Below are 72,089 nucleotides of genomic sequence, written 5' to 3' on the forward strand. Positions count from 1 at the left end.
ACTCCACCGATCAGGAGGAGACAGCCACGGACATTGCCATTGGAAAGCGCTGGAGACGCTGTAGTACATATGCCAGGCCTGTAGATGGTGCTGTTCTCACAGAATCAGCCCGTGCAAAGACAGTGTTAAATTCAGCGAAATGAGGAATGGCTAAAATGCATGATCTGTTTGGTATTTTGAAAAATAAAAAGTATAAATATGCCTTATATAGGTATGGTCCTACACTATATTATTCAAATATAGCATGATAGGTCCACTTTAAATTAAGTTAATCACATATTTAAAAGATGTATTTTCACTATAGGGTGTTAATCGCCAGGAGTTCAAAACCTAAATACATTCAAATACAAATCAGGTAAACACACAAATAAATAAAATCAAAGGCTGAAACCAGAGAATATTTAATTTTTCCTGAGAAATATTTGATTGTTTTCAAGAGCTGTTGCAGATTTATTTTCTTCTGCTCACCTTCTACACAAACCACATGTTATGTTCATCAACCTAGAATACATGTTCTCCAATGGTGAGATCAAGTTCTAGTCTCACACCTTGAATGTGAATAAAAAGGTTTACTACTAAGTCAAATCAAGTCTTACATTTCAGAAAGAGTTGAAGAAAGATATAACAATACAACAGACTCAGTCACCCCAGGACATCCAAACTGCAGCAACACTTATTACCTGACGTGCAGCCTCAACACGAAGAGGGCATATGGTTTTCATGTGAGGGCCATTTGTGTCTGAGGTCAGTGTCACACCTGTAGTTCAGTCCATTTCCCCCTCACCATGAAACAAAGGGTCCACCGGTGCCTTGTAGTTCCTGTATGCTTTGTTTCCACACTGACTTCTTACAACGCACCAGCAGGAGGACATTTAAAGTCACATGGGCTGACGAGCAACTCAGTGATTGGCCACATTTGGAGCTGTCATCCTGCATCGTCAGCAGTATTTACACCCACAGAAATGTCTGTCTGTCAAATTCAAATAAGCTTTATTGGCATGACCACAATGACATACAGTATTGCCAAAGCATTGTACAATCACCTAGAGATACAGTTCATAATCGTTTGGAATGTATTGTACATTTTGACCAAAAGCTATTTTCTACACCAGGACAACTCACTCTCTCTCTCTCTCTCTCTCTCTCTCTCTCTCTCTCTCTCTCTCTCTCTCTGTGTCTCTTCCTCTCAAATTCAAATAAGCATTTCCGATTATTTTAGAAGCTGAAAAAAATACCGCTTCGTCAGCCTGACACCTGATATTGTGAAATGCGTAGTGAGATGTTTGACCCCCGTTGTGCTTCTGATCTAAAGTATCTGATGTGGGAACAATGGTCCAATCACAGCCTTAGAGCTTCTGCAACAGCTGCGGTATTTGGACAGTCTATTAATAGGCCGAGTTTGAGTGTTTAGGATTACAGGTGAGCTGATTGATCTGCACAGCTGCTGCATCAGGGTTAGTCTGCTCTATATTTAGCCCAGGTAACAGTGCCTTCAGCTGCATTCCACTCTTTTTAAAGGGCTACTCCTGGATTTATTGCATTTCCATAAAGTTGGACATAGACAGAATAAAAAACGGAGGCTGAGATATCCTGAACACTAGATCCTGCATTTCCCATAATGCAATCTATTTTATATCTAATAAATATCCACACATTTCAAACTTCACACCTGCAGTTTAGACATTTATAAGTGCTGTGTGTGTGTGTGTGTGTGTGTGTGTGTGTGTGTGTGTGTGTGTGTGTGTGTGTGTGTGTGTGTGTGTGTGTGTGTGTGTGTGTGTGTGTGTGTGTGTGTGTGTGTGTGTGTGTGTGTGTGTGTGTGTGTGTGTGTGTGTGTGTGTGTGTGTGTGTGTGTGTGTGTGTGTGTGTGTGTGTGTGTGTGTGTGTGTGTGTGTGTGTGTGTGTGTGTGTGTGTGTGTGTGTGTGTGTGTGTACTGTGTGCAGCTAGTGAGCACATCAGCCTGCCCAGGCCATCTCATATTCTCCGATCCAATCAGCAGTGGCTTATCTCCTCCTCTTCTGTCCTGCAGCTGCCACCGCAGTAATTCCCATACATTTATGTCTACAGGAGCTCTGGAAAAATCCACCAGAGCGCCATGGCTCCAGCACGGGAAACATTAGCCCTGACCTATGATTACACCAGCAGCACTTGCTCTCTTCACTCTGTGCCGTGGTGCTTTTTAAGGGTTGTAATTATTCCGAGTGCGGAGTAACGTACCGTCTCTCTGTGGAATATCTGAGCATCTGAAGAAAGGTTTTTGTTAGACGGTTCCTGAAGGCAGCAGGTGGTTCAGGAAATCAGCTGGCTCATCCACACAGATAAAGGTTTAGTTGGTACCACCTCCAATAATGCAATATCCTTTATCAGAGAACCTGGGAGCGATTACATGATGTTCTGATGGATTTAAAGATGCTAATCCAAATTGCCTTGTCACATAAATTAGTAGCAGTTATGAGTCCTAAAATCTGGAGATGTGTCAGCATGTTGGCACTTCCTGTTTCCACGTTTTAAAGTCCATCTTTCATTTCTATAGGTGTTTTGGTTTGATGCTCGATATGAGGTTTAGTGGATGAAATTTAAACATTTTGATCCACAACATAAAATATGTGAGTAAATACACAACTGGTTTAAAAAACAGCTTTAAATGAGACTAGTTAGCGTCATCACACAGACTATAACCCCCCTTTAGCGGTGGTGACATGAAGCAATGTGACCGTGATGTAGTCTGTTTAGCCTATTGTTAGCTTTTCACTTCTTGGGATTGCATTTTGGCTTCAAACATTAAAAAAGTGGTGTTAATATGTAGATATTATCCTGCTGAAAAAAATATTGGAGTAAAATTCACTCCACAGATTTCCTGCAATAATCCAAAAATACAAAAGGAATATCTCATTGCTTTTTGTCGAGGGAGCCCTTGCTGATCTAAAAAAAAAAAAAAACACGTCATCCCAAAGCCATTTAGCCATTGGCTTGTTGACACTGGTGCGTGAAACATGACAGTGTCCATCCGGCTTGCCGTAGTTGGGTTGCTGCTGTGTGAGTGAAATGTGAGCTCATAGGTCAGTGATGTAGACGGCTGTATTGATTTAATTTTGCATTTCCCAGTTAAAACAGGGTGTTAAGTTGCCCCCCTGACCTCCTTGCTCTAACGCTGTGTTATGCTGTATGTCAGGGCCAGACTAACAGTAACATTCCAGCCAAAGATAAACCACCAGAGGAGGATTCTCTAATGTGTGTGTGTGACCGCCAGCTGAGTGTCTGATTTCAGGCCATGGAGCCGCAAAAGGAGAAAACTCCTCTCCCTCAGAGGCGAGCCGCCCAATGAGACAAATGTTTGGCTTTCAGAGGAGTTCAGCAGTCGTTGCCTTTTACAGATATTCTCAAGCACTCAGCAGGAGAGAAAAAAAACTGTTATGGTTTCCTCTCGGAGCGCTGCTGGAACGTCTCATTCCCTTTCCTGGAGTTGCTGTTTCCAGGCAGCACAGCTGATGGGTCTGCTTCCACATTCCCTCAAAGAAAAGTTCACGAGCCATGGTTACATATATTAGACCGCCGTTAAGCATGCTTTTAGTTCTCTGTATTCATTAGTTTCACAACGACTAACCATAAAAACAATGGAAACAAATACATAAAATAAAAAATAACTTGGAAACATTCGGGTACATTTGCTCCAAATAAGCCGAACCATTGTAAGGGTTTTTTTTTTCAAGCACTTCCACAAAACGTCTTGACCATTTAAAGCTCTCAAATAGAAAAGGGGAATTTCTGTCAGGTAGCTCCTTTTTAATTTCAAGACTAACACACATTTAAAATGTTTTTTGTGTTTGTTTTTCCCCTCAGGCGGCTGGAAACGCTGTGAAGAGAGCCTCTGATAACCTGGTGAAGGCGGCGCAGAAAGCAGCGTTCGACGCTCAGGACGACCAGGCTGTGGTGGTGAAGAGCAAGATGGTGGGGGGCATCGCTCAGGTGAGGAGAACAGACACACTTTCTGAGCTATATATTACTTACATCTGTTTCGGTTTGCATATTATAATATAATCATAATCCAGTCATTTTATAAATATGATTCTGAATTGGGCTATTGTTCACAAGAAAGACTTTTACTTTTAGTTTACGGGCACAACCTCAAAAAAGCCAAATTGAGTGTGGGGTTAAAAGAAAGTGAATTTACTAAGCTACATTTCAACACTGCTATTATTTTATTAATTAATTAATTGATTGTATCAGGGACAGTGCACATCAATCAACATTTCTGTAAAAATGCCATAGTCAGCCAAGAGGCTTTTTTTCATCTGTAGTCCCTGTGAGTAAAGACTCAGTTATGTCGGGTGGAGGTGGGGCTTATGGATTGTTCTGGTTACATCCTGCCCTCTGATTGGCTGTGTGGTGTTGCAGATCATCGCGGCTCAGGAGGAGATGCTGCGGAAAGAAAGGGAGCTGGAAGAGGCCCGGAGGAAGCTGGCCACGATCAGACAGCAGCAGTACAAGTTCCTCCCCTCAGAGTTGAGAGAGGACGGCCAGGACCAGTGAGAGAGGGGGGGTGTGAGGCAGCAGTGATTAGTGGGGCGTTCAGGTCCTTCCCCAGCTACATGTAGGGAGAGAAGAACATCACTCCACCCCACAGAGGGTCACTATCAATCTGGTTCTGTATTTAATTCTTAAAGTCAAACGTGAACTGATGCCAATGATTATACATTTTGATAAAATATATGCCTTCGGTGCTTTTGATTATATATGATCACATACTTTTCCATATATATTTTTCTCTTTTTTTTGTACATGCTTTTTTGTGTGGCTTAAAGTAACAAAAATCCTGCCGGTAAATTCTGCTTTCCTGCCGACTGTCAGATATCAGAGAGATGGAGCAGAGCACGATAAAGGCTTCTATGCAAATTATGCATACTCTATGCACATTTTCTATGCAGACGTTTTTGTTGTGTGTGAGCATGAGGTGAGAGAAACGGTCTCATTACCAGTGATTTTGTTCAGTACTGTATGTAACTTGTCATACTGTATTAAGGAAAATGAAATAAAATGGTAGTTTTTAAAGTTTAGATTTGGACAAATTAACTTTGCAATGTAACAAATCAGAGGGGGAAACCATATTTTTCTAAAGATCAAGCTATGAAATGTATTATAAAGGAATCTTCCAACAAGGTGCCATCTTAGTAAACGTTTTCAGTCAGTATTTTCTCAGTATTTAGGCCTTAGATTAGAATATTTTGTTTGTGTAAAGATTATGAAGCCATATATTTAACTTTGATACATTTGACATCATATTGACTGTATGTGGATGCTCGGTGTTTGTGTTATCTGTGCCAACATTAGTGCCTGACGCAGTGCTTTAGACTTTCCAGAGAATTCCTGCACAGTACAATCACCAATGCTAGTCTGAGTTACTTCTCGTTAGCATGACGTTAGCTCACTGTGTCCCCAGTGTAGCTGTGCTTATAAAGTGCCTTCATACAAATGGTCAGGTATTATCAACAGATACTAACCGTATACCCCTAGATGCACTTCATTTCATAATTTATCAGACCATCATTTCAAACTACCCTTACACCATGTGTGTACAAAGTCGTTATGTTCTCTGACTGAGTATTTTTTCGAACAAACATTGCACAGCATTCCTTATAGTGACTGTAATCATCTGTCTTTTTGTTCTTTTGCTCACATTTTGCCTTCAATTACAGCAGCACCACCTCATTGGCACTGTAACAGATTTATATTCAATAAAGCCAGTTTTCAGTGACACTGTTGACCTCCATTTCTTGACATTTCTCACTGTCTTCACCCTCTTCTGCAGACATTACGCTTCCTCAGCAATATATTAGAGAAAAGTCGATGTGTTTTAATGTAAGTGTTCATAACCAGCATCATTTTCTGATATACTCATACATGATATCAGTCTCATGGACTTGTGTGTGTAATATCAGCTGCAACTCATTCTTAAGGTTTAGTAAGGCATGGCCGGATTAACCCCCGTCTATAGGCCATCGGGCAAAAATAGGTTGCTGGGCCCCTATGAAGTCGTTTCAAACACGAGGTGAATTGAAACCGAGCTTCTCAGATGAGTTAAGTAAAAATATCATGGTTTGGGTTTAATTAAGAATTTTTTTTAAATATAATTTAAGTACAGAACATAAGCAATATTTGTAATGTGACATAGTTAAAGTTATTTATTAGCTCTGTGGTAAAAACTAGCATACAAGAGCTTCACGTTTTGTTCAACGAGATAAAATACATCAGTTAATACACCAATGGTGAAAGTCAAGTCTCACAATTGATTAAATGAGACTACTAAACGTCATCAAACCGAACATTAGCCGCCTTTAGCTTAGCGGTGGTGACGTGAAGTCATGTGACCATTCTGTAATTCTTTCATAGTCTAATATTAGCTTTTTACTTGTGCCGATTGCATTTACTCTTAAAAGTGTTTTTAATAAGTAGAGATTTAACTGCTGAACAAAATGTGTAAGTATCATACACGTGCTTTTGCTACAGATCCTATTTTCTGCAATATTCTAAATTCCAATGGAAATATGCCATTGCTTTTTGTCGAGGGACTCCTTGTGATGGTTACTTCCACGTCATCACTGCACCACTTTATTGTGCTTCAGAATAACATTTTGTGGCAGCCACACAAGAGGGGTTTTTGAGTCCCCTGGAGATCCAGGGTTCTCATAACTCGGAGCAGACAATAAAGTAAATGTACTCAAGTACTGTACTTAAGTACTGTAAATACTTTACCTGAGTAATTTTTACTTATAATATTGCTACTACCTTTTTAGAAGCCAAATTTTTCATTTTTACTCCTACTCTTATCTTAAAATGATAGTTCCTTTACCGATTAAGATAATTAACTAATACTCAAGTGCAGTAGCCTACAAGTACCAGTAATTAAATACAGTATACGAGATTTTGTCATTTGATATCAAAACAGTATCATGAAAAAAGTCTGAATATCGCTGATTATGAAGAAAAATATCAAACATAATTGATTCACATGATCTCATAGGCTACTTTTTATCCAGACAAGAGTTGTTTAAGAGTTCTGTCTCAGGTGGAGAGCTGACCCACCTGCCTGTGATTTACACACACACACACACACACACACACACACACACACACGCGCGCGCGCGCGCGCGCGCCAGACAACTCTAGGTGCCTAAATATGGACAGAGTCCTCGTGCGGATGCTCACTGGGGGAAATTGTGTGGCTCGTGCAGCTGGTATTCCATCCTCAACTCTTCTTGAGCTGCTCACACTAGCTGCAAGCGCGCTCCTGTCCACCTCCTTCCCTGTGCCGCAGTCTCCGTCTCTGTGTCCATCTCTGTCCGGATTTACTGCCCTATTTTCCCGCTGCTGTCAGACACACGACCGGAGCAACCATGGAGGCCATCAAGAAGAAGATGCAGATGCTGAAGCTGGATAAGGAGAACGCGATAGACCGGGCAGAGCAGGCTGAGGGGGACAAGAAGGGAGCAGAGGACAAATGCAAACAGGTAGAGACCCCCAGATGACCAGCGCTCCCTCTACTCACAGTACAGACCATAATGCATTTAGATCAAAGCACAGGCAGACGGCTTATAACTTTATTCAGTTCTTTTCCGGTACTTTTGATTCTAAATCTGGTCAAATAAAAAGTGTATTATCGAGAAATGTTAAAAAAACGTTTTAAGAAACATACCATGTATAAAATAATAGCAAGATGAGAACAATGTTGAGCAAGAAAACAGACAAAAGACGAAACGTTATTGTCTCCTAAATGCAAACACCATATCTCACAGATTTGATCAAGTTCAGATCAGGTGTGTGTATTTCATCAAAAAGTTATTCAACATCCACCGTCTGATATTAGTCACACTATCAGTGGCTTTCAATGGTGCCATTTCAAATTAAACTTTAAACCAAACCAAAGCTGAGTATAGAGAAATTGTACTTTATATGAATAATGATATTGAAATAATTCATAGCACATTACAAGTGGTGTAATGAAGTAAATTAATTTAGTCATTTTTCATTAAATATCAACTTTATCTCGAGGGGCGTCCTGGGACAATTACATACTCGTGAGAGTTAGTGTGCACCAGTATAAACCTCGTGTTAAATGTTCATTTGTTTACTCTATTGACTCAACCCTCAATCAATTGTTCATTTTAATTGAAATTCTGTAAGTTTAATTTCCCAACATAGGGCTGTTAAAGTTTCTCCACATCACTGCACAGCTGTAAGATACTGTCTTCATTCCTTTTTCAATGGTCTTATTGCAGTTACATGTAATTATAATGGCTCTAAAGTTGTCGAATAGCTGATAGGAACCATTTTAAGGAGTACTAAAAGATGGGTTCAAGGGTCAAGATCTTCCTTTCATACCCATGGCCATGAATGAGGTCACGCAGCTCACTCAATCCTCTCCCAGCCCATCAGCCTCACAGACTGGATGTGGTGATGGGGAACATGTCATGGAACATATGAGCAAAGTGTGGAAAGCTTCACAATTTAATGTAGGGTTTCCAGCAGTTAGAAATACATCTGGGTTTATAGTTTAATCTAAAACACACAGTGATATTATTGTATGTGTTAGGGTGCAGCTCCACGGTGTCATTTACCAGCATGTGAAAAAAATAGATGGCAATCATTCCACCACGCAACTGTCCACATAGCCCGTGGCCTCGGGGGATCCCAGCTCACACAATCACTCCTCTCTGCCGAGGAGCATTAAATACCGGCATGTCTATTTCTGTGGCCCCTCTAAAGACCCCCACCTTCTTTGAATTGTTGGTCCTCACAGAAAGACAGTCAAGGCTGTCGGTTTGCCACAATGTGGACTGTGGGATCAGGAGCGTCCGGTCTATTTGTGACTGAGAGGCCTTACATGGCTGCGGGCCGGAGGAGAAGTGATCCGGAGAGGACATTTGTTCCCGGGGCACATTGCGCTCGGCCCACTTCACTGTCATTTACAATTGGCTTTTTATAGTTCTCCAAGCTGCTGTTGCAAATGGAAACAATCTTTGCATACGAGTCATTGGGTAACAAAAGCCTGTGGTCCGAAAGGGAAAAGAGCAATCCACCTGTTGGCTTCATAATTTCGGTTATGAGGTCATCGATTAAAACACGGGGTTCAATATCATCATTAGAGTTCCCAAATAATTAAATGCCAGAGTCATAAGCCTGGTAGAATTTAAAACGTCCTGTGTATGATTGGTATTAGGTTTCCTGTCATTCATATGAGTTTTCTGTATGTGATTTATTGGCGGGAATGTTTAGACGTCATACGTGGCATGCCTGTGGTTAACTGCCATTTCAAGGCCTTGTTCAAAGGTGTATTTTTAAATCTTACCTTGGGCGCTGCTCCACTCACAAACGGGTCACTAAAACAGAGATACTTTCAAATATCTTCTAAAAGTGCCGATTCTTTAAGACGAAATAAAAGGAGTGTTTTGGAAACAATGACATCATCCCCTCAATTAGGCATTGCCCATGGTTGCTTTGTGTGATGAGCGTTCCTCTGTGTTAAAGGAAAGGTCGGCAGGTCAAAAGCATTAGGAATGATCCTGTGGGAACTGTAAATATAGAATACAGTTATGCAGTCCTGAAAAAGTAAATGTTCAAACACACAGTCATCTTCAAAAGTAAATACATTTGGATGACATTTGTTTCAAGGTAAAAAATGTTTGAAAAAAAACAAAACAATGTCTCTAGACCTGCTGCATGCTTTTACTTTGTACCTTTTGCATTGGATTGACATGTTCGGTGTGTGTGTGTGTGTGTGTGTGTGTGTGTGTGTGTGTGTGTGTGTGTGTGTGTGTGTGTGTGTGTGTGTGTGTGTGTGTGTGTGTGTGTGTGTGTGTGTGTGTGTGTGTGTGTGTGTGTGTGTGTGTGTGTGTGTGTGTGTGTGTGTGTGTGTGTGTGTGTGTGTGTGTGTAGCTGGAGGAGGAGCTGCTGGGTCTGCAGAAGAAGCTGAAAGGAGTGGAGGATGAGCTGGACAAATACTCGGAGTCGCTGAAGGATGCCCAGGAGAAGCTGGAGCAGGCGGAGAAGAAGGCAACAGATGTGAGTGAAGGGAGCTGATGCCTCGGGTCACATTACTGCAGAGGGCCGACTATATAAAGACCACATTAACCTATTGTACTCTGCCCGGTCACATCTAAGCCCCCCCCCCCCAACACACACACACACACAAAGACACAGACAGACACACAGCAGCACAGGTGTTGTTGACTTCATGTGCTGTTTCCTTCGGGCGGTGCAAACAAGTAGCTGCTTAACTTGAATTACTACCCCGTTATAAATGTAGCCCATCAGTCAAAATGAGCTATAAACCCACACTGCTAAGCCTACGCTACTCCTGTGTTTCAAAATATGCCCAGAGCAGTTTGTTACTGTCCGTCAAAGTCCCACATCTCACGTTCAGTAATCAGATCCTGTTTAATGTTGACCTTCAGGAGCACGACTTAAAGATGGTGGTGCTAAATCTCCAAAGCATCACCATCAGCTCCGGCAGAAAGCTTCTGGCCGCTGACAGCAGCAGGAGAGGCTGTGTTAACTCTGTCAGGGGGAGTATCAGATTCAACCAACATATCATAAAGCCTGTCAGCACCTCCAGGCGATGCCATCTATTCTAACAGATCTGAGGAGCTTAGCGGAGAGGATTTGGTTTCTGGAGTCCTCGCTCGGTATCAGCCTGCAGAAGCTGCTGCCGCTCTGACACTCATGGGGGGCTTTTATGGAGAAAGAGAGAGATATATGCAGGGCCGTCCCTGGCCAACATGAGGCCCCACGCCAAGTGATATGATGAGGCCCTCTGTTTCGCTCCACACTAATTGTGCCGCACTTTCGGCTCAGTTGAGGCCCCCTCCGCAAGATGAGGCCCCGCGCAGTCTGCATGATCGGCCTGTAGAGAGGGACGGGCCTGGATATATGTACTTATTATACCAGTACTATTGGTATACTAAACAATCTCACAAACAGGGACAGTAAGAACGGATGTTGGTGCCAACGCAGAGCAACATTAACAAAAAAAACACTGGTTAGTAACAAATCAAAAGGTTGGTAAAACAGGTTAGTACAAAAAACAGGTTATAAAAGAACAGGTTATTCATAAAAACAGGTAAGTAAAAAAAACACAAGTTAGTAGGATTACAAGTCAGGTGAGTAAGACAACATAGGCTACTTAAAAAACACAGTTTAATAACATTTACAACACATATTTATTAGAGACACAGGTTAGTAAATAAAATAAGAATCACACGTTCGGGAAACTAACACCTATTTGTTCAGGACAAAAGTGTATCTTGTCTCAACTTTTCCTGCAGTGCACTTTAGTATAAAAAGCTAATCTAAAGGTAATATAGCCCAAATTGCAGCGTTTATTAGCCCACAATTTTTTTACCGATTGTACTTCCACTGTGGTTAAACACTGTTTAGTGAAACACAAAGAGGGGATTTCACACTAAAAAGACTACGAAATGATTTGTCAAACCCAGACTGCTGACGCCTCGTACGTACTATCACTGATCTTTCATTATTTGAAAAGGCTTGTCTGTATTAAACATTGTTCAAGTAACAAAAATGCTCTCAGACTTCACCGACTGCTGCATCATTCTGCATTAAATAACCCTGATAAGAGCAGCTAGTGACCCGATTAAAACACTGCAAGTTAACAAACGGGGAATCTTGGGCTGACCCCAATAAGATCCTCGAATTCAAACTATCAGAATCCATTTTTATCCTTTGACCTTTAAGGTACTATCTCGTACCTATTGCTATCTATTTCTATGTATATCCACTTTATTTAACTTTCTCCCCTGACTCGATCGGTAATAATAAATCAGCATAGCAACGACATCACTATCCATTACGAGTCACAGCATTTATGACCAGTTATAGTTCAGAGCGGTGCGGAAAGAGTGACGAGGTTACCGTGATGTGACCAAAGATGGAAAAGAATTGAAGCAATGCAGGCCTTGTTTATTCTTCTGCTGCTTCACTCATGCCTCAGGACATCAGGTTTACACACACTGGGTGAACGCAGCAGCAGCAGGCACGATGGGAGAGGATTTAGTGATGAAGTCAGAGAACATTCACAGTCAGCAATGTCTCAGTTACTCTCAAGCATAACACTATTTAAATTAACTTTCAAAAATGAATTAGGACCATATACAAGCAGAACACAGTTAATTGCAAGTTACAATAGTATGGGTAAAGTGCAGCAAACGAGGGTACCATTGTTGTAAAGTACATTTACTTAACTTATGTACTGTAATGAAGTATTGGAGGTACTTGTACTTTACTTGTGTATTTCCATTTTAAGCTTTTTTCTAATCTATCACTCAACATCTCAGAAGGATATTGTACTTTTTCCCGAAATCAGACTGACACGAGAGCATTATATTGCATCTTATCAATGTTTTGTGAGAACCTCTGGAAATCCCTCAAGGACCCCAGGGTGTCTAGTAGTTTATAAATTAGTTTTAATGACCTCCATCTTTACCAACTGCGACATATTAAGGTCAATAATTATAATCCAATGATTTTGATTTTATTTGTTAATCCAGTCTGTTCTCTGTATCACTGTCAACAAACAGTTCGACACCTGCTTGTCCAGCTTCTCCCCTCTGGGTGGCGCTGCAGAGCACTGTGGGCCAAAACTACCAGACACAGGATCAGTTTATCCACAGCACACAACCCATCACTCTGATGAACATTCTGAAATGGGCTATTACACTAAACGAGACATTTTACTTTTAGTTTATTTGAAAGCCAAACATATTAATCAGTGAAATTTGAGCAAATATAATATTTAAATTATTTTATTCATACCGATTCGTGCGCAAAGTGTCATTTCAAAATAAGATACTTAACTTGAATCGCTTTATTTTGAAGTTGTAACCAGAAAAACCCTCGCGTACTGACGCCGTTGCCAGGGAAACGCCGTGACACCTGTGAGAAGAAGCAGGTAGAGAGTGTGTGTTCAAAAACACACACAAACACACACACACACACACACACACATCATGGCGACCTTAGCCTCCATGGACGCGGTACGCAGGAAGATCCAGGGTCTGCAGCAGATCGCGCTCGAGGCGGAGGAGCAGGCCGAGATGCTGCAGCGCGAGGCGGACATGGAGAGGGGGGGCAGAGCGAGGGTAACACACCTCGGAAATGATGGAGCCCTTCAACTCACCTGTAGAGTCTCTCTCAAGTTGAACATAATATCGTAAAACAAACTGCTACCTGGAGGCTAATATGCGTCATGTAGAAAAGGGCTAATTACATTTATAGGCGAAATTTAACGTGAAAGGACGAGCGGTTAATGTCATGACGTCATGTTTAATCTGCAGCATTAAATGACTAAACACTGATAAATATGTCTCTCTAAAGATGTTAAATTATTCAATACATCCAATTTGTGTTGTTATTTATCTGTTCCTTTTTTGGTTGCCTGTTGTTTTTACAACAATTTAGCTTTTTTTGTTTCTTTATTGTTATTTATTTATAGATGACTTTACTTTACAAAAAGTCTAGATCAGTGTTGTGTCAGTGTTGCTGATCTATCTCAGCTTCAGATAATACATTGACCAGACTGGTGTCATATAAACCATATGGAAAATGACTTCATCTTAATCTATAATCTTAATTAGTGTTAGAGGCTGGCTATATTTATGCTTTAGGATGCAAGAGGTAAATAGATATAGCAAAACGTGAATTGTTATATGCATAATGTTTAAGTAAGTATTTGATCATGCATACCATTTCTGCTGTTCTATAGATCTCCATAACTCTATAGTTATCATTGTCAATACAGCTATAAGGCGACTCAAGATATCTCTTTCTCTGTGTGTGTGTGTGTGTGTGTGTGTGTGTGTGTGTGTGTGTGTGTGTGTGTGTGTGTGTGTGTGTGTGTGTGTGTGTGTGTGTGTGTGTGTGTGTGTGTGTGTGTGTGTGTGTGTGTGTGTGTGTGTGTGTGTGTGTGTGTGTGTGTGTGTGTGTGTGTGTGTGTGTGTGTGTGTGTGTGTGTGTGTGTGTGTGTGTGTGTGTGCAGGCTGAGGCAGAAGTGGCTTCTCTAAACAGACGTATCCAGCTGGTGGAGGAGGAGTTGGACCGCGCTCAGGAGAGACTGGCGACGGCTCTGCAAAAGCTGGAGGAGGCGGAGAAGGCAGCTGATGAGAGCGAGAGGTGAACATCATCATGAGACTGTGATAATTAAATGAGTCAGTTTGCAAAGTTAAACTGCGAGAGGGGGCAAGAACAAATAAGGGGGAATTCCCCAGTCTTTGAAATCTGCTTAACTATGGTGAATCACTGCGGTTTCCTTTATGTTAGTCTGGTTGTCATTATAAAATACCAGCGGTTAAGAGTAATACATGAAATCATAAATCTTGTTTTGGTCCCACAGCAGGGAAACTCACATTGTTACAGGGAAGGGGGGAGCGCAGATAAAGACAAACTAAAAGAGTAGATGTAGAAGTAGCAGCAGTAAAGGAACCCTTTTTCAACTACCGGATTGTTGAAAGGGCTCAAGGTCAATTACTCAAAGTCAAAGTCAACTTTATTGCCAATCTTTCAGTTTGTGTGTACATACAGAGAGATCGAACATACCGTTTCCCAAAATCCCAAATACAAAAACAAATATATATAAAAATATGTATATATATTTCAATATCACTTCAATATCTTTGGAAAATGTGCATTAGTGCAAGATTGTCCATAGCAAACGTAAAAAGTGTAACTCCCATCTGAACTGTACCTGATGGACTCGTGCACAGAGTGATAACGAGGGCAGCCTGCTGAGTATAACCCCTCTTTTGTTTCTGACTGACTGCTTGCTCTTATCCCTCCAGAGGAATGAAGGTCATAGAAAACAGAGCATCAAAAGACGAGGAGAAAATGGAGATCCAGGAGATGCAACTGAAGGAGGCCAAACACATCGCTGAGGAGGCCGACCGCAAATATGAAGAGGTGGGGGACTTTACTTGACCTTACTCCACACTAATAACACACTCTCATTCTGATGAAGACTTGACGATGCAGCAAAGTGAAAAATGAGGGACTTAAATCGCGTTTATATGCAAAGATAACACAAAAAAAGGGACGAAATATGCAAAACGCTCAGCTATGATAGCATAATGTTACCATGTCACAGGTTGGGATGTCTACTTGAAATTAGTAAACACACAATCATTAACATTTCTGTGAATGTACTGTTAAGAAATCAGAATTGGCTTAAGGGACTTAGACTTGATTTGAATATAGTACCTTACATACTATGAGCATTTAGTGCTGTATGGAGTAATTGCTACATGAGTTGGAAGTAGTTTGTTGAGTACGTTCTGAGAAAAAGTAGTGCCAATACTTTTTACAGAAACACTACTGCAGTACGTGCTTCACAATACTTTTTAGTGCTGTATGCTAGGCTGCTGCAAAGCGGGAGCAACTACTGCTTTAATATTCTCTGTACAATTATTACTAATATTAAACGTGTCGCAGGTCCAAATTGAACCACTTGGGTTACTAGACATACACCAACAAAGAATGTGAACAGTCCTTGAGATGTACAAGTTCTCTTGTGCAAATAAACCTTTCTCAAAGTGTACAATTCTTTGTGCACGCTATTTTCAGAACATTGTTTACAAATTATCCGAATGCAAAGTGGTCGGGGCAAAATTGGCCATTTCCAAAAGTGGTGGGGACATGTCTTCCCCAGTATACATTATTATTATTTATTTATTTCAACAAAGACCATGCATACACAATACATTCATCTCAGAAAAGAGAAGAGATGAATTATGCCACATTTGAGATAATAGCTAATTTCCATCTGCAGTCCGTAGGGTTAGGGTTATAACAATCAACACACACTAAGAACATTGAATAATCTCTAACATTATTTAAGTACAGGTCAATAAAATAATACATAGTACAGTTAAAATAATATTACAATACAGTTAAAATGGAAAAACTCAATTTACAGTGTTATCAATGTTGGCATGACTGGTTGCTTAATATAATTGTTTTTGTTAAAGTCACAAAAAAGAGTTAAAGTCAGTACAGGTTTTAAGTTCAACAGGAAGAATATGATGCCTATGGTACTGAGTGTGTGCTGAGTGTGTACTGAGTGTGTACTGAGTGTGTACTGAGTGTGTGCTGAGTTGTAAGTGAGTGTGTGCTGAGTGTGTACAGATTGTGTGCTGATTGTGTGATGAGTGTGTACTGAGTGTGTACTGACTGTGTACTGAGTGTGTGATGAGTTGTAAGTGAGTGTGTGCTGAGTGTGTACAGATTGTGTGCTGATTGTGTGATGAGTGTGTACTGAGTGTGTACTGAGTGTGTACTGAGTGTGTACTGAGTTGTAAGTGAGTGTGTGCTGAGTGTGTACAGATTGTGTGCTGATTGTGTGATGAGTGTGTACTGAGTGTGTACTGAGTGTGTACTGAGTGTGTACTGAGTGTGTACTGAATGTGTACTGACTGTGTACTGAGTGTGTGCTGAGTGTGTACTGAGTGTGTACTGAATGTGTACTGACTGTGTACTGAGTGTGTGCTGAGTGTGTACTGAGTGTGTGCTGAGTGTGTACTGAGTGTGTACTGAATGTGTACTGACTGTGTACTGAGTGTGTGCTGAGTGTGTACTGAGTGTGTGCTGAGTGTGTACTGAGTGTGTACTGAGTGTGTGCTGAGTGTGTACTGAGTGTGTGCTGAGTGTGTGCTGAGTGTGTACTGAATGTGTACTGACTGTGTACTGAGTGTGTACTGAGTGTGTGCTGAGTGTGTACTGAGTGTGTGCTGAGTGTGTACTGAGTGTGTACTGAATGTGTACTGACTGTGTACTGAGTGTGTGCTGAGTGTGTACTGAGTGTGTACTGAGTGTGTACTGAGTGTGTGCTGAGTGTGTGCTGAGTGTGTGCTGAGTGTGTACTGAGTGTGTGCTGAGTGTGTACTGAGTGTGTACTGACTGTGTACTGAGTGTGTACTGAGTGTGTACTGACTGTGTGCTCCATGTTGCAGGTTGCCCGTAAGCTGGTCATCCTGGAGGGCGATCTGGAGCGCTCAGAGGAGCGTGCTGAGGTGGCTGAGGCGTAAGTCAACACCATGACACAAGACCCACTGTGCATTATTCATGAGGCCATAGTAGAGATCATGTGATCACTGCCATGGCAACATGTAGTCTGACATATTCTCTTGTCATTGATGAATTGCTTACATAACAACAATATAAGCCTCTAATGTTTGTATTGAAAGTTACATAGTAAGTGCTGCATGGACTTCAATTAATGATGTGTTTTAGATGTATCTACTAATTCTTTTTGCAACAAATTGATTAATCATTTGGGCTATAAAATGAAAAAAATAAGAAAAATGCCAATCACAAGTTCCCATACTCATTTGACACACTCCGTTATGTTAAACATAATTACAATAAAAGAGATAACCAGAAAATCCTTCTATAAACATGAGTTTGCACTTTATACATTGCCTAAACGATTAAGCAATTATTAGTTGATTTATTTTCTATTGATCGACTTTGATTGTTCACCCAATCGTGTCAGCAGTAGTATTATTTTACTGTAGCACCTTGTGTGTGTATCACATATAATGAATCCACTAATCTCATAGAGAGCTAGGTGTGTGTTTTATGTAACGCATGTCCGATACACCACCACTGCCTGTATGGGTGATTGTTTGCTGTTGTTTTACTGCTGCCCCGCCCACTGCCCACCCTCACCCCCGACCTCCTGGACTAACCCTCAGGCGAGTGAGGGAGCTGGAGGAGGAGCTCAGACTCATGGACCAGAACAACAAGTCCATGATGTGCGGAGAGGAAGAGGTACTTTCTGTACAAACTCCACTGAGGTCTCTCCTGACCTGCAGCCTTCTGCTCCTCTAAACCTGCAGCCCCCCCCCCTCCCCCTTTTCTGTGTTTCCGTCTCGCCTGCACTCAAGCATGTCATCCAAAACGTCTCTGAAGGATAGGGCTGGTGTTATTCTATATTGTTGTCATGAAAAGACCAAAACCAACAACGAGAGGTCTAGGGGCGTAGGTTTCAAAAGTGGCGGCACAATGAAGCTAACGTAAAAATGTGTATGTCCAATCAGAGTCAAAGCGTAGCTAAATGCAAACACCAAATAAAAAAAGCTAACGCTAGGCTATAATCGAAGGCCGCTAATCTTCGGCGTGATGACATTTAGTTGTCAGTTTCTATGTGAGTGGGGTCTTTAATGAGTTTTAGTGGCATGTATTTTATGTCTGGAACAAAACGTGTTCATATCTTTAGCTTTTGTTGACCCAGATCTTAGTTCAGGCATCTAACCAAAAACATCTTATACAAACTTCAAAACAAGCAACCTGAAGTGGTAAAACTCTAACTCGTTTCAGGGTTTTAGGACTCATTCCTGCACCACTATATTCTAAAAACGGTAGATCTACTACCATTTTTTAAAGCCAAAAAATATCCCAATGAGGTATATTAAGATATTCCTTGTCCTCACGTCCAGGAGAGAGACTTAAAATAAGGAGACCAATGGAGTCTCTGAGAAGGTTCCGATGGGTACTTTAATAAAGTGGCGCGGTAATCAAACAAACAGGACGTAGTGAGGAGAGAGGGAAGAGGGAAGAGAAAAGCTCCCTCTCGCAGTGTCGGGCCTATCGGCCGAGCACGAGCAGAAGAGACCCCACAAGGCTCCGTCACCGTCACCTCACTATATATCTCATTTGGCTCCTCCTCTTCAATGGCGGCTGTGGCGTAATCTTCCGCCCTCCTTTCACCAATGTCCGATATCGCACATAACAGAGGATTTTGACATTGTACATTCAATACATAACTAAACACGCCTTTTCTCCTCCTTATCTCTTTCATGACTTTTCATTTAATACATTTTTAACGCTGCAATCGTTACTTTTCCCTAAAACCTGAAGTCAAGCTACTGTTGGTATTTCGGAGATCTCTTCCGGAATAGCTTTTCAAAATAAAACTTTAACCACAGGCGTAAGCTAACCGGAAGTATTTTCACAATAAAACAGTTATAAAAGTACTGGTGTTTAATCTATTTTATATCATCAAATATTGATTTTAATTTCTAACAGGTAAAAGTGTGTGCAAAGCGTTCAAGGCGTTTATTTGAATACAACCCCAGTGTAACGGCCTGGATGTATTTTCCGGAGTTGAGACTATTGCTGCTGCTCCTTTTGCTCCAGAGTGCAGAGTTATATGGTTCATGTTGAGATAAGAACGGTCCTTTTAAATGTTGTTGACTGAATGTTCCCTGGCTGTTTTTAGCAAACAAAAGTTCCTCGCAAATTATATAACGTACATTTTCATGGCAGCTGTGGTTTTATGTAAACTCTCAGAGTCGTCATTGTTAAAGATTTGATTTAAGCAGGTATTGTAGTGGATGCTTATTTATATGAAAGTACATCTCAAGAAGACTTTCATTTCATTTGCATTATTCAGAAAGGGTTATAAAAGAAGTGTTGCTATGAGTCACAGCAGCAAGAGGAACAGCCGCTGGACAGGAAATGATTTCCTGACTAATAAAAAAAACATCTGTTGCTCTGGCTGACATGTGCCGTTACAGTGAACACACACTGCACTTTAATTTGATTAAATCACACACACACAATCCTGCTGCTTAAATACTCACTTTCAACAAAATGTGGCTAAATCCGCTACTGAAAATAGTTTTGATTTACGCTTGTAAAAAATATTTAAGTTTTCAGTAGGAACCAAAACTGCTGAGGCTGTGCCACAGATAGAGGAGGGATTCAGAACGTATTAAGAGACTAATGTTGTTGGTTTGGGTTTGCACATGGGACTTACGGGAAAATATAGAATAACAACAGATGTTGTTTTGTGATTATTCTATATCTTAATTCTGACTGTAATCTGCCAGCCTGCACTTTTTAGATTAAATCGCCCTGGCGTTTTTCAGACAGAGAAATGTTGTAGCGGTCCTTCAAAACAGTGTCTGAGCTCTCCTGCTTTCCTACCTTTCACTCTTTCTTCCCCTCTTGCTTTCCCCCTCTTTCACCTTGCTCAGTAAATCAGGTGACCTTGAGGAAGAGTTGAAAAATGTCACCAACAACTTGAAGTCTCTGGAAGCCCAGGCTGAGAAGGTATGGTAGCAGCTGGGGGCCGATCAGCCAATCAGAACCAGACTAAAGCCATGAAGCTAACACACACACACAAACACACACACACACACACACACACACACACACACACACACACACACACACACACACACACACACACACACACACACACACACACACACTCACACACACACACACACACACACACACACACACACACAGACAACATACACACACACACACACACACACACACACACACACACACACACACACACACTCACACACACACACAGACACAGACACAGACACACACACACACACACACACACACACACACACACACACACACACACACACACACACACACACACACACACACACACACAGACAAGAGACACACACACACACACACACACACACACACACACAGACAGACAGACACAGACACAGACACAGACACAGACACACACACACACACACACACACACACACACACACACACACACACACACACACACAACAAACACACACACACACACACACACACGCGCCTGCAGGTCTTTCTCTCTAACCCAGTTTGCGGTTCATTAATTTAAATATAATACACAGAATTACTGATTGTACCTGAATGCATCATAATGTTAGTAGTAATCCAAACACACATGGTGGTGCACACACACATACACACACACACACACACACACACACACACACACACACACACACACACACACACACACACACACACACACACACACAGACAACATACACACACACACACACACACACACACACACACACACACACACACTCACACACACACACACACATACACAGAAACAGACACAGACACACACACACACACACACACACACACACACACACACACACACACACATACACACACACACACACAGACAAGAGACACACACACACACACACACACACACACACACACACACACACACACACACAGACACACACACACACACACACACACACACACACACACACACACACACACACACACACACACACACACACACACACACACACACACGCGCCTGCAGGTCTTTCTCTCTAACCCAGTTTGCGGTTCATTAAATAAAATATAATACACAGAATTACTGATTGTACCTGAATGCATCATAATGTTAGTAGTAATGCAAACACACATGGTGGTGCGCACACACACACACACACACACACACACACACACACACACACACACACACACACACACACACACACACACACACACACACATGCATGCAGTCTTCATTAGAATACTATAAGTTAGACAGAAATTCTTTAAAATGGCTTGAAATGACCTTGCCCCTCTTTGCCTTTCATAAACTGTGTATGTTTCTTTTTCATTTGATGCTTCACACACAATTATTCATCATTATCTTACTTGCCTTTCTTAACGATAATCAAACCATCTCTCAAAGTTATACATAACTTAAAAGTACTTTATTGATCATGCATTTATCACTGCTGTCTCATTTTTGTAGTTATCACTGGAGTTAAAATGTATTTCAACGTTGCCTTGCTGACTTGTTTTATGTTTGGATTATAGTATACACAAAAGGAGGACAAATATGAAGAAGAAATTAAAGTTCTTAGTGACAAACTGAAAGAGGTGAGTTGTTAGTCACTGTTTCTGTTAACCATGACTCACTGTAAACTTCAGGAAGTGTTCATACATAATGTGAGTTTGTGCACGATCTCACGTTGTGCTGCTGTGTGTCGCAGGCGGAGACTCGTGCAGAGTTTGCAGAGCGGTCTGTGGCCAAGCTGGAGAAGACCATCGACGATTTGGAAGGTATAAATCACTCGCCTGTGTTCTCTGCCTCTGACAGCACTCACATGGCTGCACTGAACAATGAGAAAGTATCAGACAGCTTCACTAACTCCACTTCTGCTGTTCAGAGTGAAGTGATAACTGGGTTTGCTGTGTTTGATGATCGGAAGGACCAAATCACTTCTGTTGAAATCAATGCATCTGCCTGGTTGTGCAACATGAGAATCGACTCACTGTGCACAGTGAGAGTTCTGCAGCCTGTGGTTTAAGCAGTGTTGGAGGAAGTAGATAGTACACTTAGGTTACTAATATCTCACTGTAAAGATAGTCCTTTTCAAGTACTTCATTGAGCATGTTACTTTGGTAAAAGTTAGTATTATTAGCTAAGTATATGAACTATAAAAGTACACAATGCAGAACAACAATCTCAAATAAAATGCACAAGAGATTATTTTAAAGCTTATTTTCTCATTGTTTATGTTATGAACTAGCCCTGCATAGTTCGCTTACACACTCTACCACATACCAAGTACCTGTTTCAATGTTACTTCCAGTGATGGAAAGTAGCTAAATATCAGATTTTCTTCAGACGTCTATGTCAAAGATATAGAAAAGCACAAGCTGTGCACATGTTTCCAGGAAGTGTGACATCCAACATGGCTTCCAGAGGGTTACCTGAATGAACTAATAGTGTCACTAACAATTGAATATTAGATCTAGAAGTGTTGGGCATGGTGGTGATACTGTTGTCTCTGGCATGTAAAGATTTCATTAATAACACAGAGTGAGTTGTTTGGTTTGTGTGCATTGAAATCCAGTCTATAGAGATCTGGGATAAAACCATAACTTTTCCTCAGTGAGCTTCAGCTGAGGTGACGACATTCAATGGATACTGTGGTTGTGATGTTTTAAATTGGGCAGAGGAAGTTATTAATCACACTTCCCGTGGATTGCGGTCAGCATGTACCCAGTTTAGAGAAGCAGAAGCAAAGCCATGTTCTGCTGTGTATCGGTTTATTTATGTTAGGCCAACATAAAAAAAAATGCAATATCAGATTAATTGTACGCTATATTCAGAACATCTTCCCGTTTTACTGCAGTTTTGACAGTGAATGGGGAAGTGAAGCTGTTGTCTGTCCTTTCAACAAACTCACTTGACAACAACATTCATTTAAGTCAGTCTAAGGCTGCTTTGATCAGTCTGTCAGTTCAAACATTCAAAGAGGTTTAAAGGCTTTATTGTCACAACATTGCTGCAGCTTAGTTTTTTCAAATCTCAGGCTCCTCAAAAACATACAATGCATTATACTTAAGACTTAAAAATAAATAAAAAAGTGCATGAGAATGGTGCAAGGGACACAAGGTGCAAGCAATATGCAGAAATAAGTTACTTTATGCAAGTGAAATAAGATAAATCAGAATGTACAATTAAAAACTGAACATTGGAATAAAATAGTGGGTATTGTAATAATACATACATGTTTGGTTAGTTCAAATTCACCAAAGAACTAATCAACGTTGCTCCATAACTCAAGCTGACTTGATTGATTTGGATTTAAACATGTACACATCTGCATATTGCAAGTGGATAAATACCTCATACAACTTTTTCTGTTTCCTGTCCCTTCACCTCATTCTGTTTCCAATCTGTGCATCTGTCCGCTGCATCCCTCGTCTATGTGTGTGTGTATGCGTGTCTGTGTGTGGGTGTGTGTGTGTGTGTGTGTGTCTGTGTGTGTGTCTGTGTGTCTGTGTGTGTGTGTCTGTGTGTCTCTGTGTGTCTTTCTGTCTCTGTGTGTGTGTGTCTGTGTGTCTCTGTGTGTCTCTCTGTGTGTGTGTGTGTGTGTGTGTGTGTGTGTGTGTGTGTGTGTGTGTCTGTGTGTCTGTGTGTCTGTGTGTCTCTCTCTCTGTGTGTGTGTGTGTGTGTGTGTGTGTGTGTGTGTGTGTGTGTGTGTGTGTGTGTGTGTGTGTGTGTGTGTGTCTGTGTGTCTGTGTCTCTCTGTCTCTGTGTGTGTGTGTGTGTGTGTCTGTGTGTGTGTCTGTGTGTGTGTGTGTGTGTGTGTGTGTGTGTGTGTGTGTCTGTGTCTGTGTGTGTGTGTGTGTGTGTGTGTGTGTGTGTCTGTGTGTCTGTGTGTCTGTGTGTGTTTCCCCTCCTCCAGATGAAGTGTATGCTCAGAAGCTGAAGGGCAAGGCCCTCAGTGAAGAGCTGGACCTGGCCCTGAACGACATGACTGCCCTGTAGCTGCTCTCACTTCCTCTTTGCTCTCACTTCAGAACTCTTCTCCACCTGCTTGCTGTTGTCTTGTTCCATTCAGTGTTCATTAATTTCCTTTTTTCTTTTCTTTTTCTGTTTCCTGTCCCTTTACCTCCTTCTCTTTTCCAATCTGTGCGTCTGTCTGCTCCATCCCTCGTCTCTGTGTGTGTCCCCTCCTCCAGATGAAGTGTATGCTCAGAAGCTGAAGGGCAAGGCTCTCAGCGAGGAGCTGGACCTGGCCCTGAACGACATGGCTGCATAGCTGCTCTCACTTCTTCTTTGCTCTCACTTCCTGTCTGAACTATTCTCCACCTGCTTGCTGTTGTCTTGTTCCATTCCACAGCGGTATCTCGGTCTAGAAGATTCTAGAAAAATGCAATGTGCCAAATCCACCCGCCCTCCCCTCCTTCAGTGATCTGTATGTGTGTTGCACTAGTCTTTGTACAGAGAGTTAAGTTATTGCTCACCCAATCACTGCTGAGTTAATGTCCTCTCTTTATTCAGTCTCCATGTTTCCCCTGCCCCTCTGTAATAAATCTATTAAAGCTCTCTTGACTTTTCTGTCTTCTTCCAGTCTGTTCTTCTTTCGCCTTTGTTTACTTCTTATATTTGAAGATGCCCTATTCTGCTTTTTGTGGTTTCCCCTTTTCCTGTAGTCTGTTATACAGTATAGGTTCTAGTGCATGCAAATGGTCCGCAAAGGTCTGAGTTCCCTTCAGAGGGAGTTTCTCTCCCACACCCCCCCCCTTCTGCCTCCATTGGACTCCTTTGTTTACTTCTGTAACATGATTACATCACTATGTAATATTCACGCTTCCATTGGCTAGCGCTCAAACACACTACGGGATAAGGGGCGGGACATCTCTAACCAGTTGATCGATCACAACAAAGCCGGCCAGCTAACCAATCAGAGCAGACTGGGCCCTGGTTTCAGACAGAGGGTGAAAAGAGGTGCTGCAGCACAGACAGTATGAGGAAAATAAAGAGCTTTTTGAACATTAAAGCGTGGAGACATGTTACAGGAATGATCCTTCGAGAATTATCATTTGTTGAAGAAAAAGTCACTTAAGGTTCTCAATTACAGAAATAGCCTTTACTTGAAGTTACTAGAGTTTCTGAGCGATTATAAAACAGTATGAATGTAATGATGATCCCTCTTAATGACCTGCAAAAAAGACCATCAGTGTGACGGTTGGATATTTTTATAAAGTTATTCAAATCACTTGTCTTCAGGTACAGTTCCCTGCGACATCAGACCAACCATCTACCCAGGATGAGGAGGGTTACTTTGAATATATATTCTGTTATAATTACTATCTACCTCTAAAGAAATGTAATGAGTAGGGAGGCGTGTGGTGCAGTGGTTAGTGCGTTGGTGTTGGGATCAAGGGGTCTCAGGTTCAAACCCCACTGCAGTCAGCATGTCGTTGTGTCCCTGAGACACTTCACCCCAAATTGCTCCTGTGGGCATTGCCCACAGTATTGAGTATGTTAGTCGCTTTGGATAAAAGCATCTAACAAGCGATATGTAATGAGTAACCTAATCTAAGTATCACAAACAAAGTAATGTTAACGGGTTACATGCCATTACTTTTGGATTGCCACAATTCAAATAAATAAAACAAAACAAAATATCAATAAGATGTTTTTTACTGAAGTGTATTTTGTAAGACAGAACAATGTGACCTTAGAAAAGAAGAAACTCAGTTATTTAGGATCATAACATGATTTTATTTGTAGGAAAACCTGCCTTTCATGAAGCATATTCAGCCGATGCACCAGGGGTGTCAAACTCAATTTCATCCCGGGCCACATCAGCACTATGGTTGCACTCAAAGGGCCGGTTGTGACTTTAAGACCATCCATCCATCCATCTTCTCCCGCTTATCCGTGGTCGGGTCGCGGAGGTAGCAGTTCCAGCAGGGAGCCCCAAACTTTCTTTTCCCTGGCCACATCAACCAGCTCTGACTGGGGGATCCCAAGGCGCTCCCAGGCCAGCGAAGAGATATAATCCCTCCACCTGGTCCTAGGTATTATATATATAGGTGGGTACTTTAAGACGATATAAATATATAATATATATAAAATAATGTATTATAATTGGATTATTATCGGATAGGGTAATAACTTCATAATTAACTACGTCTGAAAGCAAATAATTGCAAGTGTCTTCAGTGCGCATGTCACAAAACAAGATGCATTGTGGGACATGTAGTTTATGGGCAACGTGCCTCTGTAAAGTGGCATAACCGTAATATATTCTTTGCATGCTCTTGCGGGCCACATTAAATGAAGATGCGGGCCGGATTTGGCCCCTGGGCCTTGAGTTTGACACCCCTGATACACCAACAATGAAACACAGAAGCACATACTACAGTTTCAAAAAGCAGAAATAAAACCTGAGCTGACAGGAAATGCTCCGTTATAGGTTAATACACACAGTTAAGCTCACACACACTATTTTATGAACATATACGTTCACTTACTGAATTAAAAAGTGACTGAATGTTTGTTTCCATTGAAATGTATTAAAGGGATTCTTCTGGAAATCTACATAATGTAACTAGAGATAAAGTCAACAAGGACTAAAAACTATTGTCTCTATTTCACCTTTTGCCCATTTTGGTAAGTGACTAAACTTTTAAACAATGTTTGATGTCATCTTCTTTTCTTTTTTATGTCATATTGTGTGTTTTGGATCATGACTGAAAGACTAAGCTCTATGCAACTTTTTGCCATTGATATATTTACTATTCTTATCGTACGTATAGACTTACTGGTTAAATTATCAATTGTAATGTTATCAATAATGAGAATTATCATTGCATTCAACCCCAGTATAATAAATGCTAAATGACCCAATTTGTTTCCAGCACACTAGCTGGGAATTCATCAGAAAATCATAAGAATGTCAATTTTGTAGAATAAAGCGTAGTAGTAAAATCAAAGCAGGTTCAGCGTGCTCTCGAAATGTCCTCTCCTCTTAAGATTCTCTATTACCAGCACATTGAGCTTCTTGTGTTTTTGGCAAACCCCAGTAAACAATGCATTGACACTGTGTTGGTTTAGAAGACGCATCTCCAGGTCCAGACAGGAAACTCACGTGTGGCTTTGTTCCCTCCTCCAGAGAAACTGACCCAGGCCAAAGAGGAGAACCTGGACATGCACCAGGTGTTGGACCAAACCCTCCTGGAGCTCAACAATCTATAGAGCTCTCCTCCGAGCTCCCAGCACACCACATCAGATGTGACGATTGGTTCAGAACTAGATCTATGGAGCCCCTACCAAGTGTCTTTATGCAAACTAATGTGTGCATTAGAAACTGTTGGAGGTCATCAGAAGGATCCTGTCATCAATAAAAAAGGTTGTGTGTGCACGTGGAAGTCATAGAAAACAATAGCATCAAGAGAAGTTGTTGCTTAAAAAAGAGTTTGACCAAAACATGACACAGCAGTTCTAAGGAAGTAATGATAAAAACATACACACAAATGACATTTGTCCTTTACCCAACAGTTTCTGATGTGCACTTGAAAACGTATTTGTTGTCTTTCTATTGGTTGATAAAGTGTGTTACAGATATGTCAAATACGTACACTAACTCTCATCTGACCTTCCTTACCAATTTTGGGGCAATACAATTGTATTATGTTAAAAAAACACACATTTTAGGCAGTTATTTAGGTCATTTTTAGGCAAGTCAGCATTAGAGTTATTTCCCAAATACACCAAAATAGAGGAAATGTGTGTGAGACTTGTTTTTAAATGCTAAAAGCTGAATTGAATAAAGAGTTGGGAGCTGTAATACTGACTGATCTTACTGAATAAAAGTTTTATATCTTTTAAAAATGAGTGAATTCCTGAAATGCGAAGGTTTCATAATCTTATCATCAGATTGCACATGTTGTGACTTTCACTATGAGGTCATTGAAATGTCATACTTCTCCTGTTTGCTAACCTCTCTGCCAGAAGGTTATAATACAGTTGTCAAGTACAAGCAACCCCTGGCAGGTTTGAAAACAACCAGAGTCTAGTTACAAAAGACAAAGGAGCACGGAAAGATAAGCCAAGGTAAACCAGGTAAAAGGCTAAGCTAACTCGGAGCTCGGGGGAAAACAGGCCAAGGTCAACAACTTGAGCAGAAGTCAAGTACTGGCAGGCTTCAGTAGTAAATGAGACATTCTGACAAACTGTATATATACTAGTGAGCTGATGAGGGAAAGGGCAGCAGGTGAGTGGAGATCATCAACAATTAGAGATAATCTACTGATGGGATAATGGGATGTCTGGGTCTGAAATGAAAGCAGAGTTAGTAGTACAGAACACAAACAAGCAAATCAAAACCATTACACCAGAGCGCTTATCAAACTATGATCAACACACACAAACACGTCATTGGTTGCATTGATTGTTTCCGAGTAATTACCTCTTCCAAGGAGCTACGTTTTTTTCTACTGTTTGTCTGGGAATTATAGAAAACCTGATTTGCATGAAACTTGGCAGAAGGGTGTAGCGTGGGGGAAAGGAGGAACCAATGAAATAGTTGGAGATATGAATCACAGGGCGGATACATGAACTACATTTCACTATTTTAAAAAATAGCAGCATAGAAGGTCTCTCCTTAGCAGTTGTTATTGTAGATAATAAAAGAATAGCAAGCCAAGCACTTACCCTTAAGATAAATGTAACACCACTACAAATATATACTGACTAGAACAACAACAAAAAAGATAAATAAAACAAACCTTACTCAAAGTATTTCTTGGTGCAAACTATAAAGTAGAACAAATTATGTTTTTAGAAAGTGGTGGGTTGTACCTTTACTCCAGTACATTTATGTAATACCTTTAGTTACTTTACAGATGTGGATGAATGATGTGAAATATAATCAAGTGTTAAATCAGACTTTAGTTCCACCTGGAGTAAATTCACAAGCTACCCTGCAGTATACAAAGTCATTCAAACTAGCTGCACCTTTACCAGCTTTGAGAACACTTTCATGATCAATCATTATAAAACATGATATATATATTATTCTGAAATGGACCAATCTGCACAATGACTACTTATTTACAATTATTACTTTCGTAACAATATGTTGATGCTAAAACTTTTCTACTTTTAGGTATGTTAATAGAGTATTCCTACACTCTGGTACTTCTACTTTTACTCAAGGACAACATCTGAGTACTTCTACTTTTAGTGAAGTACAATATCTGAGTACTTCTACTTTTACTCAAGTACAAGATCTGAGTACTTCTCCCTCCTCTGGATATTTCATAAATATGATAATCATATTTCCTTGTAAAGCTGATTGGAGATGACACGTTGGCAAGGTACTCCTACACTCTGGTACTTCCACTTTCACTTAAGCACAATATCTGAGTACTTCTCCCACCTTCTGGTTTTAAGGACAAGAGGCCCACAAACCTTTCTTGGCACGTGTATTCTTTGGAACACCAGGGGCGGGGACATCCTGGAAAACAACACTGAGGGCGGGACCAGACAGGCGAACAAGGAACCTCCTATTTGTCATACTTTTTTGACAGACAGCTTACTTGACCAATCATCAAACAGTAGGTGTTCACCGAGTATTTTAGCAGATCTCTAAACTCTCAACGGCAGGGCGCGCGCTCAACCACCAGACGTTTGTCCATTCCTATGCTGTGAGATCGAGGAGTTATTTGGCAACATTGCTGCGACATGACTATCATTGACGGGAAGTGGGTGGATCTTCCACAGATTCCCTGGACGACACACAAATGACCACTCCAATTCTTGTTTTGACCATTAAAAGGTTTTATCGATACATAAATATGGTATTGATCTAACGGAGATTACACGCACCAACATTGAAGCCAGTTGGGTAAGTTATAATATGAAGCTTTTGATAGCGGAAACAATATGGCGTTAGCAGGGCGGCACTGAGCTAAATGTTAGCTGAAATAAATACGCAACACTTTGAGCTCGAACGATACGTTGTTAGCCACTAGGTAACATGCTTTTAACGATATGTTAGCAACTACTAGCTTACACAGTAATACTTTCTTATTAAGCTAATACCGATAATAATAATTTGGTAAATGTTGATAAGTATGTAAATGTAGCTTGTAAATATGTTGTATGATATCCTCTATAGTTTTATGTTTCATGTGGAACCTAATTGCTGCAGGTCTCCCTTGAAAAATAGATCTATGATCTCAAGGGACAATCTGGATAAATAAAGTTTGAAATGAAATGAATAAAGCTATTCAAGCAACACTGTTTACAGAGGAGATGAACTGAACAACTGCCAAGCTTACCTAGGCGTTACGCCATGTCTGGTTTCTGAGAAGAAGTTTATAAAGTTTTACTCAGAACTGAAGCTCCCTTTGAGTGTGCCTTTTTGTTAAAGTCTTGTATATGTTTATCTTACATTGTTGAAGATGTCACACATCTCCATTTAACATATCATCTAATAAAGGTTAAAAAAGAGGGTTTATAAAGAAAAAATACCACTTCTAATATCACCTAGTATTGTTTTGTTTGGGGGCTCTAAAACAACCATTTCACAGTTTATATTATAATTGTATATTTGTAAACCTATATATTGTGTAGCTATAATTTCGCAGTGTCAATGGTACAGTTAAATGACATTAGTTGTGCTTGTTAATGGAGAAAATAAATGTCAATGATATCATATACTATACTACACTAAAGTTGTGTTTATAATCTGACATTGAACTTTTTGAACCTTAAAAAAAAAAAATGTTTTTGTCCACAGAGAGTCACCATGGTGTCTGCAGGAGAGCTGCTGCTGTTAGCCGGCCTAGTCTTGGCTGTAGCTGCCACAGGAGGTCAGTACCTGTTGTTTCTAACTCCTGACATTATAACAGCTTCTTTCTCATTAAAAAGGCCCGGGACCCCCACAGACACTTACCCTCAGCCCCTCCATAAACACTGCATTGCATAAATTAAAGAGTAAATTCACAAGCTACCCTGCAGTATACAAAGTCATTCAAACTAGCTGCACCTTTACCAGCTTTGAGAACACTTTCATGATCAATCATTATAAAACATATCATATCTATTATTCTGAAATGGACCAATCTGCACAATGACTACTTTTACTGTCGCTACTTTCACTATATTTTGATGAGAATACTTTTCTACTTTTACTTGAGGAACATTTTGAAGTAAGGACTTTGACTGTAACAGAGTATTCCTACACTCTGAGTACTTCTACTTTTACTCAAGTACAAGATCTGAGTACTTCTACTTTTACTCAAGTACAAGATCTGAGTACTTCTACTTTTACTCAAGTGCAACCTCTGAGTACTTCTCCCTCCTGGATATTTCATAAATATGATGATCATGTTTTCCTTGTGAAGCTAATAAAAAAAAACATGTGCCTACTAGTGCTCTACTCACACCACCACCAATATATACAATGACCCAGTGCCCAAAACTGCCTTCAACATAAAAGCATAGAAACTACTTTAATAACTAAGAATATATTTACTATAAACAGCAAGAAAATAAATGTTTAAGTATTAAATACTATAAGGCGATATATAGTTCCAACAGTATGCTTTGTGCGTAATAGCCCATTTCTGACTCATATATATCAGTGTTATTATTATTGATGCATTAGCATGTATTACAGATGGTAAAGGTGGAGCTTACTTTATTTCCTTTGCATGCTGCTGTTGGATGTTTTCACCTATAATTATATTTCAATATTTATTTATTTATTAGTTGATTTGTTTTTTTTTGTTATTCGCTAATAATCTGAATCTGTAAAGTAACTACAGCTGACAGATACATGAAGTGGAATAAAAGTAGTTAGTAGCATTACAAAAAACCCACTCTGCGCTAAAGTACAAGTACCTCAAAATATTCCATAAGTACGCTACTTGAGTATATGTATTTTACTACATCCCAACACTGATTGAATTCATTACCGTCAGTCCTGCACAACCCTCTAAATATTTGGCACATTGTACACAAAGCTACCTTTTTTTAATATTTCTGCACAGCTTACCACTTTCCAAACCAATACTGCACATATTTGATTTCATTCAATTTCATTGTATCATATTGTACTGTACTGTACGTAGTATTCTTGGTATATCTATATTTCATGTAAATATTTCTCTATATTTTAAAGTTATAAATGTCATTTTTAAATGTTTTTTTATAATATTTGTATCTTTTGGTCCTGTGCTGTTTACTGAATTCCAATAAGATGCTTCAATTCTAAGGGCCTGTTCTTATACTTTTGCTTTTCCTGCTATCACAAGTCAGTATGTTTGCATTGAAATGGGATTTGTCCTCTGTTTGCTTCTTTAACACTCTTGTCGGGTTCATCTCTCCCCCCCCCCCCTTTACTTTGGTGTTCCCAGTCTGTTTTAACTGCTCTTACATTAACACAAAATCAATTAGTCTCTACCAAATTTGATTTAACACCTTTTTACAAAGTCTCAGACGACTGGTGCACTTGAATAACTGCGATGAATAGACACAGTTCGATTGGGTGTGTGTGCTATCTGATGGATGAACATCATCCAGGGTTACCCATTCATTTCCTATGGCGGTCATTTTTTACCGGGAACATCGTCGGTGTTACAAAGTGGACTAAACCACTCAAAATTAAATGAAAGTGGTGATCAGTAATATGTTCAGATGCCTACTGTGGAGGATATCATAAGGCCTTGAAGCAATCAAACGTAAAACACAATATGTAGGATTGATGTAAGTAGTAAATCAGATTTATCCCGAACACGACAGGAGGGTTAAAGCATTTTGTTTAAGAAAATGCTTTTTCTTACCAAGGCACTCTGCCTGTATCTTTGTATTGACTCTATAGGGTTTTCCCAAACCAACCATTTGGTGACAGCCCCACAGACAACGCAATTTCTAGAGATCGGCTCTAACTTCAAGGCTACATGCATGATCATCAACACAACGGAAGTTACAGCTGATGACCTCTACTGGAAACTGTCTGGGACTACTGTATCCAAAGAGCTGTACACCAAGCTCAATGAATCGGCTATCAGTGTCACGATCCCCGTCACAGGTGTATCTGAATGGTTACTTTGCATGGCAAAAAAGGAAAACTCCCCCTACTTTTTCCTGAACACAGGCAAATTTATGTACGGGGTCTTACTGAAGAAAGGATGTAAGTTGTTATTGTTGGCACCTAAAACCAAAGCTGTTTTCTAACTACCTGTATTTAATGCTTTTAGGTTAGGTCATTGCTAACTCATGGTATGCATTTACTATAGACAGTTTGAGGACCAATATTTAAAGGTCACCTATTATGCAAAATCCACCTTTTCATGTCTCTTCTACATCAGCATGTGTCCCCTCTGTGTAAAGAGACTCTGAAAGTTTCAGGAATGAGCCAATGAGCTGATCAGATTTTGGCCACTTTATGATGTCATACCGATTTTTTGGCTTGTGTAACCATTAGCCAATCACCAACCAAGGTAACCCCCCCCCCCCCCTTATCACCTGAATCTCCTCCTAGAGCACCATTGAGTTCTTTTTAACCAAATGTCTCTCAGAGGGGCGTGGGGAGGGGCTCCTTATTTTCATCTAAAGTAACAGACAGAGAATCAGCACTTTGGAAACAGGGCTGAAACAGAGGGGATTATGGGTAATGCTGCAATGATCTGTTTGTTGGTGTTTCAGCCAATCAGAGACAGGTTCTGTATATATCTGAGACCTGTAATATATTGATGAATAACAGTATGATAGGGGACCTTTAATTCATCACCCGAAGCGTCTGCCATAATATCCACTAGTGATTGCAGACATCCTTTTTGGAAACTGTCCCATTGTAGTTGTGGACACACCCCGGTTTACTGTGAAGTACTTTGTTCAGTTTCATTCTGACTTTCAGTGGCGGAGAAGTTATTTGGCTTGATTCAAGATTAAAACCCCTAAGAATTAAATAGAGAAACCTTTGTAATTAAAGGTGTTTTCCACCCTCACTTTTATCTTGGAGTTGTCTCTGTATGTTTAAATAAATGTCTGTGAAAAAAGGGCACACAAGCTTTTGAATGAAGTAAATAAGATGTCTGTGCTGTTTGTCTCCATGTCAGATCCACCAGGGAAGCCTGAGAATGTTTCCTGTGTGGCCGTTCAGGAGAAAACTTCAATCTCCACGACCTTGAGGTGTAAGTGGGCGACAGTCGGACTTCAAACCAGCGATGTCCCGACAAAATACACCCTGAATGTTGTAGTCATTCAGTGAGTATACCAAGCTTTTTTTATTTAAATTTAATTTTTAATAATTTGTTTCCATAGCACGATTAAAAAAAATAATGAGTTGAATATACATAAATGATTAACAATACTTATTCATGCCTCGTAGGGCTGTCCCGAATACCGTTTTTCGGGCTCCGGATATTCGGTAGTAATCAGCAGCGAATATTCGGCCCGCGCGCGGGGGGGGGGCGGCGGCGGCGGCGTAGTAGGAGTAGGAGTAATCAGCAGCGAACCGCTTCAACACGTGTATTTCGGTGTATTCACTAGACCCTCCAGAAAAACGCGGGGCTAAATTCCTTGATTATGCGATTAAACATTCGGGGTTTTTATGTGATTTTATGGGTTGAAATTGCGGGAAGTTGCGAAAATATGCTAAATATGCGGGAAAAAACAATAACAATTTTTAAAAATATTGGGCTGTCTTATTTATTCTCTCTCACACACAACCTGCCACTAACGTTAAACCCCTTTACTATTCAATTAAACACATTCAATGTTTATTTATTGTAAAAGCAATTGGGCTATTTTAATATCACACACACACACACACACACACACACACACACACACACACACACACACACACACGCTTCTCCGCCTCATTCTGTTTTCATTTACTCGTTCGTTATCTGACCAGCTTCAATCTTGTAGGCTACTCACCTCGTTTCTTGTAGCCCTCTAAAGGGTTTTGGAGGTTGATGCCTCGGTGAACGTAAGTCGTTTGGCTTTCTTGTCCGCAGCAGCAGAAAGCATTTTCCAATGTTTGAATGAATCAAAGTGGGTCGTCACGTCGATTTTCTCTTATGCTCCAACACACAGTTGCACGGGGTGCAGAATAGTTTCCCCCCACTTTTTGCCCGGTCTTTAGTAGAAATGTTCGTCGGTAAATGAGATGGATTAGATTTTTTCATCTTGGTGTTTTCTCTATCGTGTGAGCTCCACACGTTCACTCTATACAGTGTTGTTTACATTCTGTGATGCGCGAGCTGATGACGTCAAGACGAGTTAACTTTTTTTTTTTCTCAACTTTGTGTGGAAAAATGCGGGGATTAAGCGGCCTTTTGATAAATATGCGGCCTTTTAAAAATCTGCGCCATTTTGCTGATTATGCGGTAAATTCTGCGATCGCAGAATCTCGTTTTTCTGGAGGGTCTATTTCACCGCATTCATTTTGTTATTCTACAGTATTGTTGTTTTATAGTTATTTGTTAATGTATCAACCCAATTTGTGTTCTTTGAAATTGAAAAGGATATCGCATTGTGTTTGTTAATTTCGTTGCAGTTGTACAGGGTTTCCTACACATGCCCCCGGACCCCCCTAGAGGATTTGAGGTCCACCCCCACTTAAAATCACATGGATAGGTTCCTAAATACATTTACCATTTTTTTTTTTTTAAAATAGTAACCCATGTCCATATGTTTATTTGTGGGTAGTGGATTTAAACTATAGGGCTATCACTATGGGCCCTGCCTGTACCTGTTCGCTCTGCCATCGCGTGAAGGGTCTGCTAACAAGCGACCAACAGAAAGGTTAATGTTAATGTTGTTGCACCCCCCCCAAGTATATTTCAGATCTGTAGGAAACACTGTTGTATATGTGTTAAGTGTAGTTTGGCTTGGCTTCCTATTTATGGACCTGCTTTTATTTTGAAGGAGAGTTAGCGCTGTTGACAGGAAGTTGTTGTTGCTATGGAAACAACGTGACGGAGATTAACGGAGAAAAGTCATATCTACATATAAAGACGGAGAAAGTAAACGATAACGTTTATGGTTAAGTGTTAGCACCCCCCGAAGAGGCACAAGCTCTTACGTTGATATTGGAGATTTCAATAAATTCAATTTGAGAAAAAAAAACGGAACAAAACGAATATCCGAATAATGAAATTGAAACCCGAATGGTACTCCAACGAACGGATATTCGGATATTCGGGTACAGCCCTAATGCCTTGTCCTATGTCAACACAACTTCAAATGAATGTCAAAAAATTAAAAGTATTTCATTTTCAACTATGTTTATGTAGCTTTTGAGTGCCTTTTTAAATGGTATTTCTTTTATTTACATGTTCAGCATTCGGAACTACAGTGTGTCCACGGAAGGAACCCATGCCCAAGTGGACTTTGTGGACACTTACCCCACTTTTATGACCCTGGAGGTTTGGGTGGAAGCACACAATATGCTGGGAAAAATTGAATCCGAGCGTATAACTCAAGATGCTAACTCGTTTGGTAAGATCAATTGTATTTAATTGTCACATTTCCACAGTGCTTCCAGCTTTATGTCTGCCTGTTCTGACCTGTACCAAAAAGCCAGTTCAACATGCATTGAATATCTTTGTGTTATCTGGTTTAATTATGCATCCAGCTAAATGGTCCAAAAGCAACGGTAATCAATTCATTAAGTCCACCCAGGGTTTCTCAGTCTAAAGGCCCCTACACACCAAACACGTCTCCTGCGTGTTGGCCAACATTCGCACTGGAACACACCGCAAAGACTTCAGCCGACGGCCAAGTAGCACGTACGAGCTGTGCATGCCTGAGTGGCAATAACTCTCCTTACCAGCAGGCGGCGGTAGTGTGTATTCGTCATTCGAAAGAGGAAACAACCGGAAGACAGACTGCGTGATACACCGAGAGAAGAAGAACAGACTGCGTGATATAAACCAACAACAAATAGCGTGTGTGTTCCATTTTCACTCTACAGCGAGAAGCTCATGGGGCTTTCCCCAACCTGTGTCGAGAGCTGGAGTTAAACGAATCTCAGATTTGCCTTCTTAATCGTTTGTTTGGGTCCCTCACTTCCGTTTCGCTTCTCATGCACTGATTCGCTAAGCTAACAGCCAATCAGAGTGATTTCTTTAGCCGACGGCCTTTAGCCTTTAAGGCCCAGATACACCGGCCAGTCACCTGAGAAGTCGCCGACACCGACTGTTGCGTCGCCGGACTCTCCTGCGTATTTGCCGACTTCGCGCACTGGAACACACCGCAAATCCGAGCCGAGCACGTATGAACTGCGCATGCGTGAGTGGCAATAACTCTCCTTACCAGCAGGCGGCGGTAGTGTGTATTCATCATTCAAAAGAGGCAACAACCGGAACAACCGGAAGACAGAGAAGAAGAACAGACTCCGTGATATAAACAAACAACAAATAGCGTTTTTCTTTCCATTTTCACTCTCGTCCATTGAAAACACGAACAAACAGGAGCAGGACGAACGGGAGGTACTGGAGCTAGCAGCCCTTGGACTCACGCTTGTGTTAAATCATTTGTTTACCTCCCTCACTTCCGTTAACGCTTCTCATGCACTGATTCGCTAGCTGAACAGCCAATCAGTGTTATCCCTTTGTCCGACTTCCGGTGGTGTTCCCGACGCCGATTCAACATGTTGAATCTGCAAGAAAAGGCGTCAGGTCGGCAGAAAAGACCCAACGGTGCGGCGCACACCACTCCGAATAGGGCGTGCCCACGCTCATGTTCGGCCCGACTCCCATTTACTGCCGATTTCGGGCCGATGTATCTGGGCCTTTAGCCTACCGATTCAACATGTTGATTCGGCGGCGGAAGGTGTCGGCACGGCTGAAAAGACACGGCGGTGCGGGACACACCAATCTGAGTAGGGCGACAGGACGCTCATCGACGGCCAGACATCTGCTTGGTGTGTAAGGACCTTAAGAGTGAGTTCACTTGGAAGGGGCGGAGTTAGTAGCATTCGACCAATCACAGACATGGACTTGTGTACTGTCATAAGAGAGTTATCAATCACAAATGACGAGTAGACTATAATAAAGGTATATTAAAAAAAGTTCAAACCTAAACAACACGAGTTAAACTGCTAATGCAGACGAAACGCAACATAGTTAAAGCTGCCACATGCAGGAAGAACATCTGGACATTTTGAGATTTCGTCAACTAATTGCGTTGGTTAGATGCATTCTTTTGGAATAGAAATAGAAGATATAGGCTACTTTTATTCATCTCCAAAAATAAACATGTTTATTTGTTATATTTATGAGGCTCTGGTTTCAGACAGAGGGTGAAAAGAGGTGCTGCAGTATGAGACAAATAAAGAGCTTTTTGAACTTTACAAAATTACATTACGGCCCAATCCCAAACCACGCCCTCCTGGTTTGGGATTGGGCCTACATGTCACTTGTTAGACGTTTTATCCAAAGGGACTTACATACTCAATACTGTGGACAATCCCCACAGAAGCAATTTGGAGTGAAGTGTCTCAGGGACTCAACGACATGCTGACTGCAGTGGGGTTTGAACCTATGCTTCCCTGATCCGAACACCAACGCACTAACCCACTGCGCCACACGCCTCCTTTAAGCCTGGAGACATGTCACAGTAGAGACACAAATCAAAAATATTAGCATGATATCTCCTCTTTAAACTTCTCTGTATTCGTGTCATATTATTTTACGAAGAGCACACCGAGCTCCGATTGTTCAGCAGGCGGTGCTTTGCAGGCAGGTTAGGTGTTCAGCATAAGTGAGCGTGGCGTTCTACCCCAGAAGGAAATGAACCACCAGTGTAGAACTGAAAACTCAGAGTAAACCCCGAAGTTACCTCTCTTACTCCAAATCTTAGTCCGCAGTACAAGACATCTGTCACTCTGCTGGCTCTGCCGAAATGTGCCAATGACTGACAGCTTGTTGTGTCTTTTGTTGCAGTCAAAACCAACCCTCCATCAGACATCAAAGTTATTTCAGAGAAGTATTTTCCCACCTCTCCTCTGATGAACTGGACTCAGCCTATTGATAAAAGTTATGGGAGATTGAAGTATGAAATAAGATACTGCACAATTGGATCTCCAAATTGGACTTATGTAAGTATGTTTTTTTTGTTTCGTTCTACCAATCATGGCATGAAAAGCAGTGAGGGAACTATTGCAATATTTCATTTCAGTGTCCCAGTGTTTTCAGTCAGCCAGCCAGCCAGCATGGCATTTAAACAGTGTTATTCTTTATTCCTTATGTCTTCTAGCCAGGTTACTTTTTGTTTTACTTTGTACTCTTGGGTAACCGACATGTCTGCTGTTTTTTATGTTTCTCATTACTAGTTGTCAAAATCAATAAAGGAGTTGTGTTTATTTCCTTCAGGTGCCTAAAGGAGACATAGCCATGGACATCCAGAGCTTCAGACTCCAGAGCCTTCAGCCATACACAGAATATATCACTCAGGTGCGCTGCCAACTGGGCCAGTGGAGCGAGTGGATCGGCACAACCATGAAAACAGAAGAGGACCGTGAGTTCAGACAGCTTTCACTAACTAAAAGTACTCAAATACAACAAAGACAATTGAAGGACTTCAGAAAGATATCCAGTATAATGTCCTCAGTCCTTTAGAGCTTCCTTTCAAGACTTACCGAACCAAGGAATCCGCCCACTTACATTTTTAGTTGTAGGCTACATTTGTAAGACATGGCGTAAACAAAAATATTTACTTACCTGTACCTGTTTTTTATTTTTGCATAGGACCAACAAGTAAACCAGATGTGTGGAGAACCATTGCTGAGGTTGACGGCAAAAAGGAACGGCGAGTGCAGTTTATTTCTAAGGTAAATTCCCACATCACATTCAATGTCAATTTAACAAACTGTTAAACCACTAATATTACACCTTGTGATATCAAAACCACTACATACAATGATACTAATATCAATATACCAGTGGCGAGCCGGCCCTAAGATATTCTACAAAATAATATTTAAAAACATTAAAAAATATTTTTTTCTTTAGTTATATTTTTCATTAGTTTTACCAAAATAACTTGATTTAATTGTATTTCAAATAACATTTCCAAAGAAATAAATCCTTCGAATCTGCCTATTCAGTTGAATGTGAAGGGTTAAATTAAAGAAGCTCGTCTCTACGAGTTACTGTGAAGAGAGGAGCTGATTGGTGGTCCAGCTGTAAATTCACAGAGGGCCCACCTATAGTAACTGAACGAGAGAGTAATGTCAAGTGACAGTACAATTGACCAATCATATCTCCCCTCTAAATGGGTGGGTGTTATTATTGCGGACTATATGACAAGTTCCGCCCGCTTGTTTCCATAGCAACAACAACTTCCTTTCAACAGAGTAAACTCGCCTTCAAAATAAAAGCATGCCAAATTACACTTACAACTGCAACGAAAGTAACAAACACAATGCAATATGCTTTTCAATTTCAAAGAACACAAATTGGGTTATCTACAGGTGTTGTTTTGTGTGGTAGAGGGTCGCTTTCATTGATGCGTTTTGCACCCCAGGCCGTTGATATTCCGCTGAAGTATACGCTGTGACTTAATAACTTTTTTTTTTTCGAGGGAAGGGGTGGGGGTTAGAGGGCATAGGCATAAAAGTCACGGCTCGCCACTGCAATATACTAATAGTAATATCGATAAAACCTAATGATACTTATATTAAACCTAACGATACTAATATTGTTTGTGATATAAATGCCAATACACCTAATGATACCTATTTTACTACATCTAAAGAGTGTTATTACATCTAATGTTACCCTTTACAATACTAGCATAACATCTACTGAGAGTGAAATTACATCTTATGATATTAACATTTCATCAATATCTTTCAAAATATATTTTAACACTGATATTTAATTCATCATTTTTTTTCATGTCAGCCTTATGCTTTGAATTCGTTTTTATCATCATTAAAAGGGCTGAATACACAGTACAAAAAGGTAGGGTTAGGTTTAGGGTTCACCCAAATAATGACATCCCTGATTGTTAAGGACACGTTGTTGCACTGCAGTCTCTTGTTTTCTCACTTGTTGCTGGAAGGTAACATGAGATTGTGATTTTCTCCTGCCAGGATCCTGTGTTCGCCAATGGGAGGATCATAACATTTGACATAAAGATTCAAGAGCAAAAGAATGACAATTTGCAGAGGGATACTATCCTAGTGAACGGCTCAGAGAGCAGCGATGGCCAGCGGGTGATCACCGTCCTTAAAGATATGCTCCTGGCTGACCTGAGACCTGTCAGACTTTGCGTCACCGCTAACAACTCGGTGGGGACATCTCCCATGGCATCGTTATTCATCTCAGCAAAAGGACATGGTAAGAGACTCTGACTACAGGCCACGCTTAATCTGAACCACTGAGTGTATTCTTTCCTGTGTAAATGGCACTCAACACAACATGTCTCTCAAATGTTGGTCCCTTTGGAGGAAATTCTTAAAGGTCACCTATTATGCAAAATCCACCTTTTCACGTCTCTTCTACATCAACATGTGTCCCCTCTTCTTCATGTCTCTTCTACATCAACATGTGTCCCCTCTTCTTCATGTCTCTTCTACATCAACATGTGTCCCCTCTTCTTCATGTCTCTTCTACATCAACATGTCTCCCCTCTTCTTCATGTCTCTTCTACATCAACATGTGTCCCCTCTTCTTCATGTCTCTTCTACATCAACATGTGTCCCCTCTTCTTCATGTCTCTTCTACATCAACATGTGTCCCCTCTTCTTCATGTCTCTTCTACATCAACATGTGTCCCCTCTTCTTCATGTCTCTTCTACATCAACATGTGTCCCCTCTTCTTCATGTCTCTTCTACATCAACATGTGTCCCCTCTTCTTCATGTCTCTTCTACATCAACATGTGTCCCCTCTTCTTCATGTCTCTTCTACATCAACATGTGTCCCCTCTTCTCCATGTCTCTTCTACATCAACATGTGTCCCCTCTTCTTCATGTCTCTTCTACATCAACATGTGTCCCCTCTTCTTCATGTCTCTTCTACACCAACATGTGTCCCCTCTTCTTCATGTCTCTTCTACATCAACATGTGTCCCCTCTTCTTCATGTCTCCTCTACATCGAAATGTGTCCCCTCTTCTTCATGTCTCCTCTACATCAACATGTGTCCCCTCTTCTTCATGTCTCCTCTACATCAACATGTGTCCCCTCTTCTTCATGTCTCTTCTACATCAACATGTGTCCCCTCTTCTTCATGTCTCTTCTACATCAACATGTGTCCCCTCTTCTTCATGTCTCTTCTACATCAACATGTGTCCCCTCTTCTTCATGTCTCTTCTACATCAACATGTGTCCCCTCTTCTTCATGTCTCTTCTACATCAACATGTGTCCCCTCTTCTTCATGTCTCTTCTACATCAACATGTGTCCCCTCTTCTTCATGTCTCTTCTACATCAACATGTGTCCCCTCTTCTCCATGTCTCTTCTACATCAACATGTGTCCCCTCTTCTTCATGTCTCTTCTACATCAACATGTGTCCCCTCTTCTTCATGTCTCTTCTACACCAACATGTGTCCCCTCTTCTTCATGTCTCTTCTACATCAACATGTGTCCCCTCTTCTTCATGTCTCCTCTACATCGAAATGTGTCCCCTCTTCTTCATGTCTCCTCTACATCAACATGTGTCCCCTCTTCTTCATGTCTCCTCTACATCAACATGTGTCCCCTCTGTGTAAAGAGATTCTGAAAGTTTCAGGAAAAAAGATTCTCTCTTTTTCTCCTGATCCATTTCTATAAAACTCTGTCTGAAAATGAGCTGATCAGATTTTGGCCACTTTATGATGTCATAACGATTTTTTTGGCTTGTGTAACCATTAGCCAATCAGCAACCAAGGTAACCCCCCCCACCACCCCCACCTTATCACCTGAATCTCCATCTAGAGCACCTTTGTGTTCTTTTTAATCAAATATCTCTGAGAGGCGTGGGGTATGAAGGTGGATATGGTGCAAAATGCGAGAGCGTGTAAAACCTGATGTGAGCACTTGCAAAAAAGAAATCTGAGCTTGTGTGCATACATTTACACTTGTATAAAATATCCACGTATCTGTGAACCAAATTTGAAGTCACAGAAGAAAAAAAAAAGTTCTGTAGTTTGTAGAAAAAAAATGAACTTGGTGATGAAATGTTCACTTGCAAAAAAAATTATATTTTTAAAATATATTTTCCATTTGAACTGCAACTTGGTTATTACAACCTCTCAAATCAGTCATTACAACTTTGAGAATCTGCTCAGTGGCAGTATAAATCGACAAATCTGCGGCCTTGACTTTTGCTACACTTCTTGCGATGAATGTGTCGCTAAAGTAATTTTCACCTGTAGATGTGGGGGGTGGGAGGGGGGTTGGAGCGAAGGGGCGGAGCTAAGGGGCGGAGCTATCAGAACGACGAGGCGCAATCTCAGGTCAGTCACACACAAGTGACTACTGTTGCCCCTTTCACACCAACGCAGCTCCCGTTCCAGCTCCGTGCTTCGCTCACAACAACAACAATGGGGGACTGCGTCGGGTCGATGTTCGTGTTACCTTTAATCATATGAAGCCAGATTAAATTAAATAACTACTTCTCCAACCTTATGCTTTTCTCCAGAGTGCCGTGGTTCATTGTTTATTAATGTGTTTCAGCGGCATTTACCGAACGCTGCAGTGCTGCTCGTCCACTGGAGTTTATTCTCACGTTAACTCACAGCAGCGGCCGGTGTATAGTACTCACCGTCTGACTGTCACACAAGCAGCTGATACATATCCCCAATTCCCCTTAAGTGAATGTGTGTCAGTCTGACTTGACGCTGTTTGGCATCACAACGCTGTTATGAAAGTTTCCCTGGTATAAAAAGGGTGATGTTAGCATAGCAACCGAAGCTAAACTGACTATATTGACTAGGCTACTTGTTGCTTGTTGCCGTAACTTGTGGCATAAGCCGTTTTCTACAGGCACATTTTACCGGCGTATTTTTCATTATGATTCTACTTGTGATAGTCGGACATGACAACCTGTGCTGCCCATGTATTGATTCCATCCGATAGCTGCTATAATACAAAACAAAACGTCTGCCCCCTCCACAATGATCAATAACAACGAACGGATGGTCAAATAAACAGAATCACACGAAGCCTGGTTAGTGTTGCCTGACTTTATAACGTGTTTTTTTTTCTTTACAAGTGTGTGGTTGCGTTCTAGTCGCTTTGCTCATTATATTTAATAAATAAATAAACAAGTGAAATCGATCTCAACTGTAGGAACAGAGCAATTTTATCCTCAGAGGATCGAGATGTTCAGCACCCTGAACACAGCTCACAGTCACACTATACAGGAGAGAGAAAAGCCAACTCGTCCTTAATCCAGCTTTGACTTCCTTTGCCCTCCTGAAATGTAAATCCTTAACATCTGTCTCTGTTAAGCACATACAAGACTAAAATACAATTTAACAGTGTAAAAAGCAATCCGAGTATAAGACTATGTTTTAAATTATGATATGATCATTTGACACGACAGTCCCCATTTCAGTTGTTCCCTTTATTGTTTATTTCCTGTCTGTCTTCTTCTGCTGATATCTCTGACTTACAGCTGTGAGTCTTTTAACCTCTTCCCTTCTCTTGCCTTGTTTTATTCCCCTCTTTTCCCCTTCTTTACTGGGGACAGTTTAGCCATCTTGACTCGAACGTTTCTTGCTCCCCACAAATATTAAATGAAATATTGAAAATGTATTCACTGGTGTTTTCTGATGGCCCCAGATGACTTTAAATCGACCGGACTTCTTTCTGCGGATTGATCTGACTGCACATAGTCTCTTTAGCAAAGCGTTCTTAGCGTGACAGTCTGCTATTGGAAAAGAGCAGGCTGCTATATGTCCAAATTGACCAATCAGAATTGAGTATTCAACTAAGCCGTGTAATAATAATAATTGTTAGACTTTTTGTTTTTAGTATATCAAGTCGAATTTACATGCACAACGAAATGTCATGAGGATTTATGTAGGAGCCATTTTATGGGTGTTGTTGGCATGTCAGTTTATTTAATTTATATTTATAGTGCAATGCTATTTTGAACACTTGGTGCATCTGGATCACTAATTTCTCCTGTGAAGTAATGGCAATAAAAGAATATGGGACATTGGAACAACAAAATGGCCATTTACAAGTTATTCGCAAAGCCTGAACCACACCTGCTGCAGCTAATGCTAGCATCTTTCTCACTGTTGTAAACACTTTGTTTCATTTGCCCTCCTTGTGACACCGTTGATCACAATGTAAGATTGTGTATGTGTGTGTGTGTGTGTGTTTATGTGTGTTACAGAGGAACCCCCCGTCACAGGGCTGAAGGTGTGGTCAGCTGAGGGCAAGCTGTGGCTGCAATGGACCCCCCCCAGCGCTTCAGATTTGTCCGAGTATGTTGTGGAGTGGGTCAGTGGGGATCAGACCGATTGGCAGAGGGAAAGCAAAAACACCAGGCTCACTGCCATTAAAGGTAATCTCCATTTCCTCTAAACACACATTACTCTCTAAGGTCGCATTCACACCTAATAGTCCGCTTCTCTGGTGCGCACCAGACGACAGTTTGTTACGATGTTTCATTTTTCAGAATGTTCGGTTTGCGTTCACACGGGCAAAACTCAAACGGACTATACACTTTAAACACAAGTCATGTGCTCGGAAATACTGTTCAACCATTGGTCAGACATTAAGGGGGTAACAACGCAAATCCCGTTAATATCTATTGTAGCCTCCGCCATGGAGCATCGGCAGGTTATTCTCATGCTGCTGTTAATCTGGATATCAACAGACTCTAGCGGCCCGCGCATATGATTATATAATCAGACGACGTGCGTTAAGAAACATTATAACACATAAGATATCATGAGAAACGTTCTGCAGTCAGGAGGGGCGTTTCACCGAGGACAGGTGGCTCTGACTTTTATGTATAGTTTACACAACACTGTTCAACACTTCATTCTGCTTCACTCATCGCTAACGATTTTGAAGACATCCGCGTTGTTGTGACTTGTAAATACTACGCTTCCTATGTTTTGGTGCGGACTGCGTTCACACCAGCGATGAACCGCTCCAGAGTTCACTAGCTAGCGGTCCGAGATCACCTCTTTTAAGCGGACCAGAATCCGGTTGTTTAGTTCCCTTCAGAGGTCTCGGACTGCGTTCCCACCGACCCAAACGAACCGCACCAAGCCGTGAAACGCACCAGGGTTCGATTAAACTGGACTATACAAGGCTGGTGTGAACGCGACCTAAGACAGTTAAACACCTGAACTTTTGAAAGAACTTCCATAACATTCAGTTTGCAACTTATATATATATATATACCAACATTCCAATTACTTGTATATAGACTATTCTGCACTATTTCTACTATAATATATTTTATTTATTTTGTTGTGTTGCACTGTTGGAGTGACCTAAGGTTTTCGTTGTCATGACTACACTGTAGCTATGCACACATGACAATAATAGCCTTGAAACTCTGTACTGCATACCCTTGGTTATCTTATTACTGATTTTCAAAGTCAACTTTATTGTCAATCTCAAAATATGTTTGTACACACAGAAAGATCAAAATACTATTTCCCACAGTCCCGAGGTATAAAAAAAACACATTAAAATGCAAGAACACTCAGTAATAAAACAGAACAAAACACAAAATAACTGTTTAGTTTACTTCAAGTGAGCAGGATGCATATATATAAAAAAAAAAGAGATGTGCAAAAATGTCCATAGCAGCGTAAAAGTGCTGCTGGATTATGAAGAGTCTCCAAGCTTTACTCTGAACTAACAATAACTATAATTATAATTATACTTATAGGCAACCTTGAGGAGTTTGTCCGCTACACCGTCTCTGTGTATTCAATCTACTCTGGACGGATTGGAAAGCCAGCAAGCAAAGAAGCCTATCTGAAGGAAGGAGGTAAGATCCCACTGAACATCAATTACTCAACCATTGTATATCAAAATTCGGATACAAATTAGATTATAAAAACACTATTTACAGACTCAAACATTCAAGTGTCTTCAGAGAACAGCCTCCCATTGGACCTTAGAACAGCAAAAGTAAATTAAAAGACCAATGTTTTTAATTTGGCTTTTAATTTAGGGAAATTGTCATTTTTAGTTGTATTATGTTCCCCGCTTTTTATTATCATTTTCTGTCATACTCTGTAAAGCACTTCAAGCATGAAAGGTGCTATATAAATAAAGTGTATTTTTATTATTATCATTATGATTTTGCCATATGATCAGCAGCTATATCTTCATGTTCTATTAAAAAGCGTATTTCAACCTGTCTACAGCTATGTAAACGGCGTCAAGAATTATTTCTTCATTTACGTTGAAAACTGTTTGCAATTGTTTGAAATCAATAATGAGCCACTATTAAAATGATTTATGATAGACTTATAGAGTGCCACAGTGACGCGTCCTAAAACCCGGAAGTAAGTTAGCATTTTACCACAGAAATAAGGTCTGTGGTTGAGACACATTGAAGAGACGGATCACGTTTTGTTCTACGACATTAAATCCATCAGCAGTGACCCCACTGGTGATTTCTGAAGAGTTTCCGTGTCTGAAAAGCGATGGTTGTTAACAAGTGGCTGAATCGGACTACAGAAGTTGTCGAGGCCGTTCTACGTCATTACGCCGAACACGTAAACACCATGGATGTATAATGAGAACTGGATACAGCGTGGGAGGCGGGGTCTCGTTCTTTCCTATGAGAGCTGCTCATTGGCGCATGAGGACAAAATGGCCCAACTTTTGAGAGAGTGAAACGTCACAGATTACCCATCATGCCTAGCTGTCAGAGCAGAAGAACCCGTATGTGCGCTCACAGAGCATGCGTCCCTTAAGCCCCGCCCCCCGAGCTCCCAGTCTCGGCTCACTAGAATGAATGGAGACAGAAAATAAATCTAGATTTGGCTTTTAGTGCATTTTACAACTTTAAGGACCGAATGATTATAATAAGGGCTATAACACAGTTCATACTGGGTAGCTTATTTAGTTAAAAAAAAGTATCTGCTGATTTACAGACGTCTCTTTCCTGATGTTAGTCAATGGGGAAAAGTCTTTCTGGGCCAGGTGATGTCACGGACTGATACGGAAATTGTAGTACCGCCGTTTGGACACAACGAATATTTTCATCAGAGTCCGGCGCACTTCCTGGGGGCTTGGTAAACACCACCGCTAAGTTTGTTTTTGCTTGAAAGCAAGTACCTGCCTCCTGCTAACTGTTGAAACTAACGGTTCAAGTTGAACCATTTAGAATCTGTATGTTTGAATATGGATCTTAAGTTGGCATGACGGTGAAGCAGCGGCCCTGCTGTAGTTCGTTTATAGCATAACGTTAGCATTTTGCTTCTGGCGACTAGATTTATGATTAGAAAATTATAAAAGTAGGGTAGACGTGTGGAGATTATCCGGCTGAACAAAACGTGATCCGTAACTTAAACCAGTTCCTCCATTGATGTTGCAGTCATGAAGTCAGTCTATGTTATAAATTCAGATAACCCAATGATTAACATACTTTTTACTTATTGTAGTTTTGTTTGATTTGACTCACTTGAGCTGCTGTAACAGGTACATTTGGAGTCACTAAAGTTGCATTCGCATGTTAATCTTTGTTGTCGTTGTTGTGTTTGCAGCTCCATTAGAGGGCCCTGTTGTCAGACTGAACGATAAACCAGGACGAAACGAGGCAGAGCTCGGGTGGGTGGAGATCCCCCTTCACAGGCGGCGAGGCTTCATCGTAAACTACACCATAAACTGCACGGGTGGAGGTGAAACATACGGTGGGTGCCTCTCTCATGGTGTTCTGACCCAGCTGCTCTCTATTCACTGCAGGAATTATCACTGGCCTAAATACTGTTTCCCACAGTCCCGAGGTATAAAAAAGAACACACATTAAAGGTAGGGTAGGTAAGAATGGAGAAACCAGCTCGAGTGCGCTAGAATTTGAAAGTACACAGCCGAAATAAATCTGCCCCTTCCTTCAGACTTACTTACAGAGCCCCTCCTCCAACACACACGAACGCGCACATGACCAATGAGGGCACGAGATAAGTTTGTGCACAGATGGAAGGCTGACAGGCAGGTAGGCCATCCAGTTACTTTAGCCGGGCCGGCTCAGATGATTGGTCGTGCTTTTTACAGCACCACGGCTTCCACAGGTGATATTTTTTAATGTATTCATTGCTATCGGGATGTTAAGAGCATTCCACCAAATATAACAAAAAGTGTTTCTGAAGTGAATTACCTACCCCACCTTTAAAATACAAGAACACTCAATAATTACTTCAAGTAAGCAGGATATATATATATATATATATATATAACAAATATGATGTACATAGTGCAAACGAGAGTGCAAACATTTCCATAGCAGCATAAAAAGTGACATCTCTCTCAAATGTTGGTCCCTGTGGAGGAAATTCTTAAGAGAAACTGATAAATGATTCATGGACAAAGTTTGTCTTTTATTATATTTAATAAAGTAATAATTAAATTAACAAGTGAAATCGATCCCAAATGCAGGAACAGAGCTTCTTCATCCTCAGAGGAGAGAGAAGTTCTGCACCCAGAACACAGCTTACAGTCACACTATATAGGAGAGAGAAAAGCCAACTGGTCCCACCCTTAAATTCCCTTAGGCATCATCTGGGAGGCGTGTGGCGCAGTGGTGTGGTGTTGGGATCGTCTAACAAGTGACATGTAATGTAATGTGTAATGCATCATCGAAACATCCCCACCATTAAACCATAACTGGCCCAAGAGCATTCGTCCCAAAAAATCACATGTAAATACGTAAATAGCCACTATAACTAGCTACTATACATTTCTATAAAGCAATTGTTCATATTTGGTTTATGAAATTAATGATATTGTGGTCATTGTCAAAAATAAATAAAAAGGCATTATTATTTTTATAATGCGCTTTCTGCCTTCCTGTCATTATCCAATCCAACTTTATTTATAAAGCGCTTTAAAACTTCCAGACCAAAGTGCTGTGCAGAGAGATACATACAATATAAAATCACTCAGCTCACAAAACATAAAAATAAGTATAAAAGGTACGAACACAAAACAAACCAGAATAAACGTAACAATTACAAAATAAAAACAGCCATATAGTAAAAACAATAGACCACTGAAAGCCAATAAAAGACACAATCTACTTGGTTTCGAATGCTAAGGAGAAGAGGTGGGTTTTAAGACGGGATTTAAACGTTTTTATCAGGAGTTTTTGATTGAATTGAATTGATTTCTTTAACTCTTGTGTTGTGTTCGAAAGCTGTTACCGTTCATGGTGTTCGCGGGTCAATTTTGACCCATGACAAAAAAAAAGTAAAAGATGAATTTTGATTGGGCCAAATTTGACCTCGAGTCACCCAAAACAATTCTGCCGGGTCTCCCCAAACCCGAACACCAAATGATACACTTTTTTTTTTTTTTTGAGACCTTCAGACTTGGCTAAAATTGTCAATCTGTTTTGTAGTGTTTATATAGCTGTTGTGGAGGATATCATGAAGCCTTGTTCCGATAAAAAAACATTAGTGCGTATATAATTTTAACTTGAAACGGGTCACAACATAAGGGTTAAAACAAGGGACAGTGTACATTAATCAACATGTTAAAAACATGTAAATGAACTCGAATTAGCCAAAAGGCTAGTTTTCACCGATAGTCCCTTTGCCAGATGGTGATAGGCATCCTAAAAGCAAGAATACAAATACCACTACATTGTTATACAAAACAAATGTACATATTTACAATAGACGACATCACTGAATACAGGTAAGCAGCAAGTCATAATAATAGGAGTTAGAAATGTAATAGCCTAGATTAGAACCGTCATTAAACTGCTGGGACATTTCCCTATAGCAAATAACTTTTTATATTTTCTGCTCTTCACTTACTTGGCGGCATTGATGTACAGAGCCGACAAAAGACCTTGTTTATATTATATTGGCATCATATTGAAGCCAACTCCATCGATCAAGCCAGTGTGGCTGAAACTTTCTCTCCCTGTCACTCTCCTTTAACTCCTCCGGTGACTTTCTTTTATTTAAAGATTGCTTTTTGCCCGCTCCTTGGCCTATAGAGAGCCACAGTGACGCGTCCTAAAGCCCGGAAGTAAACTCCTTCCGGTTCCTTCGACAAAAACGCAATGCAATTTCTCCATAGGATTTTGGAAAATAGCTGGAAATAAGGTCTGTGGTTGAGACACATTGAAGAGACAGATCACGTTTTGTTCAGCCGGATAATCTCCACATGTCTACCCTACGTTTATAATTTTCGAATCATAAATCTAGTCACCAGAAGCAAAATGCTAACATTATGCTATAAAGGAACTACAGCAGGGTCGCTGCTTCAACGTCACGCCAACTTAAGATCCATATTCAAACACACAGATTCTAAATGGAACAAGTTGAAGCGTTTGTTTGAACAGTTTGCAGGAGGCAGGTACTTGCTTTCAAGCAGAACCGGGCAAACAAACAAAGAGTGTTTACGTGTTCGGTGTAATGACGTACAACGTCCTCGACAACTTCTGTAGTCCTATTCAGCCACTTGTTAACAACCATTGTTTTTCAGACACGTAAACAAGCGCTTTTAGTTACAAATATTTAAACTATTCAGAAAAGCCTTTGGTGACGTCAGTGTAGAAATGAAAAGGAGCTTGTTTTAAACTGTGTCCTTCAGTCGGAATAATCCAAACAAAGACCAATCGGTTCATTTTTTGATCAGCCGGGCAGACCTTAAACGTTGCTGCCAGTGAGTGTTGTACTTTTATCTACAGCTGTCAGACTGAGCTGATTAACTCGTTCATATAAATTGTACGAGAAAGAATCTTCCGGTTGGTTTTTCGATCGTAAAATGAATGTCAAACATAAATATTGAATGTCATACATCAGCAGTGATAGATCTTGGAAAGGATTTATTTTATTGAAAGGGTTTTTTAATTAAAGGTCCCATGTCATGGCCATTTCTACAGATCAGAATTCCATTGTTGAGGTCTACTAGAATAGATTTACATTGTTCAATGTTCCAAACTCACATTGGTTTCTCATACAGCATCTCTGTATAGTATGTGTATTGACTCTCTGTCCTAAACGGCTTGTTGGAGCGGAGTGTGTGTGTGTGTGTGTGTGAGGAGCTCCGGATTGGTCCATTTGGTCGTCGTTACGTCACTGTGACCAGGAAGGAAAAAATGGAAGAAAAAAAATGTCCAACTGGGGGCAGCATAGACAGCTCTTTTCTGTGTTAGTGTTACTCCCTAGTTCTTTGAGGCTTTGTGACTCTGCAGACCGTTTACATGCATAAAAAGCTACATAACACACAAGGGGACGGGTAATAACCAGAAAAGCATGACATGGGACCTTTAAACGCTTGGATGAAAGAGGCTCTTCCCAGAATCCTTTGCGCCTTTCTGCCAAAGCAGGTGCTACATGGACACAGGCTCTAAGAATAGTTTTCCTTACATGACCACATCCTTCATTCGTTGTTGCTGATTTCTGTTTATTCTCATTTTCAGAGATAACCGTGCCAGGCAACACCATCTCATACACTCTGAAGTCGTTGTCCAGCAACACCAAGTATGACACCTGGATCAACGCTTCGACCGTCCGAGGCTCAGCCCAGAGCTCCACCCACTCCTTCACCACTCTGAAATATGGTGAGTCGATCCTTATCACATCAGGAACTGTCATATAGTCATTATTTACTTTCCATACATATATTAAATCTTGAAAAACAAAAAACAAAGCCACAGTTAAAGTTGGACACTTTAAGGTCATTTTGGAGCTATTCCCTTTTTATTGTGAAGTATATGCATATTTTTTTATATATTAAACTTAACCATAAGTATCCATCCCAAATATAGTCACATAAGTATGCAGAGTAATTCAATTTGACACATTTTGAACAGCCTCTCTGTGTTTTCCAGTGCCATAAGCTAAGAATATCCATCCCTACATTGAGCATTCTGACACTGCTCAATGTTACTTTCAGCCGCTCCTTAAAGGGGACCACCTATCATGCAAAATGCACTTTTTGATGTCTTTTATACATAAAGATGTGTCCCCGGTGCGTCAGGGAACTCACGCAGCGTCAGAAAATAAAACCCTCTCCTTTTTCCTCCGTACCCAAATCTCTAAAAACGGGGGAACAACGGAGCTGATCCAGATTTGCGTCCGATATGACGTAATATCTGAAATGTGGACCCACGGCCCTATCAGAAACGTTGCTATCAGAAACAATGCCCGACTGTTTTGGACGTAATATGGTCGGTGCATGTTTACATTAGCATCGCTAACACTCAGAGCTAACCTGTACTGGAGAGCATGTGTGTGAAGAAGCAGGAAGTAAAAAGGAACTCACCTTGTGGAATAACCGGCAAGAGAGAAAGCCTTTGAGCTCCATACTGTTTCAGAGAGAATCCTTGATAATCCATGATATGGCGTTTCATCACGGCAGCATTTAGTTTAGACAGTAGCTGCCGGGTCCCGCATGAGCTCAGCCCCCTCCTCTTTTTTAAAGCTTCATACCCCAAATCAGCACTTTTGAAACAGGAAGTGGAATAGAGGGGTATGAGGCATGGCTAGAATGGGTGATCTGTTTGGTATTTTGAGCAAAACTCTTCATAGACATGTTTTTTATATATTTGTATAGATCTGAGACCTATGCTATTTCCTAAAAATAGCATGATAGGTGACCTTTAAGTTTATTGTATATTTTCTCAGACTTCTGACTCTGTAGCTTACCGTTACACTTTATCCCTTTTTAAGTAACCAATAACAGCGAAACTGTTACGACATTGAAATGACATGTTCACTCTGTACATAGTAGCAGTGCATTTCTTGTTGAGGTGTCGGTAACATGGCAGATTGCTCTCTTGTTCTGTTCTAATCCTCTGATTCTGCGCTGTGTTTCCTTCAGCTCCAGGAGAGGTGGAGAGCATCGTGGTTGGAGTGAGCCTCGGCTTTATGTTTGTTGTTCTGATGACCATGCTGCTCTGTCTCTACAAAAAAGATGTGTAAGTTATACCTTAAAAGAAACCTGACATGTTGCTCTCGCTGCACGGCGGGAAGCTAACCATCAGAGCCATGGCACACTTCCTGTTATCACTACTATTTAGGTTATTGTTTGTTTACCTTAGTGCCTACATCCCTGTTTGTTTGTATGTGTTACCTAGCAGTGCAGCTGTAACCATTACACCACTAATGAATATAGTGGTGCAGTGACGCGTCCTAAAACCCGGAAGTAAGTTAGCACTTCCGGTTCCTTCGACAAAAATGCAATGCAATGCACTTTCTCCATAGGGTTTTGGAAAATAGCTGAAATAAGGTCTGTGGTTGAGACACATTGAAGAGACGGATCACGTTTTGTTCTACGACATCAAATCCATCAGCAGTGACCCCACTGGTGATTTCTGAAGAGTTGACGATACATTTAGAAGTTAATATAGTTCTGTAATTGTGTTTGTTGATTGTGTATGTATATATATATATATATATATATATATATATATATATATATATAGGATATAAAATATTTGTATTTGGGATTGTTGGAAACGTTATTTCGATCTCTGTCTGTACACACAAACTGAAAGATCGAAATTAAAGTTGACTCTGACTTTATTAGCTTTGGTTTCATAGTTTCTCAGCTGATTTATAACCTCAGTGTTTCCTCTGTTACAGGATCAAGGATAATCTTTGGCCTCGGATCCCAGACCCCGGAGAGAGCACCATCGGAAACTGGTCTCCTGATTATCCTTTGAAAGTAAGGGCTGCATTTCCACTACAGCGCGGTTTTCAAGCGTGCCGTGCCGTGCCCGTTTCTGGTTGCGTTTAGGGGTGTAACGGTTCACAGACATTTCGGTTCGGTACGTACCTCGGTTTTTAGGTCACGGTTCGGTTCGGTACATTTTCGGTACAGCAGAAAAAATTATCACAAAACATAAAATATATATATATATTTTTTAATTATTATTAAACTGTGAATAATGTATTCTCTCAAATAAATACGAAATATAATAAAATGAACATTAAGGTGCAGCATTTCGATGAACTGAAATAATCTGTATTTGAACTGTACTGTACTCGTACCTAAGCAGCCAGTTTGACATTAGGACTTGCTTGTCATTGTATTTTCATGATTTTTTAAAGAAAAATGAACTTGTCCACATTGCTTGCCGAAAGGGCAGATCTGCTGGAACTAACAATGTCTCCTGCTGTGGAGAACACCCTCTCTAGGGACAGAGGTAGCAGATACAGCCAGGTAGCGCTTTGCTAACATGGCAACATAAGGATATTTGGCATTTGTAATAGCTTTGGCTCGGTCTGAACTTGTTGCGAGTGGTGGAGGCTTAAATGCTAGCGGGAGTTGGGTTTGCACTTCAGTCTTTTGTCTTTTGGTACCGGTGATATTCACGTTCGGGTGATGCCTTTTCAAATTAGTGTGCAAGTTTGATGAATTACCAGCCGCGTAACCAATTTTAGTTTTACAATGCCGACAAACAGCTTTGGTTCGGTCCACCTGTCTTTGTCCGTCATCCTTGTACGTAACTGCGAAACCAAATTGTTCCCAAACCGGAGACTTCAATGATGCTGGAGGATTTTTGAGCTCAACTTTATCTGCCTTTGCCATTTCGACAGTTCCTCAAATTACTGACTAAATTTGAACACATCCCTGTGACCAGCTCTCATAGTATGCCTCTCGTCCAATAAAATGACTTGCTCGCTCTATGACGCGTTGAACCCAATGTGAGCAAATTACTCTGAATGCTGCGACGCAGCACCTGAGATTACTTCCAAAAGGTTCTTTCCGGGCCAACAACCGGGCTGAGTATGCTAAACTAGTGAGAGAATCGCTGGCAACTACAACACAATGAACATATTTAACCGTGATTTAATTGTAATACACGTTCCAAAATTATACCGAAGTAACAACATACTGATACTGGTTAGTAAAAACCATGAATTAATGCTTTAACAAGTCTGCAGACAGACGGCAGGAGAAAAACCTTTTAAAATGCCTGTTTTCTGAATGGAGCTTGGCTAAGCTAACGCTGTATATGCTCCGACCGTCCACACTCACAACAACGGCCTACAGACATAAATAAACCAGCGACTGTATTCTCCATGACACAGACAGTCTGTGGTTTGGACTTGTTTAACTTTTGTCTAGTTTCTGAACAGATATGAGGAGCTGTGAGCTCTGAGGGCTAACAGCTAACGGCTGATGTTGGTTTTGTGATTCTCATTGAAGATGACGTCACGGCTCTGCCTACACTGCGTTGCTATAGTTACTACCCCAGCTCCTAAACTGTAATGGAAACGCAGCATATAGCGAGCCTGGCCTAACGAGGCCTAACTATACCGTACTAAGCCGTGCGAGGCCCTGCAGTGGAAATGTGCCATTAGACACACACGGGTGACAATATGCTGTTAAACGTGTGCTTACAGAAGGCACATTTTTTAGTTGTATAACGTTCTCCAGCTCTCGCAAAAGCTGCTGACTTTCATCATGTTGAAATCAAAGGGGTTGCTATTCCTCTCATGCCTAATCTTCTCAATCAATGGGGGTGGAAGTCCCTTATGAAATACTGTAAGCATATCATTCAGGGTCTGATATATATATGATAAAGTAATGTTTATATCTGAGTGGGATTTTTGATGTAGTCCTGCTGGATATGGCTTTTTATTTCTATGCACACTGATGCCAAGATGTTTCTTTATTCTCTCCATGCCACCACTGCATCTGTCAGCTTCCAGTCTTTTTAGTTTTGAGTCTGATTTATAATGTTCTCCTCACCTTGTCCCTCCTCTACAGGCAGAGACACCGAAGGAGAACTGTCTGTCTGGCATCAGTGTGCTGGACGTGGATGTGTGTGATGGAAAGAGTGTGTTTGAGGAGGACAAGGCCTGCCTGCCTCTGAAGAAGGACAAGTATCTGTCCGAGGAGCACAGCAGCGGCATCGGGGGCTCGTCCTGCATGTCGTCGCCTCGCCAAAGCGTTTCCGACAGCGACGAGGGCAGCGACATGGCCGACACCACCGCCAGCACCGTGCAGTACTCCTCCGTGGTGGCTTCAAACGGTTACAAGGGCCAGACCCCCAACCCCCACCCCCAGCAGGCGGTGTTTTCCCGCTCAGAGTCCACGCAGCCCCTGCTAGACTCTGAGGAGAACCCAGATATGATGATACAGGAAGGGAGCAGACAGTCTCAGCGTTTCAAACAAGAAAACCCCGCGGAAATCCACCTTCTGAAGATGGATCAGCAGCAGCAGGAGGAGGGGGTGGAGTCGTTGGATTTCTGTCCCCTGGATGAGGAGAGCGGGCAGACGAAGCCTTCAGAGGGTCAATCGGCAGCATCCAGCTATATGTCTCAGAGGGAGGGGTACAGGCCACAGTGAGAACATAGACAAAACCCAAAATAAGCCTGAAAGAAGTTAGCGGTGCGTTGTAGCTAATTTTCCTTAGTGGCCAAACGATGGTGTTGCAACCGCGTCACGTGATGCCTTGGGGCTCAAAAAAGACTTTTCCCATTGACTTACATTGCGAACGAGGCGGCTGTTAATCGGCAAATCATTTTCTTTAAAGGTCACCTGTTATATAAAAACCTGTCTGAAAATGAGCTGATCAGATTTTGGCCACTTTATGATGTCATAACGATTTTTTTGGCTTGTGTAACCATTAGCCAATCAGCAACCAAGGTAACACCCGCCCACCTTATCACCTGAATCTCCTCCTAGAGCACCATTGTGTTCTTTTTAACCAAATACCTCTCAGAGGGGCGTGGGGAGGGGCTCCTTACTTTCATCTAAAGTAACAGACAGAGAATCAGCACTTTTGAAACAGGGCTGAAACAGAGGGGATTATGGGATGCTGCAATGATCTGTTTGGTGTTTCGAGCCAATCAGAGACATGTTGTGTATATATCTGAGACCTATAACATATTGATGAAAAACATTATAATAGTGGACCTTTAAGATGGTTCAAAAGTCTGTATAGCTCTTATTTAAATCATTAACAGCTCAAAGTGGTAACATTCGCCAAAAGCTGTATTGTATTATTTTCCGTCTCCGTTATTGGACTGAGCCGAAAAAAACCTGACGTGACAGACGTTTGGAGGCGGGGCTTAAGGGAAACCGTAAGGTTGCATGCTCTACTGACCCAATGGGTGCAGAGACTGTCGTAAGATCAATGGAAGATCTGGGTATTTTAGTTTTTTGAGAGTCAAGCCACCGAGCAAGTTCTTTGTATACATCCATGACTCAGATGTGACGTCCATATTAAAGGTTCTGTGCCTTTGATAAAGCTGGAGATGGAGAGTGGAACTTTTGTCTCCCCCTTGTGGCAGGGAGTGACATTACATATTATACATTTCAACACTATTTTTTAAAAACTTTTATCCTTTTTTCTGGAGTTTCATTTACATTCGGAGCATCCCACTCCAGAATGTCTTGCTTAAAATCACCCCCGTGATGCAAATGTGGCAATGTCTCTATGGACCCAAGTGAACTGGAGGATACACAGCCTTGTATGAACTTGTTTGGGAACATTCATTTACATTTAAAAGTCAACATTTCAACTCTTTGAGGCATTTAAGTAGATTATACGAGTGTTTCTTATTCGCTTAACCAAGTATACATATTTCAGAATGCACTTTGCAATGTGAATTAGAGATTGTAGCAGTAGTAGTTTGCTAGCTTTGCACTCAAATGCATAAAAGACACATCTGTAAAATATAAAATAATGCCCAAAATGGATTTCACAGTATTCTACAGTTACAGTAAATATGTTTCAAAATGTCTCCTCACACCACAGCAGGTGCCTTTGTTACTGTGTGCTGCAGCGCCCCCTTGTGGAGGGATGTTACAATGAATTACCCAGGCATTATAATTTCATGGGTCATTGTGCAACTCTGTATTTACAAACACTGCATACGAATGTTATCGAGTTCACACTGACATGTACATGCTGCAAGTGCATGTTTAATTACAAATGTTACTGCCTTTGAAAACTGACAAAAAGCGAATTTAAAATCTAACATATATCTTTGTGATGTACAGTTTTAGCTCACATGACGTCACGTTTCTGCTTTAATTGTGTATGTAATGTCTCTTAATGTGTTTTCATTATATCAGTGTCTCCCCCTCTTTCTCCACAGTCTGTCAGAGCGTTCTTTCTTATTGTCCAACGTTAAAACATGTTGAATATCCGGCTTACGGCTTTGAGTCACGGATAAACTGCTCTGATATGTTTCGATAACTGACAAATATAACTGAAGAGAAACAAAGCTTGCCTGTAACGAGTATAAAAGCAAGTGTCATGCTGGGAAATTGCAGACTGCGTTTTGGGTGGTTAGTTTTTCATTTCAATGGGAGCTGTCAGAGAGGTCAAGCATTTCTCCGTGATGACAACGGTCGAGTTGGAATGATGTCAATGATGGTCATTATAAAATATGAAATAAATGTTTTAAATTATGTGTTTCTGGCATTAGTTTGCTCAAATATGTGTCCTATACTATGTGTTTTAAACGTTTTATATATATAATCAGCTTATTATGGGCGCTCTCTTTTAACCAATCACATTTCACCTCAATCTCCAGCAGCCAATCATCGAGCTGCAGTCAAAGTTTACAATTGTTCTCCTTTCTCCTTCAGTCAGCTGTAATTTCATGTGTTTATTCAGCGGCCGCCTCCACCTCCATTCATCCTGTTCAGTAAGTACAGTATTTAAGTAAGTGTCTCTACTTTAAAGAGTCCTCTCCTGCTGATGTTCAGGTGTATATCAGTATGTAGTGTCTCTTCTTTAAAGAGTCCTCTCTGATGTTCAGGTGTATATCAGTATGTAGTGTCTCTTCTTTAAAGAGTCCTCTCCGGCTGATGTTCAGGTGTATATCAGTATGTAGTGTCTCTACTTTAAAGAGTCCTCTCCGGCTGATGTTCAGGTGTATATCAGTATGTAGTGTCTCTACTTTAAAGAGTCCTCTCCGGCTGATGTTCAGGTGTATATCAGTATGTAGTGTCTCTTCTTTAAAGAGTCCTCTCCGGCTGATGTTCAGGTGTATATCAGTATGTAGTGTCTCTTCTTTAAAGAGTCCTCTCCGGCTGATGTTCAGGTGTATATCAGTATGTAGTGTCTCTACTTTAAAGAGTCCTCTCCGGCTGATGTTCAGGTGTATATCAGTATGTAGTGTCTCTACTTTAAAGAGTCCTCTCCTGCTGATGTTCAGGTGTATATCAGTATGTAGTGTCTCTACTTTAAAGAGTCCTCTCCTGCTGATGTTCAGGTGTATATCAGTATGTAGTGTCTCTACTTTAAAGAGTCCTCTCCTGCTGATGTTCAGGTGTATATCAGTATCTAGTGTCTCTACTTTAAAGAGTCCTCTCCGGCTGATGTTCAGGTGTATATCAGTATCTAGTGTCTCTACTTTAAAGAGTCCTCTCCGGCTGATGTTCAGGTGTATATCAGTATGTAGTGTCTCTACTTTAAAGAGTCCTCTCCTGCTGATGTTCAGGTGTATATCAGTATGTAGTGTCTCTACTTTAAAGAGTCCTCTCTGATGTTCAGGTGTGTATCAGTATGTAGTGTCTCTACTTTAAAGAGTCCTCTCCTGCTGATGTTCAGGTGTATATCAGTATCTAGTGTCTCTACTTTAAAGAGTCCTCTCCTGCTGATGTTCAGGTGTATATCAGTATCTAGTGTCTCTACTTTAAAGAGTCCTCTCCTGCTGATGTTCAGGTGTATATCAGTATCTAGTGTCTCTATTTTAAAGAGTCCTCTCCGGCTGATGTTCAGGTGTATATCAGTATGTAGTGTCTCTACTTTAAAGAGTCCTCTCCTGCTGATGTTCAGGTGTATATCAGTATGTAGTGTCTCTACTTTAAAGAGTCCTCTCCTGCTGATGTTCAGGTGTCAGTATGTAGTGTCTCTACTTTAAAGAGTCCTCTCCTGCTGATGTTCATGTGTATATCAGTATGTAGTGTCTCTACTTTAAAGAGTCCTCTCCTGCTGATGTTCAGGTGTATATCAGTATGTAGTGTTTCTACTTTAAAGAGTCCTCTCCTGCTGATGTTCAGGTGTATATCAGTATGTAGTGTCTCTACTTTAAAGAGTCCTCTCCTGCTGATGTTCAGGTGTATATCAGTATGTAGTGTCTCTTCTTTAAAGAGTCCTCTCCTGCTGATGTTCAGGTGTCAGTATGTAGTGTCTCTACTTTAAAGAGTCCTCTCCTGCTGATGTTCATGTGTATATCAGTATGTAGTGTCTCTACTTTAAAGAGTCCTCTCCTGCTGATGTTCAGGTGTATATCAGTATGTAGTGTTTCTACTTTAAAGAGTCCTCTCCTGCTGATTTTCAGGTGTATATCAGTATGTAGTGTCTCTACTTTAAAGAGTCCTCTCCTGCTGATGTTCAGGTGTATATCAGTATGTAGTGTCTCTTCTTTAAAGAGTCCTCTCCTGCTGATGTTCAGGTGTATATCAGTATGTAGTGTCTCTACTTTAAAGAGTCCTCTCCTGCTGATGTTCAGGTGTATATCAGTATGTAGTGTCTCTACTTTAAAGAGTCCTCTCCTGCTGATGTTCAGGTGTATATCAGTATGTAGTGTCTCTACTTTAAAGAGTCCTCTCCTGCTGATGTTCAGGTGTATATCAGTATGTAGTGTCTCTACTTTAAAGAGTCCTCTCCTGCTGATCTTCAGGTATATATCAGTATGTAGTCTCTACTTTAAAGAGTCCTCTCCTGCTGATGTTCAGGTGTCAGTATGTAGTGTCTCTACTTTAAAGAGTCCTCTCCTGCTGATGCTCAGGTGTATATCAGTATGTAGTGTCTCTACTTTAAAAAGTCCTCTCCTTCGATAAGTCCTCTCCTTCAGGGATTTTAGCCTTTGATGACCATTTACATGCACAAAACCTATAGAATACACTACAGTAGAGGGAGAACCCCCAAAAGCATAATAGGTATATTTTGATGTGAATGGTTTTGTACTTTTACTCAAATAAATTAGTAAGTAAGTTAAAAATTTTAAGTTGAGTTTTACTTGTAACAGAGTATTTTCTAGACTGTGGCAGCATTATTTTGGACAATATAAAATGTCATCGTTGACATATTTTCTTTCATTGTTTGCCCCTTCCAACAGTAAACCTTAAATGGTAAATGTAAAATAATTTAACAAAATGATTTACTGTAGAGTTCAGCATTAACACACATTTAAAACTATTCTTGATCTTGAATAAGAGGGCAGCGTACGTCATGTTTTACACTTCAGCCCACACACTGTTTACAGACGCATTCAGTCGAGTATGTCACTTCAAATCTTTAAAAGAAAATCAGACGAAAGCTTTGATAATCCTGTAAAACATTTAATGAACAACATAATAAAGAAAAATGGTCAATACAACCAATAAACATACACTTTTTCTTTTCCAGCAACAATCAGCAAAACGTTTTCCAGACAACTTCGACCTGTTATATTGATGTTTGCTGACCTATAAGTCTGCTACATGAAAAAATACGTAAACACATAAACATCTCACGTATTAAGAGTACAAAATGATGTCGATAGATTGTCTTTAGATCGATTAGACCGATGTCACAAAGGCAGTGTAACTGTAAATAGACCACCTCTTGAGTACAGCTGAGAGATACTGGTTGCCTTTACTTCAGATCGTGATCTTTCTCCTGGCGGCTACTGATGACATTTACAGTTAGACTTCAGCGTTTGAGATCAGGTCTGCCACACACAATGCCTTTTTCATTCCTTGTCTTCATTGGGAAATTCTCGAAACAACCTCCATGGCTACGTTTATGCTCCACTTAAGCGCTCTTTCTCTGAGGTAACATGCTCCTGTGTTGGGAGCATTCTCAACAGCACGGAGAACCCGCTGATTCAGGTTTCTGGATCACAGTTGGAACTTGACGGGCGTTTTAGCGATTAGAAAGTCCAATTTCAAGACATGAGAGGCAGCACTTGTTTGAGAACAGTATAGTAGGACATCCATTTTGTTCTTCTTTTGAGAGTTCCTCTTTGCATGCATTCAGCTGGGGGTCCATAAAGCACCTTTTATATAATGTAACATAGCACCATTTTTTCATATACTTTTCCTATTACACTGGGACCCAACCATTGGCATGCATACACTCTAAAAACTTTGTTTTCTTGGTTATCATGTCTAAACGTAGCATTGTTTTTAAACATTACAAGGCAAGTAATGAATATTCATACAGTACTTTATATTTAGAAGACAAACTAATACAGTACACATTAAAGAAAGTGCCGGAGTACAAAGCGTCCTTGTTTTTTAAAGTCTTACTCTACAGGACTATAGGACACACCAATGTATAACGTTACATTTATCTAAATAAACACCTTTTCACATTTTCATTACTCACTTCGGTTCATTTTTGAATGATTACCAAACATCTACTCTTTTTAAACTCCCCACTGCGAAACTCTGATGGTGAACAGAAGGCAAAACGAACAGCAGAACACTCTACTGCTGACACACACACACACACACACACACACACACACACACACACACACACACACACACACACACACACACACACACACCCTCTTTACTCTGATGGTGAACAGAAGGCAAAACGAACAGCAGAACACTCTACTGCTGACACACACACACACACACACACACACACACACACACACACACACCCTCTTTACTCTGATGGTGAACAGAAGGCAAAACGAACAGCAGAACACTCTACCGCTGACACACACTTCCTCTTTACTCTGATGGTGTAAAAGGGTAATAAGCCATCTAGTATAATAACAGCAACAATATTTCTGACGGGCAGAGACACAGTCGGCGTGTGAAGGTGCGTTAAGGCGTCGGAGGAGGAACATTGGGTCTTTGTGAAAAGAACCACATCTACATCCTGCTGCAGCGCTGCGTTCACTGGCCACTGAACACAAGACTTCAAGGACAATAGCAGCAGTTAGTCTTTAATGTAACAACACATACTTGGGTTTCACTTTCCTAAATGTAACGATGAAGCAGCGAGTGAAGTCACTTCTTAATGTCCTTTCAGACTTCTGAGGATGGACAACCTCTCATATGTGGTTAGAAGCTCCAGGAAAAGTAGATCTTGCCTTTTTGAATGTTGTATAAAAGCAGGTAAATACACTGGAGCAGACAGCAGTTTTAAATATTTGACGTGATGTGACGTTCCCTAAAGTCCAGCCGAGCACAGCTGCTGCCCCCCCCCCACCCTGTCTGTGACCTTTCCTATTTTACAGCCACCTTTTAAAAGTACAAAGAGGATGCGCACGCTGTTTACATGAATGAAAATATCACACTTTTCAAATTGATCTGGTTTCCCTTTTCCGTCTTTAACGCCATGCATGCAAATCCATTTTAACGCTTTGTTTCACAGCTCCATCATTTATGAATAATTTAACCGGGACGATTCGTGGAGAGCACCACCGTTATTTCCGGTTATTCCACACTCATTATAGTCCAGTTTGCCTAAACCACTTAAGAGATGAAGCTACAAGTAGGTTACATTTGAAGCAGGAAGCCAACTGTGACAAAGGGGTTCAGTTTGTCAAAAATATTATTGACATTATCACATGTTTCATTGAGTGACGTGTGTATTAATATGAATAACTCCACGGTGGTTATCATATCTAAAGTGTTCAGCAGTCAGTCAAATGCCAACAGCTATTTACGCCATTTCTTCCCATATTTGTTTCTCTTTATGATGCGTTACTGTAGAGAAAAAGCACCAGCAGAGCGTCACGATGCTCACAGATGGAACGGCGGCGTTAGCTAAATGCTAACCATTTAAAACAGGAAGTTTCCATATTTCCTTCATCCTCCTTATCGCTTGTCTTCTGGGACAGAGTTCAGCTACAACAGATCTGGAGATGAATCCACATTTTGACTAGTAGTAAATAAAGGATACAGGATGTGGTGGTTTAATATTAAGGGGAACAAAAAGCATAACCAATATGAATACATTAAATACCCACTTTTTATTATGCAAATACATTGTTATGAATACAGACAAGGCATTTGCATCTTCTTTTTTTAAATCTGTCTATGTATACTTGTTAAGTCTGTCAGACAAATAATCTAAATCTCACTCTGATTTGCTTTTGCTCTGCACTATGATATATGTGTACACCACTGCATCCAGCACAACTTTTTAAATATACAGAAAACAATGAAAGTTAACAAATCACTCGAGTGAGGTTTTAGAGCCAGGGTCATTTTTGAATCAAAAAGTTTGTTCATGTTGGTCTCGTTACATTTTGTAAAATGAGCACAACGTTGAAACATCTGCTATCAGTGAGCAGTCACAGAGCTAGAAGAGCCTTGTGTTCATCAATATCATAACACTTCCGATAGTGCGTGATGAAAACGTGTCTGTCATGTCTTTCTCAGGCTCCGTTTTAAAAGGAAAATGAATCAATTTAATCAGAACATCTAATTCACTCATTAATTTGAAAAACGACATTGTTACGTTCAGTCGCAGTGCCATCTATGACGTCCAATTAAAAATCCTCACATAGCTTAGCATGCTGTAAATGTACCATAATTAGCATTAGCAGCAACGAACGATGCCTTATTTCCTGACAGCAGAGTTAGGATGGATCAGATTCAAAGTGTTACTTAAGTAAGAGTACACAAGTATTGTTATCTAAAGGTACTTAAAGTATGTCCTAAAAGTCCTCATGATGCAGAATGACTCTTTATACAGTAATATATTAAAATTGACAATATATTAGGCCGTTTATCAGACACAAGTACATTTTAGGATTGTAATTCGTCAATGTCACTGTTATGGCGCTTTTCCACTGCAGGGCCTCTCGGCTTATTACGGTATGGCTAGGCCTCGTTAGGCCAGGCTCACTTTATGCTGCGTTTCTGGGGCAGTAACTATAGTAACGCAGTGTAGGCGGAGCCGTGACGTCATCTTCAATGCGAAACACAGAAAACCAACATCAGCCGTTAGCTGTTAGCCCTCAGAGCTCACAGCTCCTCATATCTGTTCAGAAACTAGACAAAAGTTAAACAAGTACAAACCACAGACTGTCTGTGTCATGGAGAATACAGTCGCTGGTTTATTTATGTCTGTAGGCCGTTGTTGTGAGTGTGGACGGTCGGAGCATATACTGCGTTAGCTTAGCATTTTAAAAGGTTTTTCTCCTGCCGTCTGTCTGCAGACTTGTCAAAGCATTAATTCATGGTTTTTACTAACCAGTATCAGTATGTTGTTACTCCGGCATCCTTTAGAAACGTGTATTACAATTAAATCACGGTCAAATATGTTCATTTTTTTGTAGTTGTCAGCGATTCTCTCACTAGTTTAGCATACTCAGCCCGGTTGTTGGCCCGGAAAAAACCTCGATTATGGAGGGCCAGAAAACTGTGAAAAAGTATCCGCTAGCCGGAACTACGCCTAGTGGAAACACAACCAGAAACGGTCCGGGCACGGCACGCTTAAACCGCGCTCCGCGCTGTAGTGGAAATGCGCCACAAAGAGTCTGGGTTAGTAGTTCAGGACGGCATCATATCAATGAAGTATATGTAATAAGCATATGTAAATTATCAATTGTCAGTGTTACATAAATATAGGAGTAAAAAGAATGTTATCTTCCTCTGAAATATAGTGAAGTGGAAGTATACAGTAGCATTAAATGGAGAAAAAAGAATGTACTTGCACAGTACTTGAGTAAATGTACTTAGTGACTTTCTACCACTGAATTACAAAAGTTTCCCATTAGAGACATTGCTTATAATCTGTGGATTTTAGACTTGATTACATATGAATATTTGAAGTTTGCCTGTGTGGACAAAAGGGACTTAGTTAGTGCCGTTGCCAAATACTGCTCTCCACCCTGTTCCTGTCCACAGGAGGAAATCTGCTCTCAAACGTTGTGCTCATTTCACAAAGTGAGACTTCAGTGTCTGGCTTTAATTGTATTATCTAACTGTAGTCAGTCAGAAATGGACACACAGCATGATGGGAGTTTTGTTTAACTGCATCAGATTGAGGGATCCATGATTGTCTCTTTATACCGAAGGCTTGGATAGAAATGGTCCCTCTCCGTCGACTGATTACAGAGCAGCAGAACGAAAGTGCAGCTTTTATTTAAAGTGCTTTTTGGAGAGATATTTGGAATACAAAAGACGGATATATCTCTCAGGAGAACAAATATCACGTCTTTATCTTTATATATCTTTTACCGGGGCGACATTTAATCTTTGCCTCTTGAGCAAACGATCACTAGCTATCATACTGAATCAAATCCATGTAAAGCATTGAATATATATTCTAATATATTGTGCTTTGAATTATACTTCCTACAAGTGCTATATATAACTTTTGCCATTCGTATGAAAATAAAACAGCTCACTGAATCATGAAGGTTCATGTCCTACACCGGACAGTACACAAACACACCAAGCCCGACTATCCTGTGCTTCTCATGCACCTAAAGGCATCACACCAGCACAAACATCTACACTGAACTTATTCTACACACCTCTACCAGTCATTTCCTCTGACCTCCTCTCTTTTTACTTGGAGTTAACAGCAGTGCGTTCTGCAGTGACACTGAGACAGAGGGCCTGACTCAGACGTGTGTGTGTGTGTGTGTGTGTGTGTGTGTGTGTGTGTGTGTGTGTGTGTGTGTGTGTGTGTGTGTGTGTGTGTGTGTGTGTGTGTGTGTGTGTGTGTGTGTGTGTGTGTGTGTGTGTGTGTGTGTGTGTGTGTGTGTGTGTGTGTGTGTGTGTGATATGTTTCATTTGCAGTCCATGAACTAACATGATGTATAAAGCTCTTTTCAGTGTCTAATGCTATTATAGTCATTTTCAGTTCTGATTGGTCAACCCCTTACAGATGTCCCGCCCCTTAGCCTATCACGTAAAAGGTGTTGGAGCGCTAGCCAATAGAAGCAGAAGTGTTTCATCGTGATGTCACTATATGGATGAGTGTCCACTTTACATGGAGATATTGAAGAACTTTTCTGAGTAAATCTCTGGTAAATGGGAAATAGATTTAGTGGGGAAGTTGTGTGTGAGTTTGTAGTTGGACATTTTAATATACTTATGACTTTTAAGATAAGGACTTTTTGCCGTTCGATGAATTCTCCAAGTTATCCTCAGGAATTCAAGGGCAGAGGTGAGTAATTGTAACACAATGGTCGCTTTATGAGAGATGTTTTCCTTTAAACCCAGTCTGAATCAGGCTCTTTGTCTTGCATGCAGGTCACATTACACAACACACACACACACACACACACACACACACACACACACACACACACACACACACACACACACACACACACACACACACACACACACACACACACACACACACACACACACACACACACACACACACACACAGCTCAATGTACAGCGCCCGCCATTCAAGCTCTAATGGGGAAGCAGCAACTTGTAGGGACAGCCAAACACACCACAGGAGTGAGACATGGACGCCTGGACTGCATGTCGTCCTCCTCAGTAGATACAGTAGTTTGGAAAGGTCAAATACACGGTTCTGCAGAGAGAAGCACGATGGTGGTACAAGGCCTGTTTGAGAGGAGGCTGAGCCCTTTGTAAGCCACCACAACAAGGTCTACCTTCACCTGTTTCTGATCTGAGCTGTCCCACTACTTCATATTAACAACAGAAAACGTTTCAAGTATTCACAACCGTTTTAAAGGCATTACTTTACAAGCTGTCCTTGGTTCACTACCCGGGGATTAATCTCAGGACTCATGATTAACGGGATATGTAAAGACAAAACATTTGTCCAGACTTTTGTTGAGTTGTGAGATTAAAGTCAGAATTTTTCAATCAGAAATTCTGACTTTAATCTCAGGAAAAGACAACAAATGCTCACTTGGCACTAAGCCTCTTCCGTATTATTCTTATTATTTTTTTAATGCTGACAAGTTGACCTCCTCATGCCACAAGAGTAATCTGTTTATGAATGAATTTTGGCGACAAAAGGTGCATAAATGTGAACAGTTTTCTCAGGTTTTGGTGCAGAGCCGTGTTTTGTCTGCTTTTAGTTTAACACCTCGTCTGAGAGAGAACACACACACTCCCATTTAACAGTCTGGTTGGTTTTCCTTCGTGATTGTGTGGACTACTGAAGACCTGTGATCATCTCATCACAACACCTTTCCTTCAAGAGTGTCAATCTGAACTGCCATATAGTATAACTGATATAACAACAGCAACACACTTATCCTCACGAATAACTACATCTACATATATCTTTTCAAGCAGCAGTCACTGTCTGTTTTCTCTTTTCTGCTTTAACCGAATGGGGAGAAGAGATTCAAATATATTAATGTGGTGATCTTTAAATGTCACACGTCAATTCTTTCCAAGTGTTTAAAGTTCAATGCAGGTACCAAGTCACAAACATGTGACTCATCTTACTGGAACACAATGTTTTATATTACAATGTGTTAGTGGACTAAGTGCCTGTGTTGGATAGATTTATCATAAAAGAGATATATTGCACTAGCTAATACATTTTGGGATTCATTTTGGCTTGTATGCCAACTCAGTTAACAACTGTAAACTGATCGGTGCTTTTCCACTGACAAAAGCACTACGGCAGAACACTAACAAAGGGCCGTGTCGGTGTGTTATCACAGGAAATGGAAGATAAATTGCACACAGCAGAAACCAGCCCATAGTATCCTGCTTCTCCTTTGAACTTTCCTTTCTCCCCTCACCTCCATGCTGCCGAGGTAAGCAGCGAATCAGCACATTGCTACATCTGACACACTGCAGGCTATTCTTTCACTCTGGTCGCCTTCACAAAGTGCTTTTGCAGAATGCACTGCGGGGAAACGGTATCTTTGGGGTATCATCTACTCTGCGTGTGTGTGTTTTGCAGTATTATTCAAATGTAATTCTTTCTGATGAATGACACACCAGTGTAGGATTAACCATAGTTGGTCCACTGACAGGCAACACACACCAGCAGTGTGAGGCCTGTCACAACACTTGTCAAAACACAAGACACAAGCAGATCCCACATGTGAGGTCTTCTGTTCTTTTTTAGTTGCTATTTAAATGTAAATGTAATGAATAAATGTAGCATTTTTCTCAATGCACGATCTGTACGGAATACATAATAAGTATATTTATTATATATATGTTCTTTTTTTTCCTCCCTTCAGCGATCATTTGTGGTTTTTCTGCATCGTAAAACTGATTTAAGGTGCAGGAGTGAGTCCTAAATCCTGGAAATGTGTCAGCATTTTTCCCACTTCCAGATCCCTCGTCTCAACATCAATGTTTTTTTTTAACTGGTTTTTGGTTAGATGCCTGAAATAAGATCTGTGGTTAACACAAGCCGAGGAGATTTACACGTTATGTTCTACACCATGAAATACGTCAGTAAATAACCCAAAGGTAAATGTCAGAGGCTTCTATGTGTGTTAAAAACAGGGGTTACTGACTAATGATTAAAAGAGACAATTAAACGTCATCATGCCAAACATTAGCTGCCTTTAGCTTAGCGGTGGTGATGCCCATCCATGATGTAGTTCCTTTATTGCGTAACGTTAGCTTTTTACTACTGCCGCTTTCAATCATTTAATTACGGTATGATTATCCTTCAAATCAAAACGTGTAAGTATCACAAACTTGTGCTACCCGGATATATCTTATTTTCGGCAATACTTTATATACTTTGGGAGCTAAAATATTAAAGTGGTTTAGCAGGCACCACATTCCTAATAACACTATAGCATCACCTTTCAATGTCACTTATAATTACTGTACACTCTTGAGGTTTATAGGGGAGGGATGGGGGGGATTTAAAAATTCTGCTCAGGGCCCCAAATAGGTTTAGTCTGCCCCTGGCTAAAGTGCATTAAATAGCACTGAGCATTGAACATTTTAGAAAACCAATAGTTGAAATTTTCAACATCATTGGGCTATAAATGTATTGGCAGGTTACAATTAGTAGTGTACCAGCCCTTGGTAGATCACATGGGACACTGCATTATAGGGTATTAAGAACAAATAAGGAGATTATTTAGGGTCATTCTGGCAATTAATGCTAACTTCTGGGTCGGCCAACAACATATTGTCATCACTGCACCGCTCTATACGCTTTCCGAGCCAAAATATTAAAGTGGTTTAGCAGGCACCACATTCCTAATAACACTAGCATCATCTTTCAATGTCACTTATAATTACTGTACACTCTTCAAGTTTAAAGGGGAGGGGTGGGGGATTTATAAATTATGCTCAGGGCCCCAAATAGGTTTGGTGTGCCCCTGGTGCACTAAACAGCACTGGGCAATGAAAATGTTAGAAAACCAATATTTTTCACGACAACAGATGGGATATGAACTTCTTGGCAGGTTATAATTATAGTTTACCAGCCCTTGGTAGATGAGCCAACACGGGACACTGCATTATAGGCTATTAGGGAGGGACACATAAGGAAAGTATTTAGGGTCATTCTGGATATCTCATGAACGGAATCCCTAGAATACATGCAAAATACACAGCCTACTGCAAGGTCAGTCCTCCTGCTCCTCACTGTCCTGCCGGGCGTCTATCCTCTTCTCTTTGTTGGACGAGAAAATTCGTCGCATCTCCTCTTCGTACCGGATGAAATTCTCTCCAAACCTGGCCCAGGCTTTCATGGGGACGGTGATGGTGTTTCTGTACGGCTGCCGCACCTCGCTGATTTTTAAAAAGATACCGTACCGGTTGGAACCGACGTCAAAGTAAAACCTCTTGTTGTCCACCCTGAAGGACGCAGCCTCGGGGAGCTCGGGGTCTTCGTCTTGGTTCCTGGCGGCGGCTCGGTCGTCGCTGTCTCCATAGTCCTCGATGAGCTGAGACAGCGCGTCCCGGAACTCGATGAGCCCCTGCGCGGGC

General features: G+C 40.8%; 4 protein-coding genes across 10 annotated transcripts in view; 3 read left to right on the forward strand and 1 right to left on the reverse strand.

Annotated features, from left to right (window-relative positions):
* Positions 1-5,755, forward strand: part of tln1 (talin 1) — a 58,641-nt gene extending 52,886 nt beyond the window's left edge. For both annotated transcript variants that reach the window (XM_079659433.1, XM_079659434.1), the window contains 2 exons: positions 3,842-3,967; positions 4,397-5,755. In XM_079659433.1, the coding sequence (XP_079515559.1) occupies positions 3,842-3,967; positions 4,397-4,531 (261 nt within the window). In that variant the 3' untranslated portion in view covers positions 4,532-5,755. The remainder of the gene's footprint in view (positions 1-3,841; positions 3,968-4,396) is intronic.
* Positions 5,756-7,199: 1,444 nt separating this feature from the next.
* On the forward strand, positions 7,200-27,957 carry tpm2 (tropomyosin 2 (beta)). Of its 5 annotated transcripts, none has more exons than XM_079656745.1 (9): positions 7,200-7,506; positions 9,932-10,057; positions 14,049-14,182; positions 14,848-14,965; positions 17,011-17,081; positions 17,755-17,830; positions 21,677-21,739; positions 21,853-21,922; positions 27,283-27,957. In XM_079656745.1, exons 1-9 carry the CDS (start codon positions 7,393-7,395, stop codon positions 27,363-27,365), a joined length of 855 nt encoding a protein of 284 aa, XP_079512871.1. In that variant the 5' UTR covers positions 7,200-7,392; the 3' UTR covers positions 27,366-27,957. The 5 variants fall into 5 exon arrangements, with proteins under 5 accessions (XP_079512871.1, XP_079512870.1, XP_079512869.1 ...); XM_079656744.1 differs by lacking the exon at positions 27,283-27,957 and adding an exon at positions 24,061-24,704 and having other exon boundaries at positions 7,201-7,506; XM_079656743.1 differs by lacking the exon at positions 17,755-17,830 and adding an exon at positions 20,041-20,116 and having other exon boundaries at positions 7,203-7,506.
* Positions 27,958-29,858: 1,901 nt separating this feature from the next.
* il6st (interleukin 6 cytokine family signal transduce) lies at positions 29,859-59,665 on the forward strand. Of its 2 annotated transcripts, XM_079656748.1 has the most exons (16): positions 29,859-30,018; positions 30,916-30,988; positions 33,001-33,312; positions 34,241-34,388; positions 36,475-36,632; positions 39,080-39,234; positions 39,509-39,653; positions 39,884-39,966; positions 41,233-41,479; positions 45,472-45,642; positions 46,990-47,091; positions 48,821-48,967; positions 52,708-52,848; positions 54,111-54,207; positions 54,875-54,956; positions 57,009-59,665. In XM_079656748.1, exons 2-16 carry the CDS (start codon positions 30,925-30,927, stop codon positions 57,588-57,590), a joined length of 2,634 nt encoding a protein of 877 aa, XP_079512874.1. In that variant the 5' UTR covers positions 29,859-30,018; positions 30,916-30,924; the 3' UTR covers positions 57,591-59,665. The 2 variants fall into 2 exon arrangements, with proteins under 2 accessions (XP_079512874.1, XP_079512875.1); XM_079656749.1 differs by lacking the exon at positions 33,001-33,312.
* Positions 59,666-62,533: 2,868 nt separating this feature from the next.
* Positions 62,534-72,089, reverse strand: part of purg (purine-rich element binding protein G) — a 10,854-nt gene continuing 1,298 nt past the window's right edge. Inside the window, exon 1 of the mRNA XM_079656751.1 lies at positions 62,534-72,089. This exon is cut by the window's right edge and continues 1,298 nt beyond it. Coding sequence (XP_079512877.1) covers positions 71,726-72,089 — 364 coding nt within the window. The 3' untranslated portion in view covers positions 62,534-71,725.

Source organism: Notothenia rossii, assembly GCF_949606895.1.
Source record: "Notothenia rossii genome assembly, chromosome: 11".
In the NCBI taxonomy this organism is placed as follows: Eukaryota; Metazoa; Chordata; class Actinopteri; order Perciformes; family Nototheniidae; genus Notothenia; species Notothenia rossii.

Excerpts from the sequence above, each read along its gene's own strand:
- tpm2 (XM_079656745.1), top strand. The coding sequence starts at position 7,393 with ATGGAGGCCATCAAGAAGAAGATGCAGATGCTGAAGCTGGATAAGGAG. Across the intron at positions 14,183-14,847 it reads GCAGCTGATGAGAGCGAGAG|AGGAATGAAGGTCATAGAAA; the intron begins GTGAACATCATC and ends TTATCCCTCCAG. Across the intron at positions 14,966-17,010 it reads CCGACCGCAAATATGAAGAG|GTTGCCCGTAAGCTGGTCAT; the intron begins GTGGGGGACTTT and ends TCCATGTTGCAG.
- il6st (XM_079656748.1), top strand. The coding sequence starts at position 30,925 with ATGGTGTCTGCAGGAGAGCTGCTGCTGTTAGCCGGCCTAGTCTTGGCT. Across the intron at positions 48,968-52,707 it reads GGGTGGAGGTGAAACATACG|AGATAACCGTGCCAGGCAAC; the intron begins GTGGGTGCCTCT and ends TCTCATTTTCAG. Across the intron at positions 54,957-57,008 it reads CTCCTGATTATCCTTTGAAA|GCAGAGACACCGAAGGAGAA; the intron begins GTAAGGGCTGCA and ends CCTCCTCTACAG.